Source organism: Pithys albifrons, chromosome 2 (assembly GCF_047495875.1).
Source record: "Pithys albifrons albifrons isolate INPA30051 chromosome 2, PitAlb_v1, whole genome shotgun sequence".
In the NCBI taxonomy this organism is placed as follows: domain Eukaryota; kingdom Metazoa; phylum Chordata; class Aves; order Passeriformes; family Thamnophilidae; genus Pithys; species Pithys albifrons.
In genome coordinates, this window is record NC_092459.1 from 6852528 (window position 1) to 6924616 (window position 72089).

General features: G+C 37.3%; 1 protein-coding gene across 1 annotated transcript; it reads left to right on the forward strand.

Moving 5' to 3' along the window:
• Positions 1-14552: 14552 nt before the first annotated feature.
• Positions 14553-51733, forward strand: APOB (apolipoprotein B). The gene is given in 30 exon segments (XM_071548276.1): positions 14553-14678; positions 16257-16295; positions 18992-19107; positions 19934-20079; positions 21101-21254; positions 21439-21594; positions 22581-22705; positions 23477-23562; positions 24284-24503; positions 25503-25730; positions 25923-26040; positions 26164-26310; positions 27752-27963; positions 28289-28526; positions 29074-29250; positions 29515-29706; positions 30423-30590; positions 31770-31981; positions 32510-32692; positions 32913-33034; positions 33600-33810; positions 35068-35243; positions 35367-35554; positions 35807-35952; positions 37986-38362; positions 39242-46807; positions 47574-47688; positions 48485-48668; positions 49742-51351; positions 51353-51733. Coding segments are annotated over 30 exon segments (13875 nt in total). The 5' UTR covers positions 14553-14620; the 3' UTR covers positions 51558-51733.
• The last annotated feature ends 20356 nt before the right edge of the window (positions 51734-72089 follow it).

Here is a 72089-nt window from a genome sequence, read left to right on the forward strand (position 1 = left end):
GCAAAGTTCTGTAGCATTTCTGAAGCAAAAAACTGGAAGGGACTCAAAATCCTTAGGATCATAGTCCTGCCTATCACAAGCAACTGTGTTTCCTTATGCTGGTCATAAATGTATTAAACTAGGCTCTAAAAATATTTAGGTCTGGTTCCTTAAATACCACCATTCTTCTGCAAAGGCTCATAGACTGATCCATAATTTCCAGTCTTCAGCCTTGATACACCATTGAATGCTTTATTTTGGGCCTTTAACGATATCACCTCTAAGCTTATATGGCTCTTCTTTCTTCCTGTGGGTTTACAGGGATCAGTCATAACCCTCTCAGACTTTTCTATGGTAGAATTGTCAAGCTGCTTTGTCTCATCTTGAAAACAGATGTTTTGTTTCCATATTGATTCGGATAGTCCTTGCATTTGAATATAGTTTGAGTTCATTTTTGCTGAAGATTGGTATCAAGAAGTGCTTAGAATTTTCTTCATAAAATCCCAGCAGTACCAAGGAAAACAATCAGTAATTACTGTTATATTTTAATGAGTAATACATCCCTACCACTAGTACAATACTTCCAGTTTTTCCTATCTGTTCCTAAACAAATGACCTTTCCCTTTGCACTACAGAAATTGATGCTATTCCTAAAGTTCTAATTCTTAAGATTATTTAGTTCCTTCCCGAGGGACCTTCTGACCTCTTCTGTGTTGACTATAGCCTAAATTGACAGAATGATATGAAAGGTTTAGATTCACTGTGTGTGCTGAGTTGCTTCCCATTTCTCATGGCAGGATCATTGCAAAGTAGCTCTCTGTATCACTAGAAAGTGTCACAGCAATTCTGTTCCTGCATATGCCCCATGTTTTAATAGTGAGAATTGAGTTTAATGTCAATTCGATTTTCAGATCAAGCTTAACAGTATCTTTCTATCAACTCCTTTCTTCCTATCCTTGCTTTGATTTATGTTTTTTTCTTGCAGCATTTGTACATTCCCACTTGAGTTTTGCAGGCGTCTCTTAACCATTCCAAGTTCTACCCTTTTTGCTGATCTGCTCATTCTTTTCAGTCATCGTTAATGTTCTGTTTATTTTAGTAGTATTTTCTGACATACTGATTTATTCAGTTATGCTTGGAGTTCTCCATGTCAAGTTTTGTGCTCTTGTTTAATATGGAAATTCTGAAGTAGTGGTGTACTAAAGATGTTACGTTCTTCTTTCACATGCCTATGATCATGCTCGGAACTTGATTTTTTTCCCCTTGAGAAGAGTTCTCTTTTCATAAATACTAGTTTTTCACTGAACATTTCTCAGTTTCCTAGGAATAATAATCAGTAAACTACTTATTTTCTTTCCCCTGTCAAATCTTTATCCTCCTCCTTGGAAGTTAAAAATCTCTGGAATTCCACTAGAAGAATCACTGGAAGTACCACCACTTTCTTGACTGTTTTCCCTAAACATTTCCCTAATCTAGACCTGCTTCAGTATGAAACCAGCAGGATCATTGCTTGCCATATCTATACCTAAAAATGAAAAGAAAGTTTTTCAGGCTTCCTCAGATTCACATCTCATGTCCTTATTTATGGCTAGCATAGCATACTTTGTTTGATTGCATGTACTTTGATGACAAAATATAATACTTTAATGGCTTACTTAAATAATTCTTGGTAAGGTGCTTCACAGGTATTTAGATCTGATCTGTCCTGGAGCTGAGAGGAATCCCAGCATTTTTCCTTCGTGCTTTTCTTTGATCTTAGGTCATGGCATTCCATTGCAGTTCTTTGTATATTATCTTCATGTCTCCTTGGACTCTGCTCTCCCAGGCTACACCTACGCTAGCAAACTAAACAACCATGGCAAGTGGGCCTTACTTTTTCTTACAGCTAAATAGCAGAGTAAACAGCATGAATTTTAGGCCAACCTGACAAGCACTTTCCCAAATAATGCCCAGGCACCACTTCAGACTTCTCTCAAGTTAGGAACCATTCCCAGTACACATACTGTGTGAGCACCTTATTTGGTGACATGAGAGAATTTAACTTGATGGACACGGGCTGCGCTATGACCCTTGGAGTCTGACCCAGAAAATTATCCTTGGCCCATTTCATTTTTCAAGCACAAACAAAACTAATTGTGCTCATCACCCTTTTTCCCTGGAATCATTTTAATTTCTGTTCTTCCTTGCCAGAAACTTTCTGTTTGTGTCTTTTTTATTCTCCACTGCAGCATTTTTTTTTATCAAATAAGTCTTTGTATAATAAGAGGTATTCTGATTTCTTTTCATGAAAGTTACTGTCTGCATTTCTGGGCATTTTTAGGTGTGTGAATATTTGAGCAGCGCTTTCATTCTCCTAAATTCTCTGTTGCATCCCTATTTGAAAGCCATCTTTCCACTCCTAAGACATTTTCCCCCTTATATTCTACTTTTTAAAATACAGATCATCATCAAGGTCCTCGTAAAGAGGTCATAGACATTCTAGCTTTCTGGAGCTACTCTCTCCTAACCATCATCACCTTCTCTCTCTGGACCTTAACTTTAAAGAAACAGGGGGAAAATCCCATCCAAAGTAGCCTTTTGTGGTCTATTTGACAGCTGACCATTTGGTGTTTCAATCTAATCCTACTTCTGTGCTTTGGCTGAGTGATATCCATCAGCACTGGTTAAAGGTTCAAAGTTTCCAGCACCAACTCATCTAAGAGCTGGTAAATCCATGTGTAATTTCATTCCAGAATAATTTTTTACCAAAGTGTAAAGTCATGGGAAAATTTCAAACACTTTCCCAACATAAATCTCATATAACTGAAATTCAATGTTAGGCTTTATGTTAATCCCATGAAACTGAATAATAAAAATGCTAACCTCAATTTCTGAGTGCAACTGCCATTTCAAAGGCATGGAGTTTTACTTTCTCAGCTTTCTCAGCTTTACCTGTTCTAAACTTTACCATCCATCACCATGTTAACCTCATTCTACACTCCACGTTCTTCCTTAGTCTACATTCTATGCTCTTACTTGGGTGCATCAGTAATTATTTTACATAAGATACAGAAAAACAAATGTCTATCTATGTAAGCCTGTTGAGAGAAATAATTGAATCTTTGAAATTTGTTTCTTAGCCCCACAAAAATCATGACTCATGAATTAGTATTCAGAGTGAAAGATGTATTTTTATAAAATATAAAGTAAACTTACAGAAACAGGTACACTCTTTCCCCAGGATTGTCAGGTGATTCAGAGAGATATACTGGAAGCTCTAAGAAGAAGCTATGGAAGTACCTTGCTCTGAAGGAAAGATTTTAGCTCACATACTTAAGTATGAAAATTTGGATCATTTCAAAGCTCTGTTGTCTGTGATGTAGGTGACTGCAGGTAATCTAAGTGTCTAATTTTCCATTACAGTCTGTGGAGATCTAAATGTTCAGTCTGATGAGTGCCTGATGCTTTCTGAGTTTCCTGTTCCTGAAGTAATGGCAGTTATATAGATTATCAAAAAGTGGTTCTTAACCTTTTGATATGGCAGCTGGAAACCAGACAAGATGCTCTAGTATTAGAAATTACTTAAGATGTGCAAGTTTTGGCAAATACTTTCCTTTCTGTATTCTTGTATTGTTGTATCTGCCTGTTTCAGTGTCTTTTGGTTATATTCAGATCAACAGCTCAGTCAAGGAAAGAAGTCTTCTTTTTATATCTGAGGATGAAACCTGGGCTGTGGGCAGCTTGAGTTTTAACCTTGAGTGGATTTAATTATGGCATTTGAAACCAGAGAGGAGGAAGAACACCTGCAAAAAATAACAAAATGTGTTTTGAGAATTGCCAGGAAAACCTTGAGAACTGCCAGCACAGAGAGAGATATCAGCCACCTATCAGGACTCGACTAAAGGCATGTGAACAAAGACTTTTAGCCAATTAAAAGTGATATATGTGCATGTGGACAAAGACTATAAAGAGTTTAGCCTTCTGTTAAAGGGATGTTGCTCTTGCTGCCTGTTGAGGGCTGCTTGCTGCTTGTTGCTTGTGGTTTGGGGGCTTGGCCTGCCTGAGCCCCTAAGGCTTTAGGAAACTTTTAGGCCTCTGAGTTTGCTTGTAGTTTATTTAGTTGTAAATAAAATAGTATTTGATGGCAAGTGGATTAAGCCTCTATACAGACTGATACACATGTCTTTTAGAAAACACTGCTGTGATACTGTCACAGTCCAACCAGAATAAGACATCCAAGAGATAAGCAAAACCAGGGAGTACATAGATAAATAGACTGAAACCAGAGGTCTCCAAAGCTACCTGTGAATCCTGTTTATTCCTTGTTTTTATTTAGTTAGATGAGGTTTTACATTCAAAGATATTACCAACTTTCAAGTTCATTAAAGGAAGATTAAACGGACCTAGGCATGTGGTATAACTTTTTCCTTGGTGATTTATCTTCTTTGAGATTCAATTGCTAGCTGGGAAGGGTGCAAACATCCTGTAAGATCCATGCATTGTCTCCAGCCATCATGAGAATGTCCTTGACACGCAAGGAGTTGAAACTGGGTGGTACTGTGTCAGGAATGGATTTCACACACAGATGCCCTACAAATTTCTTCCAGTACTGCAAGAAAAGTAAACCCTCAGTGCTTTTTATATTTTTCCATATTTGTAATTGGTTTGTGTGACTTTGTCTTACCTCTTCTTATCTCCTCTTCAAAACACGCAATTGCAATCTTCAGTCCCTCTCAGACAAGACAAGAAAAAGCTCTGACATGCATTTCTCTGATCCTTTTTAGCTTTCTGTACCTGTCCTCTGAACTGGAACCACAGGAACTGAATAATTGCTCTGTTTCCTTCTATTATTGTTGTTGCTGTTGAGAACATACTGTTGTTTGCATTACTATAGTGCTGTTAGGGTATTTTGACCCTGTTCTCCATTCTTTTCCTTCATATTATTACTTTTTTTCTTTTTTGGCCACCTCTACATGTTTGACCACAATCCTGAATTTTTCACAACTACAAGCACCATTCCCAGCCCACCAAATTTTGACCATTACAGGAGAATGCATCTTATCTGAATTTAACCTCTGAACATTGTAGGCCTGAAGTCTACACTAGACTAAGAAATAAGGCACAAATGTTGCATCACAAGCTTAGGAAATGGGCAGAGGATTATTTCAGGAAGCTCCCTGTGTGAGTGGTGGATGGGTGATGTGCTAAATCAGAAAATAGGAAGTCACATGGAAAGAAAAAACACTAGAAAATAAAATTCTTTAAGTGCAATTGTAGCAATGAAAACTCAGAGATATTGGATACAAGGGGAAAGATGGTGAAAGGTCAAGGAATAGAAAGGCAGTATGTGGATCAGTCAGCCTTAGCTACTAAGAACATCAAATGGCAACAGAGGCAGCTTCAGAATTGAGCCAAATCCTGATACCAGAAAGATTAACATAACTCCATCATGGTCAACCAATTCATTCTTAGTGTTACATGTCTTTAGGAAACCCTTCCTTTTTCATTAAAATATGTTGTAATTGTCATGTTGATGTGTTGGGGGTTTATGCAAAAAAGTGTAATTCAGAAATCTTCATTCTTGCCAACAAAATAAATAGTTGCATGTTTTATTTACCTTGATTAAACATGTTTGCAAAGAACTTTGAAAAAATTAACTTCTGGAAGTTTTCTTTCTGTTACTAAATAACATCTGAACTTAGTATTATCTGAATAACAGGATGTTCCTTTTTTGTTTTTTTTCTGAGCCCCAGCCTCTGTTAAAAGGTTAACCTTCACCTATTTTCACAGTTTATATCTTATCTTAATGTTTAAATGGTTTGGTTTCATTCAAATTATTAGCATAATTAATTGTTACATTGTTGATAGCAGAGACAATTTGACAGCCATGTACAAGCATAAAACAAAATGCCCCATCTTACTGAACACTTTATGTAAAGGAGTTTTAGCTTAAGTTACAACTGTCTGCAACCCACTATTATCCAGAGGCACAAGTTCCATAGATGTCGTGGTCTGATTTTCAAACCCTCAGACCCCAGTACTGAAGCTCTATACAGAAGTAATTCAGTGCCCAATGTGAGACTATGATCACATGATTTGATACTTAAAACTGAAATCATGTTAGAATGTCAGTCTAGTCCCTGAGACATCATCAAATGTGTAGGCAGGGCCAATAAGGGGTAGCACTCTTGTGTCCAACACCAATCTTTCTGACTGTGTGGTGGAGTTAACAAAAATAACACAATTTCACACAGAAATATGTACTAATATTGGAAATAAGTTTTAACCAAAACTTTGATTTTGGCATAAATATGTATGAATCAATGCATGGAAGTGTGTATCTATAATCAAGTGAGGAAATAACCATTCCATATGAAACAATTTCATATTCCTTGATTTTGCTAGGAATCCATAATAATCAATGTATGGAAGTGTGTATCTATAATCAAGTGAGGAAATAACCCTTGCACATATAAGATATTCATAGTAGAACTGCTATTTTCTATATGAAATAATAGGGATAAGTTAGCATTCTGAATAAATACACTTCTCTCATGCTGATTTATGTTCCATTAAGGTCACATTTGCATTACAGTTGCAAACATGTAACTCTTACAAACATGGATTTTAGGAAACACATTTCCTTCCTCAGCAATACAATAACAACCAGAAAAGTCTCACCCTAGTTAGAAGACTAATATTTTTTCCTTTTTAATCCAAATTGATAATATCATAGAATCACAGAATCATAGACTCATTAAGGTTAGAAAAGATCTGCCAGATCATTATGTCCAACATATATGACTGAACACTACCATGTCCCTTTGAGGACTAGAGGAAATGGCCTTAGGCCGAGACAGGGGAGATTCAGCTTAGATATTAGAATTCTTCATTGTTAGGAATTTGAATAGGTTGCCTAGGGAGGCATCTTGATCTGGCACTGGATGTTAAGGTTTAATGGTTTAGGAGTTATAGTGGTAGTGCTAGGTTAAGTGTTGGACTTGGTGATTTTGCAGGTCTCTTCAATGGAATCATCTCTATTATTCTATGTCAACTAAACCATAGCACTAAGTGCCACTTCCAGTTGCTTCCTGAACACTTCCAGGAATGGTGACTCCACCACTTCCCTGGGTAGCCCATTCCAATGCTTAGCCACCCTTTCAGTGAAGAAATTCTTTCTGATGTACAACCTGAACCTCCCCTGGGGTAGCCTGAGGCCATTTCCTCTCATCTTGTCACTCAGTGCCTGGGAGGGGTATGGGCAAGTGCACAGTGTTGAACTCATTCTGCTGAGAACAATGAATTTATTTTTGATTATGGCCACATGCAGATGTGGATTTAGGCATACATCACTGACCCATCACAGAGAGTACAGGTGACAAAAATAGCCATCACCCCTTCTTCCCTTCCCCTTCCCCTTCCCCTTCCCCTTCCCCTTCCCCTTCCCCTTCCCCCTCCCCCTCCCCCTCCCCTTCCCCTTCCCCTTCCCCTTCCCCTTCCCCTTCCCCTTCTCCTTCTCCTTCTCCTTCTCCTTCTCCTTCTCCTTCTCCTTCTCCTTCTCCTTCTCCTTCTCCTTCTCCTTCTCCTTCTCCTTCTCCTTCTCCTTCTCCTTCTTCCCTTCCCTTCCCTTCCCTTCCCTTCCCTTCCCTTCCCTTCCCTTCCCTTCCCTTCCCTTCCCTTCCCTTCCCTTCCCTTCCCTTCCCTTCCCTTCCCTTCCCTTCCCTTCCCTTCCCTTCCCTTCCCTTCCCTTCCCTTCCCTTCCCTTCCCTTCCCTTCCCTTCCCTTCCCTTCCCTTCCCTTCCCTTCCCTTCCCTTCCCTTCCCTTCCCTTCCCTTCCCTTCCCTTCCCTTCCCCTTCCCCTTTCCCTTTCCCCTTCCCCTTCCCCTTCTTAATACTGTAGTTTTACCATTATCTATTAGTGGCTTGTCAAGTACAGAAGTATCTAGTATTAAAAAAAGCTGCATTCTTCAGTGAATGAAAGAAATGGAAAAGTACTCAGGAAAAACCTAAGAGTTCATATTTAAACTTGATTTATACTGTGGACATATAAAGTCCTTAAAAGGATAATACAGTAGAACAGACAATAAGGTGACTTGAAATCAAATTTTCTGGAATAAAAACAATACATGGAAAGGATAATACTTGTTACTGCCATTTTTTCTGGACAGTAATGGAGTAAAAAGAAATTAACAAAGAACAGGAAAGAAGACACCAGTAAAATTAAAAATTCATGAAGTACAGCAAATGTTTTATGTAAAAAAAGTACATTAAAAATACTTGAGAACTGCACACTTTACATGATTTGTACCGGTGAAGAGGAAGTATCTAGTGTTTTTATGCACCACAATATTGTACCATATAAGTAAAGATGAAAGTATTTCACATAATTATTAAAATATCTTATTAATAGGATATGTTAAAATATCTTTAAAATAAAAATTTCAGTCCTCTGAGGTGTATGGTAATCTAGGCTGGTATATTGAGTTTAGAAAGGACTTCAGAGAGGGTGAAAAGACTTTTCTCCTCAGATGCCTTCTAAAAATGAGGAATTTTGGATATCATCAGTAAAATCATGCTGTTCAATCATCAAAATACTCAGGTGTCTGGGTAAGCTGAAGATATTTCAGTGATACAATCCATCTTTAGGGATAAAAGTCAGGATTTTTTCTCAAATACCTGTGAGTCTTGGCCTGTCCTAGAATTTAAAATCACAACCACTACAATAATGTTTCTAATTTTGAAAGCATTTTTACTCAGGAAAAGAAAACTGAACCTACTGCTCATTAAGGCTATATTTAAAAAGGTGACCAGAAAGTGAAAAGCCTTTGATGTCAGTACCAATAAGGTGAAGGGCATGTCCCCTTTCTTTCTAACTTTTCAAAGCCTCAAGCCTAACAGGTGCAATTCATCATCCATTAATGAGATTTATAACCTGGTCAATATGTAGATTAAAGTTCAGTCCCCACCTGACAGCCATATCTTCTATCATTCCTGTGGCTTCATAAGTTTTGGTTTCGTTTCTGGTAACATCATTCAAAAGTATTGAGTCATTTTTCTTTCTTCATTATATGGCATCAGCACCGTAAAAGTAAAAAGGTATATATAGATATCTGTCCTCCTCAGATGAGACATTGCAAACCTGTTTTTCTAACTGTCATGTGTGAGCTTAGTCCACAGAGATTTCCTAGTGGCCTTCAAGCATCTGGTGTGTCACAGGGGGCACCTTCCACAGTACCTATTATCTAACATTAACAGAAAACTAGCAGTGAGGGTTTCCTATGCTCTGCAAGGCAAGTTAGTCTGTGGTTTTATTCCCTGTTGCTAAAATGAAGATGGATCTTTTCCCCCTCTCTAAGGAGAATAGTGCCTTAAAAAGACTCAGGAATGATCCAGTAAAATTCCATATAATTTGTGTATAAATTTGTGTTGCACAATATCACTTAAAACTGATGTATCAAATTGATGGATCAGCTCAGAGAGAGTGAAGGCGACGTGTCAGACTCTCTCACTTTGAGTGATTATTGAACAGCTCTCAAAAGCAGAAAGAAAAATGAACTGCTCAGAGTGGCGGAAAAAATGGGCTCCCCAAAAAAATTGAAAATATTTAAACATTATTCCTCAGTGTATTTCTGAGCAGCAGAAGCCAGCAAAAAGAGAAACAGCAAGCCAGTAGTTCTATAAATGATAATTCCTACATTCAAATCTTACATTTAATTTAAGGGCAGAAGACAAAGTATTTCATTGTAGTGTGCTTCTTTGAGGAACATGTTATTGTGTAGAAAATTAATATGTGACAGATAAAGATTTTAAAAGAAAAAGAGAGAGAAAGGAAAGAAAAGAGAGAAAGAAAGAGAGAAAGAAAGAAAGAAAGAAAGAAAGAAAGAAAGAAAGAAAGAAAGAAAGAAAGAAAGAAAGAAAGAAAGAAAGAAAGAAAGAAAGAAAGAAAGAAAGAAAGAAAGAAAGAAAGAAAGAAAGAAAGAAAGAAAGAAAGAAAGAAGAAAAGAAAGAAAAGAGTAGAGAAAAGAAAAGAAAAAGAAACTGTTTCTCTTTTGATGAATTCAACTTGTAAGTCTGGAAAACAAATTCAGTTTCTGAGAAGTAGCCAGATGCGGAGATGAGGAAAGCATCATAGAAAGCACAGTGGTGGTGCAAATTAATTTTGAGAAAGCAGTTGGAACTTTTCAGGCAGAGATGGCATCCTGTGTACATGAAAGCCTGTAGAGACAGCATGAGCTCTAGCAGTATGAAGATGATGAAGGGTTGTAACCATGGGAAAGATGAAGCAAAAAGGTGCACAGAGTTTCAAGCTGGAAGTCTCAAAAAACATGGTTCACTGAACTCCTCATGTCATGACTCTTGACTAGAATAAAATATTTTGGCAGGGCAGGCAATCCTGACAGATTACAACATGGACAGAAAGGATGACAAAATGCCACTGGTTCAGTGGAAGTTACTAGAACAGCAGCATGTAATTTTTCTACAAGAATCCCCAGATTGTCATTGTGAAAGTAAATGGGTTATATCTTAGCCTTATCTTTTTCACAGATGCACTCAACATCTGTAACAGAAACAGTTATTATAAATACAGCACAAGATGAGTCTTCCAGTGGTAAGCTTAAAAGCAAGCATTTGAATAGAAAGTGTAGACAAACAAGAAAGAAGAAAAGAAAAAATATTGGTTTAGAAATATCTCAAGCACTTTACCATGTCAGCTTGTTGATGAGGAAGAATAAAGTAGAGGTTTGCAATATCTTTGTAAGAATCTCACCACAAAATTCAAAACTTAATTTAGAGATCCAACCTACCACAGCTGAAAAATATATTTCTTTGCCTAAGGACAAGACAAAATGAGGGAACTGAGAAGGTTTCATACTTAGAAAGGAGAGTATGAATAAAAGGTTCAACAGAATCAGTACATTTTCTTGTTAGTGCTAAAAGAAGACAGACCCTTTGCCCAGGAATATACTCAAAAGAACTAAATAAATATGTAAAAAGGAAACATTTTCCACTACCTACAAGGAGAGAAATTCTGGAGGAGATGGTTTATACCAAATATTTTTCTACTGTTGATGCCTCAGCAGGCTTCTGGCAGTGGTTCTTAGACAAACAGAAGGTATGTTTATGCACCTCCAACACCTCCTTTGGGAGACAGTCTCCCCCGATGGCCATTGGGTTATACTTAGCACCATAGGTGTTTGACCAGAAAATACAACCATTTTTCTCTGATGAGGGACATTCTAAGACCTAAACAGATGACACTGATCTGGGAAACACAGCGGAAGACTAAGACCAATGTTTCCAAGGAACTCCCAGACAACCAGAAGTGCTGAGCCTCTTTCTGAATGAGTCATTAGAAAAATATGAATGTCAGATTGTGAGTTTATTTCTTAGAAATAAAGAAAATAAGAAAGAGGAAGAAAAAGAGAAGGGAAGGTGAAAGGAAGAAAGGAAGGAGGGAAGGAGAGAAGAAAGAAAAAGAGAAGGGAGAGGACAGAAAAAAAGACAAAAGGATTTTTTGGAATATAAGTAACTTAGTACCAACCAAAATGGCCTCCATGAACTGTCTCTTTTGTTGTCCTGCAAAAGTCATTGAATGAAAATCAGATGCAAAACTTAAAAAAGTATCTAAATGAGTTAGTTGAAGAAGATCTTATCATAAAACCATGCAACAACCTCTCTTAACAGTACTGACAAAACATCTTCCCAGTCTCCGGTGAAAGAAAAAGTAAATTCAGTATCATCAAGCAGACTAAAAGACAAAAGTAGTCCCTCTTTTAAAAGACAAGTGTAGCAAGGAATATGATCAGTTTCAGTCACAGGATTTGATGCAGATTTCTCTGTGCAGCTGTGGAAAAATGTGAAGTCTGCAGACAGAGTTTGATTAAAAAAATTGTTGTTTGTTCTACACTCCGAATTTGAGCAGAACTACAACTAAGACTTTTCAAACAATAAAGTGCTAATGAACAATATGGTTTAGAAACAAATTTTAAGCTCCTCCTCAATGTCAGAGCACAGGAAATTGAAAATCCTTGACTTATGGTAAACACTATTTAGAAAAACCAAAACTTCAATGTGTTGTCAACAGTATTCTCATACTAAATCCAAAACACAGCACTGTACCAGTCACTAAAAAGAAAATTAACTCTATCCCAGCCAACACCAGGACTCTGTGTAATACAGCAGTGTAAGCCTGTCACTGTAGATTGGTGCGCTCATGTTACCTGCGCACTTAGGAGCTGAGTCATAATTTTTCTAATCTTTTTATAGTCTCACAATGTGATATTAATATAGTCAGGTTCAACTTCAGCCCAAATAACCCCTTGAAGGAAGTGAAAAAACAGAGGCAAAACAGGGAAATAGCCACCTCTGAATGCTGGGCACTTGAGAGCTCTATTTATGTGCAGTGCACAAATAAATAGATTTTAAGAAATAGCTAAAACCTTTATGTTTGAATGCAGAAAATTATCAAATACTATTGGCAAAGTTATATCTCTACAGCCTCTTTATTAGACTCATACTACAAAGGAAAATTTTTGTTACTTATCACTGTGCATATTGAAGCTGCTGTGGACACAAAGGTAAACAAAAAACAATGTTGCTTTCTGGAAGTAAAAAATAATAATCTCTTATTGCTTTATTGTATCTGTGACTGGTATAAGGCAAGGACAGAAACTGAAATGATAAGTCAAAGAAATACTTTCTTCCTGGTGCCTCCAACACTGTTGAATTCACAAAAGAAAGTTTTGCAAGAAATCTCTCTGAAATTACATACTCCTGTTAATGTCATCAGAAAAGAGATCCTGATCACAAGGAAGATACCACCCTTATTGGAAAGTACATCCCACCATACATCAATGCTTATCATTTACTTAGCTGATGATCACACTGCATCCTGGAAAACATAAGCCAGCTATTAAGTCCAAGAGTATGAAGAAATATGAGACTTTAAAGAGAACCACCAATGATTATGGTAAAATGGTAACATTGCTAGGTTAAAGAAATTAATGCTTAGCTAAGCTAAAATTTGATTTTTGATTCCACAAGCTAAGTGAAAATATTTTAATTTGTGAATGTCAAAACATTTCTTTTTGATCAGATATATGGAAATCAAATTTACTGAACAAAATGTTCTTAGCTATTACCATAGTCTTTTTTTTATGCATTTAATTTTGATAGGTATGAATAGAGAAAGAATTCAAACTACTAGAATTTCTCATAACATAAACCCCGTCTTTTTAACAATATACATATCCATAAAAAAGATGTTTTTGTTTATGTTTTAATCAAGTTTATCTTTATAGGTTTATCTTCTTCAGATAAAATTTATTGTCTTTTTTCATATTTTTGCTAGTATTAGTAGCAAACAAAAGAAATGAATACAAAAATAAGGAAATAAAAGAACTATACAGAGCTTACTTTCAACATGGACATGACCTGATTTACCTGAATACTGGAAGTAAAAATATTTTTTTTAGGAAAAATATATCACAAATTTTGGCACAAAGGAAAAAAAAGCCCCTCATTCTCCTGACTGCAAGTGCAAAATACGGTCATTTTCTGAAGTACTCATACCCTTAAAAGTCTCAACATCTATATTAAAGCATGCTGAAGTGATAATTTCTTCCATCTCTAATTTATGCATTGTAATAATTCTTTTGTAGATGTGATAAATTTATTTGTACATTGTTAGAGTCTGTAGCTGAGGGATTTCTCTTTGAAAATGCTGTTAAAGAAAAAAAAAACCAGTGAACTGGAAGAGTGACATCTCCAGTACATGCTCAGTCTTCTGCCTCCAGATAAGCCTGGGGCCAGCATGCCAGATTTTGAGGGACAGTGTCCTACCAAGGTCCTTTGGTCTGCCATCTCAGTGGAGGTAGGGGATGGAGATCTGCTTTTGTGGCACCAAAGGCACAAGAGCTCTTGATGTGTTAGAAACAAACAATGCACCTGAGAATGGTCACGTAGGAATTAGAGTTTTCTCCTCAAAAGGTGGCAGGACCAGTAGCACAAGTAAAGTGCATCTACACCAGTGCACACGGCATGGACAACAGGAGCTGGAAGCCAATGGAAAGCAGGAAAACTATGGTATAACTGCCATAACAGGAACATGGTGGGATGACTTGAACACCTGGTGCATCATAGTGGGTGGCTGTAAACTCTTCAGAAGGGACAGGCAAGGAGAGAGAGGCAGTGGGACAGTCCTGTGTGTTAGGGGTGTTTTGAATCATCCCAAAATCATAGAGTTCATGAAATTATAGGGTTTTTGATTCTCAGAGGAGTAAGGATGGGGACCTAGCAGAAGTGCTCACTGGGACACTTTCAATCGTTTATGTGCAGCTTGGCTAACTGGAGAATTCCCAGTTTACTGGAGGTTAGCTGGATGATCTCAGAGGGTTTTTTTCCTACCTCAATGATTCAGTGACTCCCAGTAACCAAAGCAGAGCATTGTGTGGAGTGCAGTGAGGATCTGGGACTCTCACCTTTGGACCTTTGGCAATTTGCTCTGAGCTTTCTAAACTGTTTGACTCAGCTGCTTGCTACAGACTATATAAATGGAGGTCCAAGTCAAAAGGCTCATTCTCTCTCTGAGGCAGTTGGGAAGACTTGAAGAGGGAAGGACAAAGAGGAAAAGAAAGAGCAGCAAGAGGTTTCAGGGCTCACCATGGGCCCTGTGCAGCTCTTGCTGCTCTCCCTGCTGCTCAGCAGTGGTGTGCTCACACGTAAGTACACTGCCCTTTATGTTAGTGCTTTTCCCTGCTTTATTTATGAACCCATTTAAACAACAATATTGCAAAAAAATCAACAGGAGTTTGGGTTATAGAATTAGAAAAGTTCAGTGTGGCACAGATATCATCCCTTCACAGGAATGGATAATCATGATCCCCATGCAGAAAAAGTCACGAATGATGCCTGGTATCTTTGGAACAGATTTAACTTATTTTCCAACTTGTAAGGCATTTTTCTGTAAGGTTCTCCTTGGAGATACTGCAGCTTGGAGATACCATGCAAACTGAGCCCAGCTGTTGCTAACCTATTTTGTGACATATGTGAAGACAGCAGTAAAGCAGATTGTATTTGGCAGGCAATGCTGGTATTTAACATAGAGTTTTGTGTACTAAAAGTAGTAAAAGAAGTAGATTAGTAGAGGGTTTTTTTCCTAAGATGAGAAAAGATGGCTGAGATCAATATAGTACTATGGATTGTGAGCTATCCTTACTTTCCAAGAAATTACTTATTAGAATACAACACTGGAGTGTTACTTAAGGGTTCAGGGAGCTTAAGGAGAAAAGTGAGTCTGGGCAAATTATGCAGGTCTGGTTTAATATGCAGATCTAATTAATCATAAATACATCTTTGTTGAACTAATATTCTGTTGTTGACTGATGTTATGAAAATTTATTGTTATGCAATAAACCTTGGTTTTATAGATTATTAATAATGTTATTAATGCTATTTAAATAGTACTGGTAATATTTCTGTTGCTATTTGTACTACTGTGATTAATTTGACAGTCTGTTTCTATAGAGTGGTCTACCTTAGAATTCCCAGAATGAAAACCTGGAAAGTGCGTAGAGAAAAATGCTGGCTTTTATGTATGATATTCTAAAGAATTACATAGCACCTAATGAATGCAGCAAATTTGCAAGGTTTAAATAAATTCTATTTTGGTTTAAATAGGGTCATATGGAAAACACCTCAAAGTTATTGGAACAAACAATTCTTATTAACTTGAATAAATTTTTCCTCCAAAGAATTAACTCTCAGTATTCAGAAAAGATTTAATATCAGAGAATTAAATTTCAAAGTTATCCTTTTTGAAATGTACAAAAACCAAAGTATAGCCATTATCTATGTAGATGCCATTTTTTTGTGCTCAAGGAGACTAAAATTTAAAAGTAAGCTGTGATATATAGTATATTTAATCTATCTACCTCTACATTTTGTTCCCATCCCTTATGAACTGTCTATTTTACATAATATAGGGCTTGTAAAAAATTTAAATCCTTCTCAGTTTAAATCCAAATAATTTGATTCAGTGATTAAAGATCCTGTTCTGGGGGTTTAGTTCACTATATCAAGGCAACTGCTTGTAACTCCCTTTAGATTTGACTGAGTACTGCCAATGTTAAGAGTAGCTTTATTATTTACATCAGTGTTTCAGACACCATCAGAAGTTGGTATGAATGAAAAAGCTTATAATGAAAATGTACTATTTACATTTATATATTCATAGCCCTGTTTTATACCTATAAACCCCTTTTCCAGCTTTTAATCATCTTCTTGGGGTTTTTTTACAGAAGAAGAAACACCTGAAAGCGGCAATCCAGGATGTTCAAGTAACTGATTTTTTTGCATTTTTTGCATTTGCTTTTATTATCTTATATCACTATTTTAAATGAATACATCTTTCAAAGCCTGACTCTTCCTCATCTCTTCTTCTGAAATAACTGAAATTAAAGCGATGGCAATACTCTGAAGTACTTATTGCCCTTTATTTTAAATATTCAATTATCCATTAGGATTGGTTCTAATAATTTTTAGTTCCCCAAGATCAGAGAAGATGAGAATGAGTTTCTGAACTTTCTATTTTTTTTTTCTTTTGGGGGGGGTGTGTGTTTATTTATTTATTTCTTGATTGTCAGGTGCAAATTCTTTAATCTAGAAGTATCTATTTAGCAAAAGTGAAGCTTTAACAATGTGGTTATGTACATTACACTTTACTGTGGACTGAATCTCACATTTTATTTACCCTTCACAGTGGCTGCTAAGCCCATAGAATTGCACTTGGGTATCTGACTAAATATCTGTAGAATAAATCATCAACTCTGTCAGCAAGGACAGCAATTTCTTTAAACAAGCCAAGACTCAGGAAATGCTGACTTTATGCCCTGTCTTTGTAATGAACTCTGACTGGCCCTGACTGCTTGGTTAGATACATAATGTTCGACCACAGGGTCAAAGTACTGAATGACTTGTTTTGTTCTTTGTCTTTGAGAGTTTTTTTTCCTTGTTGGGTGCTTTAGCACCATCTCCAGGCAATCGGGTTACTTCAGATGCCTGAACCAACTCAGACACTGCTGAGCTTCATTGCCAATTACTTGTCTATTTTTGATCCAATAAATTATTTAGTATTTTCATTTTTAATCTTATTATTTCCCTATTCATTTTTAATTATTTCTGTTTAAAAGCAGGGTACGAAGCAATAATTAGCCTTTTGCTTTAGCATGGTAGATACTGGTGTTGTAAAATTCTCTGGGAGTATACACTTATTTTCCAGAATAGTCAAAAGTGACAAGGATAGTATTAAATTTTTTAGCAGAAGTTAATTTTAGGGTTAAATACATAATTTATTTTCCAGAATAGTCAAAAGTGACAGGGATAGTATTAAATTTTTTAGCAGAAGTTAATTTTAGGGTTAAATACATAATTTATTTAAGTTTTCAGTTTTTTTAAGGTGTTGATTACTGTGTGATAGCTAGTATTAATTATAATAATTCTGTTTAGCAATCGTGTGAAAGTGATCTCAGCTAAAATACTTTTAAAGTATGTAGTGGTTATAACAGTGATAGTTCAATGAGGAAATAAAAGATTTATAGTATTGTTTTATTCTCTCCTTGAAGTATGAAAATCTGTGACATAAAGGGCAAGGTAACATTGCCATTGGCTTCTGACATGACAAATATTTTATAAGAGAAGAGGAGTAAGCTGCATTCATGCAGGTGTAGGCAGGCAAAATCAGTTGTAATGGTGGGCATTTGGGTTTACACTGGCATTACCTTTTTTTTTTCCTGTAAAATAGATCAGGACTCTAATAAGGTCAGACAGTCATAAATAACCACAGAGGAACAATTTAGGAAAATGGTTTTCACTCAGTATCACAACAGCCTCATAGAACCAGTGCGTTGCTCAGCCTAAACTGAGGGAACAGCAATTTTTATTTCAGAGTGACCTAAACTGTTCCAACACACACACTTAAAGTGCCTGATCATCATTTAGTTTAAAACAATGCCTGCATTTATAGTGGGAGTGGATTGTGACCAGACATTGTTTGGCCTCTGTTATGCATTCCAGATACCAAAATAATATCTTATATCCCTGTATTTGACAGAGAGATTATTTTTTTCTTTATGTCTCCATTACCATGTTCATTCCTGCTTGTAGAATTTAAAATTACAGATGAGTTGCCTCTCACAGCAACAGGGAGATATTAAACACAGGTGAAATTCATTCCTTTGAGGAATTAGGTTTTGGAGCTTTCTTTGCTAGAAATAGAAATACACTTCAAATATTCCCTCTTGCCTTATATAATTTAGTACTTTTCCCTTTTTCTAGATGATCTTCATATAGCTAAAGTTTACCTCCATGAAAAATTATCTACTCTAGTATTTTTTTTTCTAATCTAATAAGTGAATTAGAATAGATTATATTTCAGGAGAGTCTGGGGCAGAAAGATCCCCTGTAGATTCAAGTGAAATGGTATTGAGGAAGGCTAGTTCTGGTGTTCTGTCCCTTTCTGCGTTTCTTTGTTTTCAGTCTCAGTCATGTGATTGGTAAAGCAGGTCCTTGCATTTTCATTATGATGGAAAAATCTGAGCTGAAATAAATCATTTTATTACCAATTTGAAAACTACCATTTGATTGGCTTAATTTAGGAGCAATAGAGTAACTTTTAATAACAGTTGCAAACCTTAAGGTATCTCCTTTTTTTGTCATTTGCTTTAATGGGGCATGATTTGAAGGATAGATGGGGTTATATTGACAAATCCCATCAAAAAGAGCAGTGGACCCCAAAACTTATGCTACCCCCACAAGTTTTGTCTTATGCTTCAGAAATAATCCAGGTGATGTGAAGGCATCACTTCTCTGACTGAAAGATATTCTGTAAAGGAAATAGTGCAAGGGTGGGTCTTCATGTTTCCTTTGTCTGTGGCATTCATTTTATTTACACAACACTAAGCATGCATGTATTGTAAAGATTTCATATGCATATCCTACCCAAGTCATAAAATCACTCTTGTTTTCCCAATTGCAGAAGATGCAACCAGATTTAAACCCCTCAGAAAATATGTTTACTCATATGAAGCAGAAACGTCAAGTGGGATCACAGGAACAGCAGATTCCCGAAGTGGTTCAAAGATCACATGCAAGGTGGGCAAAGAGGAGTAAATACAACTGATGGGGTCTGTATACTGAACAACAAGGGAGCTGGCAGCTGGGGAGCATCCTCCAATGTTTTTCTAAACAAGGCCATTCTTTTGAAAGGCACATACTGAGAGTCATAAAGACTAAGCCCTCCCTATCCTAGACAGAAGGTACCGAGGATGATAGAAGCCCTTCATACCACTGTGCCAGTGCATTTCAACCCTGATCTGGCTGTACTTTTACAAGAGAGAGGATTAAGACCTGGCAATTTGGTTTTCCTTAACTCCCAGGCTGAATCTAGCAATGTCCAACAAACAATTCTAGAAGTTGAGTTACAGGAGCTCATTGATGCCATGAAGACCCCATGATAGCCTGTTGATGGTAATAGTCAAGGCAGTAAAAGGTCCCATAAGCCATTAAACTACTCAATGTCCCTTCATCTTGCCCAAAACTTTCTTCTCATGATAGTGTTTGGTTTTGGTTTTTTGTTTTTTTTTCCCCGAAATTGAGTAATTGGGAAAATATATTTTTTATTCAGCACACACTGTTCTAATAGAGTCTAAACATTGATAAGTGTTGCAATGGCTCAAGTTTTCATGCAGTTCTAATATTCTAAATTCTCAGAAGCTAAGTTGCTTGTTTACCAAGCAAATACCCACCCTCATGTCTTCTCTCTCAAGTTACCTTAAGCTGCTTAGAGCACTTTGGAACAGATGCTAGCAGAGGAATCCTGACACTTTACAAAACCCAAGGAATTTTCAAAGTGGTAACTGAATAAATGATCTTGGAAAACATGATAATGAAAAAAAGATAAACATATTTGTGTTTTCAGGTTGAACTGGAGGTACCACAGATCTGTCACTTCATCCTGAGGACAATGCATTGCTCCCTGAGGGAGACATTTGGTGTTGACTCTGAGGGAAGGGCTATTCTGAAAAAGTCCAAGAACTCTGAGGACTTTGCAAATGCCATGTCCAGGTAAGCAATATCCATTATCATCAATAGCTGTGACCATTAAATGGAACAGGCTGCAATGTTGCAGCCTGCCCAATGTATTTCTAGGCATAGATCATATTTCATAATAATATGGTATATTTATAAGCTGGTTCCACAGCAAAACTCTCCCTGATACAATTTGTAGTTAACATGCCACAGTTATCAATTGCTTGTAAGGAAGGTTTTTTTACATATAGAATTTTTACCTTTAACATTTTTTTTTCATTTCTGTCACCTACATTAGGAAACTGTTGTGCAGTGACCCAAAAGATTATTGCAAGTGTAATGTTCCTTCTTGTAAGCACATTCTCAAATGCAGCCAGTTTAAGATAATTTTCCTTTGCTGACATGGTGTAGACTGTGCAATAGAAAGGCATTTGAGACTGAAGTCCAGATTTCCAATCCCAGTCTTTAATGAGCTATGCAGCCTTATCTTGTCCCTGTTTATCTGCTTTCATAACTGATTGCTACTGTTCCCTCAACCCAACCAGTCTCTAGTGCTTGTCAGTGCATATTTTAGTCACGCACTTTCATTCTTGTTTCAGTGCCTCAGTAACATTTTGTTTCACAGGCCATAGATCTCAAACCAACCTGAAACAATGTTAAAATATGTTTTTCAGGAAACTATCGAGATTTTATTTAAAAACTGCGGCTAGTAGAGAATCTTCCCATCATTTTGTAGACTATTGCAGTAGTTAATAATTACCTCATTCTAGAAATTTACTTACCTCATCTCTGAATTTATGCAATTCTAACTTCCACCCATTGCTCTTGGTATTTGCTTGTCCTCAGCTGATGTAACCTGGTGATATCAGAATGTCCTTGGTTAGAATTTTGCTGCTTTAATAGTAATACTTCCAAATAGTGACAGCAGTGAATAGTAAATAATGATAGACCAAGGTCAACATGATGCTCTATCTGTAGTCCAGCAGTATATTCATACTGTATTCTTCACTCTGTGTCTTTAACATTTCATACTAATATTGGTTTTTTTGGGTGCCAGGCATGAGCTAAAATTCAGCATTCAGGATGGAACAAAGGTCAAGCTGTATTCTGAGAAGGATGAGCCTCTGAATGTACTGAATCTCAAGAGAGGGATCATCTCAGCTCTCCTTGTTCCCACAGAAACAGTAGAAAATGTAAAAACAATTTCAATGGTAGGTATTTGGAAAGCATTCACTTTATTTCCTTAACAAATGGAAGAAAGCTCACATAGTAGAGTTACTCCTGAATATCATTTTCTAAAGGCCTGTAAATTCAGATCAGAACAGGTGCCTTTTAACTAGATCAGAATATATTTGAAAGCATGAACAGAGATGCTGATTTCTTTCTTCTTTCCAGGACACTGTATATGGAAAGTGTGACAGTGAAGTTGAATTCAAGTCCAGAAAAGGAAATGTAGCAGAAGATATTTCAATTACCAGGTACCTGAAAGGCTGTGACAACTTCAGTCCCATCAGAGATCATGTCAGCCCTATTGCCATTGTAAAGGGACTAGTAAGTATACAATTTAAAAATTATATGATACTACAATGACTAAGTTTTATATTTATTTATATTTTCTAAAATCTTAAATAGCTTTTCTGCACCCTTCCATTAGATCAGACTGTGGTTTCATTGGCAGCCAATAGAGAAAAAAAAAAAAACATGCAGAGAGAGAGTATAATTACCCTCTTTCCTGTTCTCTTTGTGTTTTGTTGTTTGGTTTTTTCTTTTTTAAATGAGAGCTTTTCATAGGTGGAATTAGTACTACTGATTACACAATAACCTATCAGGTCATAGCCAAATTTTTAGTTTTGTGAGTCAGAATGTTCAAAATTCTAATTTTAAGTAAAACATATAGTCTACCAAAACCCTAAATTGTGTGTGATGTGCAAGGGAAGAGGCCTTTAAATGTCCTGAAGTAAGTGGTTAGACATACTGTTTTATCTACCTTTTAAAAAACCAATAATCAAATTCAATTGCTTGCATGGATATTGGCACGTTTCTGTGTGTTATAATGTCATCTGTGCTGTAGAGTATCTTAACTTTAAAAAAATAGCATTTCATATAACACTGAAAACACATTTTATAATTTCTGACACTTCTACAGCTTGTTGTAGAAGTCTTTAAAATTTATATGAGTGAAATTATAAAGAGCATCAGTTGTGACAAGGGGAATGAACTACTCCAAAAACTACAAATCCGTTTTATGAAGGAGTCCTTTGTTGTAGGCAACAGAGGATCAAACATGAAGTAACTACTAACCCAAACACCCCAACAAGGCCCTGAGGAAAAATTTTGGTGGGATTTTTGCCTGTGAAGAGACTTAAGACTAAAGATTGTTACTGGTGCATTTCTGTCGTTGTGTGGGAATGACTCTACTTATGCACCTTTGTTTCCAATATGCTGTAACTGTTAATATTCCAGTAAAACTGTGTCAACCTTTATGATAGTTTCCTATTCTACTCAGTAAAATAACTGCCACAATATTTATTTTACAGAACACCCCACTATCTACCCTTCTAAAGAGCACTCAGTTCTGTCATTACAACATTGATGCAAAGAAAAGGCATATAAGAGATGCTGTCTGCAGTGAAAAACACCTGTTTCTGCCTTCCTCATACAAGTAGGTTGCTCACTATTTATCATTATCCTTTGTTGTTGATGCCAAAGGAGTTTTTGTTCTGATTTTCACATTTTGTAGATTTTAGGAACACAGTAGTTGTAGATTTTTAGAGGGTTAATATTTCTAACAGTTTAAGTTTAATGCCTTTCTATCACTACCCCTGTCCCAGAACAGGGAGCTCAAATTCCTTTAGTTAATTAATCTTCTTTAGACTCCTTTCCAAGGTAAAGAGCTGAAGGACATCAGAAGGCCTACAGACTGAAACATAAACACGGGTCAGAGTGACCCAAAAGCCAGAATTGGATGAGCTCCAAGAGACCTTTGTGTGTCCAAGGAAGAAGAGTTGATGAAGACAGAGGGTCTTGACGACCCCAGGCCCAATTCCAGGGGTTGGACCAGGGGTGGGACTGGGGCTGAACTGAGAAATGTGTAAAGCAATGATTGGAGGGATCTTATGATAAAAGCCATGGAAACAAGAACTGGGACACATGCATGTCATCCTGTATTCCTGTGGGCTGTAGGCCCTGTGATATTAAAGGACCTTTACTTTTTATCTTACCCTACACTAACATGGCTCGGAGTCCTGTTTTTGGGGGGAAGGGTCATTCACGGCATCATTATAAATATTCCTTTTGAATGGTGATGTAGCACATTCTGCCCTGACTTCATCCTCAAATATACATTTTGTTTTTAAGAAGGCAGGAGACATGTCAATACTTCTCAAGGGTAGTTAGTCTCAACTAAAGCAGTGAATTTTCCTTTGTTTCCTAGAAATCGCTATGGTGTGATGACAGAGGTCAACCAGACCCTGAGGCTTGAAGATACCCCGAAGATCAATAACAAAAATTTTGATGGAGGTAGAGCTGCAGTTCACTATTATACAATTGCAGGAACAAAATATAAATACAGAGACAATTTTTTAAGCGGTGAATTAATTAAAGATGCCCTTGAGGGACCCAAATCCATCCATAATTTTTAATGAAATTGGATCGATTTAGTAAGGAAAAAGGCTGAGTAAAAAATGGAAAAACCGGAGCCTTTTAAAAACTATGCTAATTTGAAATATTCTTGTGTTTTAATTTTAGTTTTTCAATTATTCTTAATAATTAAAAAGTGTAATTTCCTTGAAAAGTAATTTTAATCTCTTATTGGAAATAAGTGCAATGAACCCATTTTAGCCACTCATAATTTTTTTTGCAAATTTTAGCTTCAGCTGCCAAATATAAGCAATGCATTATTACCATAGATTTTGTTCTGAAATATACTTTTGGTCTTCCAAGTCATAACATATTTCTCCTAATAAATAGTCATTAAAAGCTGAAAAAGCTAACTATGCTAATAAAAAAGGTGTTAAGGAATCATCTTCATGAAAATGGAAAACAATTTATGCAAATATCCAACTTTGGGGTATTGTATTTAAATTCCACTCTATTATTTTTGTAAATGTTCAGCTGTTCAATAGTTATCATATAGAATAATCATCAGACTTTGTATTTATACCAAATGTAAGAAGAAGATAAAAATTGGCATAGCTTCCTGATAAAGACATAAAGGATGCAATTTTTTTTTAATTGATAGGTGAGCTGGAAGAGAAGGGACTTGCACTGGAAAGTACAGATGCCAAATTCCCCAGGCAGGGCGATGCTGTGCTGAAAACCCTTCAGGAACTGCAGAAACTTACAGCCTCCCAGCAGAACCAGCTGAGAGCAAGACTCTTTTACAAATTTGTTTCTGGGCTTAGAAGTTTACATAACAGCACTCTTGGCTCTCTTGTACCAAAGATGATGGAAACCTCAAGGTATGTTAGAGCTGTGCATTGTGCAAGTACACCAAGTGACAACGCCATGGCAAAACTATTCTATAGTGGATTTGCTGAAAGAAAAGATAGAAATAGATAAAAATATAATAGAAATAGATAGACAAATATCATCAGAATTATGCAGAGAAAGAAATAAAGAAGAGTAAATAAAACCTGTGGATTTTACATTTTTTCATCAGAAATGCTCAGCTGTTAATTGGAACTTGAACATTAAATATATGAGTAAGGATAAGCATTCAAATAGATCTGAAAGTTTTAGAATTCTATAAAGAACTAATATTGTTTATATCATTCCTCCATCAAATCTTCCAAACTTACTGGAGAAGCCAAACTGGGGTATAACACAGCCCCATAGAGGGTTTTTCTCCCCACCTCAAGTGTGTGTGTCAGGAGCAATCCTGTGGATAATTATTGTAGCCAAAGATCTTTCATGCAGTTTAGCTCAAGGACAGTGGCTGTACTTCCAAAATCCCAAATCTGACTTATAGCAAAGAACACAGTTCTGAATGTGAGACTTTGGGAGACATGGAAGACCGCTAGTCTTTGGTCTGACCCTGTCCTCCACTACCCACCCCTACCCTTCTGTCCAAGCTGGACTTGAGTCAGTTTATACAGACTTTAATTCCTCAGTCTGCAGAGGAACTAGAGCCTCAGTCTGGTTCAACATATTAGATTATAATATTTAAAGCTGTGGAAACATCTGTTGTGAAGAAGAAAAGAGATATATCTGTGTAATTATGATTTTGTTAATACTTTCTTGTTGTTCTTTTTTAATTGTGCTACTATTATAACTTGTAAAATTAAGAAGCTTCTTATTTATAAGCAATCACATGGTTTGCTTCCAGTCACACATAAGAATATGTCATTTATATTAGAAACCCTTAATAAACATGTCAAATGTCTGTTTCAAACAGTCAACTTTCAGCAATAACTACAAACAGGGAATTAATTAAGCAAAATCATCTCTGCTCCCTTCAGCTCCATCACCGTTCAGGCCCTGACCCAGTGTGGCACTCCAGAGTGCTACAGTGCAGTCCTTCAAATCCTGAGAACTGGAAATGTGAATCCTCTTGTGGCAGACCTGGTCACATATACCCTGGGACTATTGCCTTCTCCGACTCCGCAGAGAATACGGGAAATTCTTAACATGGCCCAGTATCAGCCAAGCAGAGCTTCTTTTTATGGCTTGAGTCACTCTGTTACTGAGTAAGTAATGGCAGCACACAATTATGGTATGAAATAACCTCAAGGTTACAATGCTTAGAGTAAGCCCTAAGAGTGCTCATCTTTTGAGGATTTTTTTTTTTTGTTGTTCTCATGAATTTGCTCTTTAGGAATAAAAGACAGACATTTCCTACTTTTGCCTTTTGTTTCTGATGTGTTTTTATAAATCTTTAGGTTCTACAATGTGAAAAGGGTTGTGACAGAGGAAATTACAGATGTTGCAGAGTTTGTGACATCACTGCTTGGCACTGATTGTTCTGGGGAAGATGAACTCACATACCTCACACTTCGGGTATTTTATTTCCTTCTTTCCTTATATAGGCCATTACTTTAAATTGTTGTGCATATAATACTCTGCTTCTCTTGGTGGAGAAAAAAAATGTTTATCATCTTTCTGTGTTTTCATGACTGACAGGCTATTGGAAACATGGGTGCAGTAATGGAGAAAGCTAAACCCAGTGTGAAATCTGTCCTGAAGACATGTATCAGAAATGAAGCTGCATCACCTTCAGTTCAGAAAGCAGCCATCCAGGCTTTCAGGAAAATGACAATTACTGAAGAGGTAAATTGGGTCACAAGAACCAGCAAAAATTGTCCTCAGTTCACCTTGACTGTTCGCAGGAGTTACTGAATATGCAAAAACATTCCAATTATTTCTGCTAGCTCCCTTTTAGCTGCCTCCAGCTTTTTCAGAATGCCTTTAAGTAGTTTCCATACACATATAGATCTGAGAAGTTCTTCAGTCTTCTGACTTAGTAGGTGTTGCTCTTTTGAGATGCAGTTGCTTTGTATGGATAGTCTCAGTTTAAATAGGAAGTTTAGATCTGTTCCTGTTAGTGTCTTAAATGAAGATCTGCTTATTCAAATATGGTGTTAACTAATTAATTACTCCAGATTTAAATGTATTTAACTAGTTAAAAATTCAGGTCCCTATTTTATACTGGTATTTTAATGTCATTGTTGATAGAAGTGCTTAGATTTATGTTTGCATTATAGTGACACTACAGCATCCCCCAAAATGGGTGTCATTATACAGAGCACTTCAGCTCACTATAGTGAGACAGTTTCAACATCAACAAAATTTATTCTAAGAGACATACTCTTGTTGCTAGACAAGGCTTAAAAGTCTGGGAGCCTGGAAACAGCTGAAGTTTACATTCTCAGAATCAGCTTAAAGTATTTTTTTTCATTATTACTTATTTTTAAACTATGTTTTTAATTTTCCTGCAACAGAAGACTTTGATCACCTTCTTTTCCTAAACTGAGTGATCTTTTTTAGAAATTTTGACAATTTATTTGCAGACAACACTTCTGATTCCCAACAATAAAAACTTAGTATCCTAAAGAAAAAATTAACCTGCCATGTATAGGATAAGAAAATAAAGGATAAAAATAGAAAAAAAAAAAACCAAAATTATTGAAAAAGCCAAACCAACCAACCAACTCAAAAGATTTAAAAATATAAGAAAATAAAGGATAAGAGAGTCTATTTGCAAGAGTATTTAATGACAGAAAAAGGCCTAATGGCTTCAGACTGACAGAGGGTGGGTTTAGGTTGCATATTAAGAAGGATTACTATGAGAATGGCGAGGCTCTGAAACAAGTTTCCTAGAGAAGTTGTGAATGTCCAATCCCTGGAAGTGTTCAAGGCCAAGTTGGGTGGGGCTTTGAGCAGCCTGGTCTAGTGGAAGGTGTCCCTGCCCATGACAGGAGTGTAGGAAGTGGATGATCTTTAAGGTCCCTTCAGCCCAAACCATTCTATGATTCTCTGTTTCTATGAAAATCAGTTTTAATAAAGCCATAATTTCTATATTTTCTAGTTTTTCAAAATAGCTTCAACGAAACTATTTTGGATTTTTATACAAATAAGGTACAGAAATATGTATGTAGTCCTGAAAAAAATTGAATTCTGAAAATTATTTCAGCCTACATATTCCCCAATGGGTTTAGCAATGTCACCTATGAGCCAGTTCTTCATTGTAAACCTTTCTCTATTTATATAGGACCGTTCAGCACTTCTCAAAGTATTCCAAGAACCAGATACCCCTACAGACAAACGTCTAGCAGCCTATCTCGTAGTGATGAAAAATCCTTCCCCAAGTGATCTTGCAAAGATATTGAGAATCCTCACAAAGGAGAAAAATGAGCAAGTGAAAAGCTTTGTTGCCTCACACATTGCTAACATCCTAGACTCTGAAGAAATAGGCATTGAAGGGTAAGTAAAATTTAGTTGTATCTTGATCCCTTAGGAAAAATGAAGTTCTGACCATAACTGCAGTGGTTGCTATCTAGCCATGAAGTTTTTGCTGGGGTTGTTTTGCTTATTTGAACAAGCATGTCAGCTGAGTAAACGATAACTTTGTCAGAGCAGTGCCAGATGATAGTCTTTTCCTTAAGCTGTTTGTTGTTAATATGGAAAGAGCTAGCCTTTTGTCATCACCTCAGCTGTATGTATGTCTGCAAGTGACATAAAATACTAAGACTTAATGAGGGCTTGGAATATATACTAATCATATTTCAATTGCTATCTTTGTCCCTAGTCTAAAAAGCCAAGTTGAAGAAGCTCTGGAAGGAAATGAGGTTCCAACAGCCAAAGATTTCAGAAAATTCTCACAAAATTATCAAATTTCCAAGACAGTTTCTGTACCTGGAATTGACCCCATCTCTGCCAAAGTAGAAGCAAATGTGGTATTTGACCCAACCAGCTATGTTCCAAAAGAAACCATGCTGAAAACCACCTTGCAAGTGTATGGTTTTCACCCAAGCGATATTTTTGAGGTACTAAAATTATCAAAAACGTTTGATAGTATTCTGCTGTTTTCTTTGTCATTTCTGTTTCCTTATAAAAACCTTCTGTGAATAATGTATTGTTTTTACAAACTTTGGGAGAAATCTAAGGATCACTATGTTTACAAGGGGACTTTGATTTGATCTCAATGGGCTTTAGAGCAAGCCATCCGTTATGTGATGTCACTTGCCAGTGACTGGATGGACAACCCTGCTGAAGTTATTAAAGTACTCAACTAGGGTAAAATGAACCCATCTGTAACTAATTGACTTCATGCTAATGAATCATTACAGGCACACTGAAGTACTCACAGTAGATTGTGAGTGAGATACAGCCTGTATGTGGGTTTTCAGTTGAACGTCACCACAGAGATATAATGAATTATAAGACATAGTATTCAGTATCTTCCCTTAAACGTCATAGACTTGTAGGATACAACTAAAAGGCATTGTTTGTTTCCCAGAAATTCTGTTTGTTGGAAAGTTCCAAAGAAGTGGGGTGAACTCAGTTATGACTTGTCCTTCCTGTTCATTTTAGCTTGGCTTGGATGGAAAGGGATTTGAACCAACACTGGAAGCATTGTTTGGAGAGAAGGGATTTTTCCCAGACACTGCAACCAAGGCCTTGTACTGGGTTGAAGGCAAAGTACCAGAGCAGGTTTCCAAGGCCCTTTTTGACTATTTTGGTTACTCTCAGGATGGCAAGCAGGATCAGGTACAGCTTGAAAACATTTTCTGTGCAGCTCAGAATTCCTATTTACCTCTTTTTACCTCTAATTTACCTCTTTTTTTTCTATATTGGCCTCATTGCTATTTAACAATATGTTTTCTTAATGGTATTTGGGAGAGGTCTTTCCCTGGAGACAAATCTATAAAAGCATGTACAGATTACCTGACATTCACTAAGTAACTGTTCTAGATATATGATCTTATGGATTTGTTACAAATTTCTTTTGATGCTTTCTGACTGACTTTTCAGGATATCATGAAAGGTATAATACTTAACATTGAAAAACTGATAAAAGAATTGAGCAACAAAGAAGCTCCTGAAGGAAGAGCCTATCTGAGAATCCTGGGAGAAGAACTTGGCTACATGAAACTCAATGATTTCAAATTGCTGGGAAGCATGATTTTAAAGAGTGTAAAAACTCTTCAGACTGTTCCTGAAATGGTATGTTTCTGACGCACCAATGTGCATTATTGACTTTTTTCCTACCAGATTTTTTTAAGATTTAGATCATATTTAACTATTATGCAAATATTTTTCATGCCAGCATGAAAATAATATTATTTAAAATAAAATATCCACCTTTAGTCTCAATAGTCCTCAATAACAAACTGGTGAGAGGATGAAACAAGGGAAAGTTCAGATCTTATTTAATTACTAAAATATCTACTGGAACAAATCCCCAAAATCTTAGTACTGGCCATTAAGTTATACTAATAAATATTTAATTATGAAAATGTATGTTAATATTTAACAATTCATCTTTGTCATGTTAAAAAGAGAAGAGGTGTAGTACAGTTTAGGAATATTTGGTAAAACTCTTCTTTCATTGAAGTAAAAATATGCTTTGTCACTGACTTAGGGGAAACCAGAAAATTACATGGTATCTAAACCAATTCATCTTTATATATGTATATTAAGGTAGACAATCTGTGTGTATCAAGGCAGGTAAAAAAATCTGGTATTTGTTTATAGATTTTGCCAATGAGTCTTTAGTACATTTTTGAAGCAAGGAATCCGTAGAATTTAGATTCTCTACTCCATTTGAAATTAACTTCTTTTTTATTATAGAGTCGCAAGCATTCCATGATTAAAGTACAAAAATGTTCATATTCCAAAGTGTTTAGTCATTAGCGTTCCTTTCCTTGTTTGATTCACAGGTTGCACAAGCCATCTCCAAAGGTGTTGACAGGGATTTATTCGTCCACTACATATTCATGGACAATGAGTTTGAGCTTCCCACTGGAGCAGGTTTGCAACTGAAGTTTGCCTTGTCTGGAATAGCCACACCTGGGGCCAGAGTAGCTATGAAGCTTCATCAGAAAAGCGTAAGTCTCAAGAGCCGTCCGTATTTTTTCTGCTCCTAATTATCTACAATCTCATTTATGGGTAAAACTGTAACACCAGAAAAACTTTAAAGATTACAAAATGTTCCTGATATATAAAAAACCCCCCTCATTAGTGGTCTTTGGTTAATTTGTGGATGACATTTAGATTAAAATAAGAAGTAATGGGTATAAATTAAGTATGATACATAATAAAATTTATTAATTCAAAGTATTTCAATCCCTCTTTCAAAAATAATCCTTTTAATTTGTTTATTTATCTCTCCTTGCACTCAAATGACAATTGTAGAAAACTACACTTTGTGAATTTGCTGTTCAAGCCAAAAAGTTAACAAAACCTATTTTTGTGGCAAATTCAAAAGGGAAAATGTGATTATCAGTTAAAAGAAATGTTGAAAATTGAGTCAAGGGAAACATTTTTTACCTGAAAGTAAAATTGTAACAATGAAAGAGCATAAGGCACAAAATTAATTATCTGATTAAAATTTTTAAAAATTAAGTATTTCCTTTCTTTTTTACAGTTCTAATAATTATTTTTCTCTAATTTAGTCAATATTTCATAAAATATTCCATAGTAATTTCAGTTCATCTAAACTTTCAGTTTTCCACCATGTCTAAGATTTAAATAATGTTAAAAAAAAGTCCTGAGAATTAGTAGTGGTTGCCCTTTAAATATCTTTGGAATTTTTTCCACAATTTTGCATGCTGTTCCTTCTTAATATAACCAAAGCAAAAGCTTGAAAATAAGCTGGTTTGTGTTTACAGAAATTCAAATCTTGAATCCATTTCTTTTTTGTCAAATAGTTTGCTCATTGTTTTTGAAAATTGCTATTTTTTTTCCCCAATGGAAAACTCTCATGTCTTCAGATTTAAAATTTCATGCAAGTAGCTCCAAGTACAAAATCTTTCTGAAGTATGAGTATTTTTACATTGAAGTAGGTAAGGTTACTTGGCATTGCCATCTTCCTGTATTCATTACATTGCAGTTACCACTTATGTGGTCACTCTGATTATGTGGTTTGGGAATCAGATTTTTTGAATAACAAAATCAATTATAGACAATTTACCTCTAGATTATCAAGTGTATTTTGGGGGTTTTTGTATAACCAGCAAGAACTGTATTGGACAATTAAATACCCCTTTTTTTTTTTTATTAAATAGATGCAAGCAGATCTCATTGCTAAACCTTCAGCAGCAGTTGAGTTTGTAACACACCTGGGAATAAACATGCCTGAATTTGCCAGAAGTGGTGTGGAGATGAATTCTAATATATTTCATGAATCTGGAATTGAAGCACATGTTAGTGTAAAAGCTGGACAACTGAAATTCAGCATTCCTTCTCCAAAGACACCAGTAAAGCTCCTCAGTATCAGGTAATGAGAATTGAATGAGAATGTTCAAGTCTATGCTTTTCCTTCTTGGCTTTTATTGGTGGAATATAAAGTCTAGGGTAACCATGGAGAAATTTTCAACTCAGAAAAATCCCAAATGTTGTAAAACTGGGATAACTTCTTTTATAAGATCAGCAAATAGCCCAGATAAACGATGACCTGGAGTCATGGCTTACAGATTATTTAATTTGTGATCATTTTTGAAATTCTATACAAGACCTATGATTTCTATAATTTTGGGAGGGGTTCACATAAAATTATTGTAATAACAATACTCATTTTAGGTTGAATTTAAATGGAATACTTACACTAATTTTAGAGAGGGCAAATGGCTCCATACACAGAATTATAATTATCAATAATACTTGATAAACCACGTGATCATTTAACCACCAAATGTTGTTTAATTCAGCCCCTACAGTAATAAGTGAGTTTTATTCAGAAATAAACTTAAGAGGAAAATGTTTGAGCACCTGCCCTGGGAATAAATGACTGACTTTTATGTTCCAGCAATACGCTGCATTTGGTGTCTTCAGCCAAAACTGAAGAGATTCCACCTCTGACTGAGAGCCAAGAATCCTTGACTTCTTGCAAGCCTTTCATTCCTGGTCTAAATTTCTGCACCAAATTACTGTACTCTAATGCCACTGCCACAGAGTCAGCTCCATATTTTCCCTTGACTGGAGAATCCAGGTAAGTCATATCAACTTGAACTATGTTTATTTTGTGCTAACTACTCTTCCTTTCTAGGGCTTATTGTCTATAGTACTCTCTCACATAAAGCTCACCTTTTGAAATCTTTGAAAACAAACTAGCAACAGCAGCTCAGAAAGCTGTTGAGAACTGTGTGATTTCTTCTGTTTGTGATCATGGACAAAGTAGTTATTCACAGGAAATGTCTTTTTTCCTTTAGATTTGAAGCTGAAATAGTGTCAACAGGGGAAGTCAAGGAATACTCTGCAAGTGCAAACTATGACCTGCAGAGAGAGGGAAATGACCTGATAGACACCTTAAAGTTTGCTGTCCAAGCAGAAGGTAAAAGTCTGGAAAAAACAATATGGTTAAGCTCAGTTTTGAACTGTGTCATTTAATAGGAAAGAGATTTTTATTAATAAATCATAATAGAATTTTTACAGTATAAAATGGAATACATTTTCACATCCGAACAGGCCAACACATTAACTCTATTTCCTTACATGTATGCAATCTCAGTGGCAGATTTTCCTGGTGAAGGGCTGATTTTGGGTTTTGCATAATTTAAATAGAAGTGTGAAGTTATTGAATGGAAGCAAGGAAGTGAAGATGCTAATGGTTCCATATAAGCAAGAGAAAAATGCTGTTTCTGATGAAATATGGAAGTAAAGCATACAAACCATCTGTAGGACCATTTAAATAATAGGATAAGTGATAGGGTTAGTAGATCATATGTTTAGAAGATGAGAGAAAAAATTTGAGCCAGTTTCTGATTCAGATGCATGAAATGTTGTTTTCGATCTTTAACACGTTATAATTTCAGGCTGGACCTTTTTTATTCTCCTTTTAAGAAAAGTCTAAACAGATTCCATAGTTGTGAATAACCAAAATACATTATATTTTCCAGGTGTAAATCAGCATGAGGCCACATTGACCTTCAGGTACAACAGAGAAAGAAAGGTTTTGACCAGTGATGTCCACATTCCCGATGTTGATGTTGACTTTGGTACAAACCTCAGAATTACTGATGAATCCATTCCTGGGAAGAAAGCATATGCCTTTGTCTTAGACTTTAACAACAAGAAGGTTTCTGAAGTTACTCTTACTGGCCAGATAAGGTAACTCAAGAAACCATTTAGAATTTTACAGCTACCTTTGAATAAGATAACTTAAGGTTTTATTGAATGTAGAAAATGTGGGGAAATTTTATCCCATTTTGAAGAAATTTCTCAAATAGAGAAACATATAAGCTTGTTATTAAATCACCTTTAAAAAACTTTGAAGTGTTTTATTTCTAATACGTCAAATACATACATATGATACATCAACTGATATTTCCTACTATATGTATATATACAACTTGTAATACAGGTTTCTTGAGCTAGTACTTCCATTTTTGCACACATGTGAGTACAAGAATGCATTGCACTGGTGTTATTGCAGGTGTTATATCCAAGCATATAAACAAGGCAAGATTTGTTTAGAGAGGTATTATCTTTTACTGGATGTGTTTGGCTCTAAAAAAAGTTATTACATCTCCCCATGAAGAAATCTAATGGCACTCAATAAGAAACAAAACCAAAAATAACTGAGAGCTTCCTTTAAAAATTCCCACGCTTCTCGATGAGAATATTTCCGGGAACATCTACAGGGGAGCTGACAAAAATGTTCAGCCTGCCAGGGTTTCTAAAATTGTCTGCCTCACAAGCCCATAGTGAAATGGGCTGATCACATTCTTTAATAAACCTCAATCTTCCATGGAATTCTGTGATCTTGATGGTGCCCCGGGGAGTCTTTGTCTTTGCTGTTCCTGCAGAATTGCCTCTGAAATCAGCGGGAGCATTGGACAGATGTCAGGGACCTCAATTCCCTTTCATTTGCACTAACATAATATTAGAAGTTTGCTCAAGTCAACAAAGTTACAAAGATATAAAATAAATATGAATAAAGGAAAATGAAGCCCAGTGGCATAATATATTTTGTTAAGTGTTTTGTTTTTGTGCAATTCTTGGCCATGATCTGTATCCTTAGTAGAGAATTCAGCTTGAGTAAGGAGTTCAGAATTTCATTCTGGTACAACATTACCAGGACAGGTACATATTTCCATCCTATTCGGCCTTATGAAATTAACTCAGAGTCGTTATTGTGTATCTGCACAGCAGCATTACAATAGTTTACCACAGGTTTTCCAAATTAACTAGCAGAAGCTGAAAACATCCATTGAACTGGAACAGTTTACAAGTGTGATTCAATCTAATTTGTTATAACACCTATTATGCCATTGCTATAGATTTAAGGACTGAAATTGCTCCTGAAACATAAGTTAAAAAGTACAGTGAAATATTTTTATTCACATTTACTTTTTTCTTTCACAGATATGCTGGAATGGAAGAGGCAACATTAAGAGGCACCATTTCTATTCCTCGCCTGCAAACTGAACTTAGAAGTGAAGCATTGGTTAATTATTCACCAAAAAAAGCATATCTTCAAATCAGCTCAGCTGCAACAATTCATGGAAACTCAATTTCAAAAAGAGTTCTTCTCAGATATGGTAGGGGCAAAAACATGATCCACATATACAACCTACAAATTTAAACATATTTTTGCATTAGTTTCTTGTAAATCTCTAAATAGCATACTGTTGATTTTATCCTTTTAAATTCATGATTTTCAGATTCTGAGAAAGTTGAGCTAGAGTGGAATTCAGATGCCTCTGCTGTTGTGGGAAAATTGTCGTCTGGCTTCCCAGTTGACTTTTCAGACTATCCCAAAACTTTCGAGAAGCACACCAATGCACTGCTGGATCGGAAAGTGGCTCATACAGATATGACACTGCGACATATCCTGTCACAGTTTCTTGTGGTATGGTTCAACCTACAGTAGATATTACAGCTCCATCACATAGCCCTGATGAATTCTTGCCTCCCCCATGGAAGCCTTGTAAAAGCACTCATCAGCCTGAATAAGCTGTACATTTCAAACTTAGATTGAACCAGTGACTTTATCAGATGCCTAAGGATCAGTATATGGATAGTTACAATGACTTCTGGATAGTTTTACTGGGGAGTCCTAAACTTTGTTATTTACTTCGAAAACCTTTTCTCCTCATTGCAGGCAAGCAACACCTGGCTGCAAAAGGCATCAAAAGATGTCCCCTATGCCCAGACTCTGCAAGACAAACTGAGTGGACTGCAGGAAATGAACATTCAAAAATTTAACCTTCCTGTTATCACCATTCCAGAAGAACTTTTCCTGAAAAGGTGGGGAGTGAGATTGAGATAGTGACACAGGAAACTGAAAATAGTTATTTGTTAATATTTTTGTGTTATTTTATTTGACTGTGTTTTTATAAGACAGCATGGGATTTCTGTAAATACTAGGATAAATCTGGAATCATAACAATTTTATGACCAGAGAAATGAAATTATGTGGAGGAATTGATGCATGTCTTTAGTGCAGATCTGTCTTTACAACAGTCACATGCAGTATGTGAATATATCCTGAAACCTTGTAGTATATTGTAAGGAGCACTGAATGAAAATGCAGCATTCAACAGACTTTACTGTAAGCCACGGAAATGCTGGAGCCATATTTCCCATAGATTTGTACTGTGCATCCCTGTAGACCCTTCATCTTTGGCTATAACCCTAGTAGCTCTACATTTTCCTGTGCAGTGCTATTGGACAGTTCTTCCCATTCCCCTACACACGTTGGTTAACCTCTACCAGTAGAGTCACCTGATCTCTTCCCACATCTGACTTGCTCAGAGGCAGCACATGCCATGGTGGTACACAAACGGACTGGATGCTTATACTAGTTTAGTCCCATCTGTTCTACCTAATAGTGAGTTTCACAGAATTTGCATGAGAGTCATTATCCTTCAGTCAAATTTCATAGAAATAGTCCAATATGTTAAATATTCAGAGAAGTAGAGTTTGACAAACCAAGAGACTGGAAGGTAGATAAATAGGACATTTCTGCTGTTTCTAGGAAATTAGACTCAGTCAGAGTCAGAGTGGACCTAAACTTTAAAGTGCTCATGAACCTGCCAGACTTGCTCTCAGTACAGTTTCCAGCACATACTGTTCTTGCCATTACAGTTCCTCTGTCATTGCTAATCTGCCTGTGCACAAGAATTCAAGGAGCACTGTTGCCTGGTAGTATCTTCAGAATTCACCCACAGCTGCCACTGTGATAAATAGAACTGTCTATGTAGTTTTCCCTTAAGCTAAGGAAATATTGGTGGCTGAAGTGTATGTAAAGAGCCACAGAGGCCAGTGTAAGATTGGATTCCGAAACCAGATGGGAAACAGCCTTGCATTTTATCTGTCCTAGGTCTGTTTTGCCATGTATTATATTTCACTGTGGTAATATGAAACTTTATATTAATACACACATTTGTATTGCTTCCTTTGTGTTCCTGATCTAAGTATAAGCAAGAAAGAAACTATTTTTTCTCCCATGTTCTTATCATTTGCGGTAATAATAATAATAGAACTTTTTACTGCTCTTTTATGTTGCTTTTTAAAATTTTTGATATAAAGGAACAAATTTCAAAAGTGTTTGCTTAATTTTCCATCCTAGGATGTAGCTCTAAGTGTAAAAAAGAAGATTTTGCAATATAAAAGACCAGTTAAGCAAACAAGAAAAATATCTTTGCCAGCCTATTGTTCATTCACAAATTAAGGTTGAGTTTCCTTCTGTTTTGCCTTTTCATAATTACACTTTTTACCCACAAGCTTTTGAGCTGACAATCCATTTTTTCCAGTCCTCACTCATAGTTAAGTGGTCAGATTTTTATTTCTTTTTATTTAGAATAAAATAAATGCTAAATATTCAGGTTAAACTTTTGAAACTCTTATAATCAGAAAGATATTTTCTTACCAATTTAGATCCTTACAACATCTAATGCTAATAAGACTTCATGCATTTCTATAAGATTTCATCATATAATGTATATATAATTGCATTTTCTGTACTCAGCATCCCACAAGTGTGGCAGTGTTCTTGGAGGACTTTTTTTGCTTGACTTATAGATCTCCCTGATTATGAAATGGGGGGAAAAAAATTGACAGAATTCACTGACAGCAAAAGTGTTTTCAGTGAATTCTGATGAATGAGTGCTTAAAAATGTTGATATTAATAGGTGGTCATTACATTTCTCTCTAATACTAAAGTCAGGGCATTGGTATAAGCATGGTAAGTAAGGTGAGTATCATTGGCAGAATAGGGAATCATGGAAATTTCTGTATATGTTTTATGAATTCCTAAGAGAGTTATCCTTATTTTCTAGTGAAGGCCGGATCAGACACTACTTCAATAAAAACAGTTTTGTAATTGATATCCCATTGCCATTTGGTGGACGATCATCCAATGAGATATGGATGCCACAGACTGTTAAAACACCTCAACTGGTAATGGAGTCAATGGGAATAAGTGTGTCATCTCAGGAATATAGAATCCCAACATTTAGTGTTCCAAGATCGTTTCCTTTCCGTGTGCCTTTACTGGGCAAGTTGGAGGTCTCTGCTACTGTGAACAGCAACTATTACAACTGGACAGCAGATTACACTTTGACCAACAGCACCACAGAGAGAGCATCTGGGGCAAAAACTACTTACAATATGAATGCTGACTCCATTTTTGAGCTACTTTCCTACAGTGTAAAAGGTAAGAATGTTTGCTAATATTGTAGTGTTGGTAAAGCTATTTTAATTACTTTGTTTTACCTGTGTCCAGTACCACACACTCATTTGCCTGCCCTTACTTAAAGGTGTTGCATAAACTCTAATCACTTTCTCTTTGTTTTTAAAAGTATTATGTGTGTCTGATTATTCAGGTACTCAAAGTAAAGTCAATTTAATTCAATGAAGTCTTTTAAGGTCCATGTTTTGCTGGATATTCCTTGCTGGAGAAAATGTCCTTCAAAACTGAAGGCATGATTCTACAAACACTTGTGTGGCTGACAAGTAAAGTGTTTTCAAAATTAGGTGGGCAGTTGCATGTGTAGGTATGCCCACAATTTACTGCTCAGTTCATTTATATGTATATATGTCTATATATATGTATATGTATATAAAATTGTCTTATAATTTATCTATGTCCATATACTGCAGTTTGAGTTTTCCAACTGCAAGAAGACAAACTGTCTTCAGGTTTATCCTAAACTCCCCACCATAAGTGAGGCATTATAAAGAAAACATTAAAACCCTGAGAATGTTAGATATGGGCTATTCTTGAGAGTCCATCCTCTTAGTTTAAGTTTAAATAATGACATAAGTTTGTGTAATTTCACAACATTATATTTAGTAGACTAGTGTAAGGACTTAATTTATTCATAGTTCAAAACTCTGACTTCAAATGTCAAAATAATAGCCATTTTTACAAATATTCAGGATTGACCATAACGCTTAGGCCTTTAAAACAAAATGGTGTGACAGTAGTTCCAATTCAAGTAGTAGCACAGACGTTCAGTGGCATCAGAAAAATTCATAAAGACAAAAAAGGAATAAATTACACTTACATTTTGTCTACTTTGTCCTATCTCAGGTTCTGGAGAAGCATCATATAATAGAAATGGATTCATCTGTGCATATGAAAATCACCTGAAACACACAGTCTTAACATCAGACTTTAAGTTGTCCAGCAGGAAGAGTTATGAACCTGATCCAGTTGCAAACTACACCTTATTACTTACAGCATCAAGTACTTTGGGCCCTCAGCTGTCATTTTCCAGTGATATTGTTTCTGAAAAGACAAATAACATGAATATCAATAACGTCAAAATGGAAGGGCAGTTGCAAGTGGCATCTGTCTTCGCAAGAAGCATTTACACTCTGTCAAGCACATACAATGAAAAGAGGCGGATTTTAGAAGGAAAATCAAATCTGAAGTTGGATTCTTCTTACCTTCAGGTTACCAATCAGATGTCTGGCAGATACAGTGATGGTTCATTTTCCATTACCTCAGTTTCTGATGTACAAAGCGGACTGTTAAAGAACACAGCTTCACTGAAGTGTGAAAACAGCCAGCTGAAAATTTCATCTGAAACCAGTGGGAGGTATCTACATATTGCAGGTGTCAATAAGCTTGAAATAATTTTGTCAAAGAAGATGGCAGGACTTCGATATGAGTCCCAAGCCAGTTACAAGCAAATCCAGTATTATGCCTTGTATGCGGGTTCTCTCAACTCCCAGGATCTTGTTTTCAACACTGATGTGTCCCTGACTGATCAAAGGAATAGAGCTGCACATAAGTCATCACTCAATGTCAATCGGTATGGTCTCGCCAGCAGCGCAACCACAAACGTGCAGTTTAGTCCACTGGCAATGCAGAGTGAAATGAATGCCAAGCTTGACACTGCTGGAGGCTCCATGTCACTGTCCTCTTCTGGGCGCTATGGTAAAAACAATGCAAAATTCAGTCTAGGTGGGAGAGTGAGCCTGACAGAAATAACGCTGGGAAGTGAATATCAGAGTACAGTTCTGGGTGTGGACAACAAACATGTTTTAAACTTCAGAGTTAATAAAGAAGGACTCAAGTTTTCCAATAATTTGCAAGGATCATTCAAAGAGATGAAGTTGGAGTACACAAATGACTTGAATATTCCTGGCTTATCCTTAACATTTTCTTCAAAGTTAGACAACAGCTTCAGCTTTGACAAGTTCCATAAGCATGTTTTTGACCTACAACTGCAGCCTAGCTCACTTACAGCTAAACTGACCAATAATCTTAAATACACTGCGACAGAAGTTTCCAACAAAGCAGAACTGCTTCTCGAGCCTCTGAAGATGAACTTGGGTGGCAATGTCAGAGGAGCCCACGGAGCAGATGAAATAAGGCACACTTACACCCTTACATGTGCTGGTCTAACTGCAGACTTGAAAACAGATACAGTGGCAAATGTTCAAGGTGCAGCAGTGAGTCACAGAGTTAATCTGGATGTGGCAGGACTTTCTTCCTCAGTTACTATGAACACAAACTGTGATTCCAAATCTCTCCGTTTTAGCAATGCTCTGCGTTCCACTATGGCCCCATTTGCTGTCACTGCTGACATGCACACCAATGCTAATGGAAAGCTGGTTGCTATGGGTGAGCACACAGGAGACCTGTACAGCAAATTCCTGTTTAAGGCAGAGCCTCTTGCTTTCACTTTCTCCCATGATTACAGAGGATCTACCAGCCATACCTTGATGACTAGAGGAAGATACACTACACTGCTTGACAACAAAGTTCATATGCTTTTTACTCCATCAGAACAGTCAAGTGCTTGGAAATTGAAAAGTCAGCTAAACAATAATGTATACACACAAGATCTCAGTGCTTACAATGACGCAGAAAAGATCGGTGTGGAACTTAGTGGAAGAGCTTTAGCAGATCTTTCTGTAATGGACACATCAGTCATACTACCATTAACATCTCAAGAAGTTAATGTAATTGATGTATTGGGCCTCAGGGGCAGCATATCAGAGCCTCAAGAATTCAGCATCTCTGGCTTTGTGAAGTATGACAAAAATAAAGATATGCATGTTATTAATCTACCATTCTTGGAAAATTTGCCAGTTTACTTTGAAAAACTCAGAGGCACCATGCTGTCCACACTGCAGGCCATACAAAGTTACCTGAAGAACATCAACGTAGAACAACATTTGAGAAAATACAAGGCAACTTTGGATAAACTCCCACAGGACATTAATGATTACATGGACAAATTGGATATGAAAGGCAGAGTTAGCAGAATGAAAAATAATTTGGTTGCTTTCACAAAGGACTACAGAATAACATCTGATGATATCCAAATCATGCTGGAAAAAGCTATGGAACACCTTCAAGAAATGCTGCAGGTCTATCTGATAGAAATTGAGCAATACTTGAAAGACGTTTATGAGCAGTATGACATTAAAACACTTATTGTACAGCTTCTTGATCAAATAGTTGAAAAAATGACAGCTCTAGATAACAAATATAAGGTAAGAGAAACTGTAATCAACATCATTGAAAAATTACGGGTTTTTTTCCGGCAATATGATCCTAACAAAATCGGAAGCAGCACTTTGGCTTGGATCAAAAATGTAGATGATCAGTACAGGATTACAGCTAGGATACAGGAAAACCTAGAACAACTCAAGATTAAGATTCAGAATATTGATGTCAGAAGCATTGCAGAAAATTTGAAACGGCAGATTAAAAGATTTGATACTAAAGAATTTTTAGAAAAATTTAAGCGTTCCTTGCCAATCGAAAAAATTAATGAAATTCTTGAACAAATCAAAGACTTTATTCTAAATTGGATAGAGGAATATGAAGTATCTGAGAAGATCAGTGCTTTCCGAGGTCATGTGCACAAACTGATTGTAAAATATGAAATTGATAAGCAGATATATTTTTTAATTGACAGAATGATAGAAGTGCTTAACAAGTACAGAATAAAAGAAACTGTTGAGAAACTGACCATCTACCTTCAAAATATTGATGTGAAGTCATGCTTTGATAAAGTTGTTGCTTTTGTTGATGATGCTGTCAAGAAAGTGCAAACCATTGATTATGAAAAGATGATAAAGGAAGTCAACAAGTTCCTTGACACAGTTATTAAACAGCTCCAGGCTTTCGACTATAACCAGTTTGTTGATGACATAAATAACAAAATCCGAGAAGTGACCCAGAAAATAAACGAGGATCTCAGAAATCTAGAACTTCCACAGAAAGCAGAAGCACTGAAACAGTATATAAGAGATTTTAGAGCTGTGATTTCAAAATACGTGGAACAACTAAGGGACACCAAGCTTGCTGCAATAATTAACTGGTTCAGGGACCTTATAAACTCAACAACGTTTGCTAATCTGAAAGCCAAGGTAAATGAACATCTGGAAGACCTGCGAGAGAGGATTTCTGAAATGGATATTTCCCAGGAATTGCAGTGGTGCCTTCAGAAGATAAGCCAGTTCTACAATTCTGTTGTCGTATACATATCTGACCAATGGAACATAGCTTTTAAAAAAATTGCTGCCTTGGCTGAAACGTATGATCTGAAAAATTGGGCTGAAAATTTAAACCACTTTGTTGAAACAGGATTTATAGTCCCTAAGATGACGACTGCTATATTCACTATACCTCCCTTTGAGGTTAGTCTCCGAAGTCTTCGGGAAGCAACATTTCGAACACCAGACTTCGTTGTTCCATTGACTGATCTGTATATCCCATCCTGTGAAATTAATATTAAGAAACTAATGGATATGAAAATCCCAATGAAATTTACTATCCCAGATTTTAAAATTCTAAATGCCTTTGAAGTTCCTTCCTTTACAATTGATTTGGTTGAGATTAAGCTTCTGATTGTGAGAACAATAGACAAACTAATGTCAGGTGAATTTCAGTTACCTGCTATTGATTTCTATTTCAAAGATCTGAAGATGAGTGATATGCCTTTTTCTGACATTTCTTTCCCAGAAATACAAATGCCGCAGTTTCAAATACCAGAATTGTTGATTCCTAAACTAAATCTAAACGAACTCCAGATTCCTAGCATGAAGATACCAGAGTTTCAGCTTCCACGTATCCCACATTCTGTGACTGTCCCTACATTTGGCAAATTGTCTGGAGCTTTCAGAGTCACCTCTCCATTCTTTACACTGTCCACACAAGCTGAGCTTCGTAATACTACAACATCAGCAAACAGTCCAGAATTTGTGACCTCCATTTCAGCTCAAACAACGTCCAAATTAGATTTCCTTGTTTTCAGTGTTATTGCAGATTCACATCTCTTAGCTCCTGACATGAAGCAACTGAACTTTAAAAATGCCATGAAAGTCAACCATAGGTTCCTTAAAGTTGATCATACAAATTCAGTGGTATTTTTAGGGACTTCAGTATTAGGTGAAGCTGAAACTAGAGCAAACTTACATGCCAAGAAAAATTCCATAGAACTCCAGAATAATTTAATGGTCAAGCTGCAAAGAAAAATTTGGATGCAGAGTGAAACGGCATATTCCCACAGACTGAATATTCCACAAGCTGATTTCTCCAGCCAGGCTGATCTGTTCAATAACATGACAACCGAGGTAGAAGCTGGACACATAACATTTACTTCTACTGGTAAAGGAAACTGGAAGTGGGTTTCACCTAATTTCTCCGATGAAGGCACTCATGATTCCCATGCTACTTTCAAGGTTGAGGGCCCCATTATTATATTTTCTGCCAACAACAGAATAAATGATAAGCACCTGAGAGTCAGCCAAGCTATGAGATATGAATGTGGTTTGCTAAATTATGCAACACTTCAGATTCAGTCTGAAATCGAGTCACTGCGTGTGGGACGTAGCATTCTGAATGTGAAAGGCACAGGACAGCTTGGAGGAATGAAAGTAGAATTAACAGGCTCTCACAGTGCTCGGCTCCATGGACGGATTACTGGAACTGTAAATAATGAGCTTTCCTTCTTGGCACACCCTTTTGAAATTCGCCTTTTAACAAACAATGATGGAAATGTGAAAATCAGCTTCCCAATGAAACTGACTGGCAAAATTGACTTCCTGAATAACTACATGTTGGCCCTCAGTTCCTCTGTTCAGCAGGTCAGCTGGCAAGCTACTGGCAGGTTCAATCAGTATAGATATTCCCATAACATGTCTGCTGGCAACAATGATGACAGAATTGAAGCTCATGTTGAAATGAATGGTGATGCCAACCTGGACTTCCTACATATTCCTCTAACCATTCCTCAAATTCAGATTCCCTACACTGGAATTAAAACTCCACAGTTAAAAGATTATTCATTGTGGGAAGATGTAGGCCTGAAGGAATTACTGAAGACAACAAGACAATCCTTTGATTTCAATTTGAATGCTCAGTATGAGAAAAACAAAGATATGCATGTAATCACACTTCCTTTAGCAACAGTGCATGAAGTACTTAATAAAAACATCATTTTGTTCAACAAGCATTTTGAGAAAGGAAGAAACGCTGCTTTAGATCTTCTCACAAAGTCATATAATGAAGCCAAAACAAAATTTGACAAATACAAAATAGAAATGTCACTGAACAAACTACCACAGACTTTCAGGATTCCAGGCTACACCATTCCAATTGTGAATATTGAAGTTTCTCCTTTCACTGCTGAGATGCCAGCCTTTGGTTACACACTTCCTAAAGAAATAAGCACAAGAGGATTCACAGTCCCATTTATTGGCTTTTCAGTTCCATCTTACACACTAGTCTTGCCTTCCCTGGAGCTTCCAGTCCTTCATGTCCCACAGGAACTACGCACTTTAAAGCTTCCGAGGTTCAGAATTAACAGCCCAGCAATCTCAGTTCCTGCCATGGGTAACATTACTTATGACTTTTCATTTAAATCCAGTGTGATCACTTTAACTGCAAATGCTGGGCTGTTTAATCAGTCAGATGTTGTTGGGCATCTCAGTGTCTCGTCCTCTTCTGTCATTGATGCACTGCAATTTAAGCTGGACGGTTCAACAAGTTTGACAAGAAAAAGAGGGTTGAAGCTGGCCACAGCATTGTCCCTGAGTAATAACAAATATCTAGGAGGAAATCATGACAGCACTATTAGTCTCTCAAAGAGGATCATGGAAGCTTCAGTGGCAACAAATATAGAAATGGATACACCAATTTTAAAAATTAATTTCAGCCAAGAACTTTCTGGAAATACAAAATCTAAACCCACTCTTTCCTCAGGAATAAAATTAATATATGATTTCAATGCTGCTAAATATGGCACCAGTGCTAAGGGAGAAATTGCTCACAAATTTGCTTTAGAGAGCCTTACATATTACATATCAGTAGAAACTTCTACAACTGGGGATATTGATGGAGTATCTTACACTGGAAATGCATTTTCTGGAAGCTTAGACCATGAGGCAAATGCCTATCTGAATGCTAATGGGGCTCGGTCATCTCTTAAGTTCAAAGCCCACTCTAAAGCAGATGGACTCTGGAACAATGAAATCAAAGAAATTCTTGCAGTTGAAGCATCTACCCGTCGTGTTTATGCAGTCTGGGAGCACAATGGGAAGAACTATGCACGGTATACACCTCTTTTCACAACAACTGGAGCTCAGAGATGCAAAGCAACCTTAGAGCTGGCTCCTTGGGAAGTATCAGCAGATCTTCAGATTCAAGCCACTCAGCCAAATTCTTTCCTGGACACAGCATCAGTTAATCAGGTTGTTGTAGTGAAAATCAGTCCTGCAAACCAGAAAGTTGGCTGGAGGGGTGATGGCCAAATTCAGTCATTATCTCTCAGTCATGATATGCACATATCAAATGAAAAATCAAAGGCAAAATTTGATATTTCTGGATCTTTGGAAGCATACATGGACTTTCTCAGAAACATAAAGTGTCCAGTTTCTGAGAAGAGCTTATGGGATATCTTGAAGTTGGATGTCACTACCAGAGCTGACAGGAAACAGTACTTGAATGGCTCGGTATCCCTCGTGTACACAAAGAGTGAGGATGGGTACTTTTTCCCCATACCTGTGGATAAGCTGACCGATGGCTTCACTGTCACTATTCCTGAGTTACACATAAAGGCTCCAAGCCCTGTTCTCAACACTCCAGAGTTCAGCCTTCCATTCACCACTCTCCAGGTCCCAGCATACACCATTGACTTGCGCAACATAAAAATTCCACAGACTCTAAGCACAATGCCATTTGACGTCCAGTTACCCACACTGCCAAGACTAAGATTCCCCAAAGTAGATGTAGGAGCCAATTATATTACATTAGAAGAATACAAAATGCCATTTTTTGAGGTAACAATACCTGAATACCAAATAACTGTGTCTCAATTCACTCTTCCAAAGAGTATTTCACTGGGCAGTTTCCACGTAGATCTGGATGAAGTAGCTAATAAGATTGCAGATTTTGAACTGCCTACAATTACAATTCCTGAACAGAAAATTGAGATTCCCCCTCTCAAAATATCCTTGCCTGCTGGAATTTACATCCCATCATTTGGTGCCTTGACTGGATCTTTCAAAGTTGCTTCCCCTTTGTACAATGTCACCTGGAAAGCAGACTTGACAAACAAGAAGGACTCTTTTGAACATTCCATTGACTCTACCTGCAGCTCAACGTTGCAATTCCTGGAATATGACCTGAATGGTAAGACATTAAAATTCTATATGCCATTATTTGTGGGAGAAAACTGAATACTGGGCTTTTTGAGATTTATATTATTCTTCCCAGGACTTTGCATATGCAGGTGTTGCCATCTACTCAGTGTTGGCTTTAGGTGATACTTCTTTTAGCAGCAGCATTTTTTTATAAATTATTATCAGAGTCTCAGTCTAATGAATATATATATATATATAATGACATACTGTGAAAAAATGGGAAATATCTCTTTGTGTAGCAGTTTCTTACTTTGAATTGTGAACAACATAACATTCCCCCAGTACTTATATGTAAGGGAGAGAAGGCAGGCTGGCTTTTTAACTGTTTTGGTTGAAATAAGGAAATACCTATCTTTTTCCTTGGGGAGTAAACAGATTTGATTTCAGGTTTTTTTTGCAAACCAGAAAACTGGAGTCCCATATAACACTGAGTTCTAGACACTTTAATTATACTAAAAATATAGATCAGAATAAAATTCTAAACTCAAGAAATCGCGATCCCCACTTATGATCTGCATTAATGCAAAATGTTGTATCCACGTTGAGACAAAATGTGAATTTTTAAATACCCCAGCTGAATAAATATTTTCAAGTATTTTTATTTAGAACATTATGGGCATTCAGTTTCTTGAGGCATAATTTTACATACCAGTGAAACATCCCACAAATGGCTATCTAACATACAACTGGATATGTGTTTTGTACTGTTTGCTAGTAAGTTCTGGTAATACACACATCTGAAATTTTTTTCACAGTTGTTTCAAACTACAAATATGAAGAAGGTGTCTTTGTTATGAAGACCACTGGCAGCTTTTCACATCGTGACATGAGTGCGAACTACCAGGAAGATTTTGTTTTTTCAGGAATTGGGTAAAGATTTGCTCTAACAATATAATTTATAATAGACATAATTGCCAATGATATGTTGTTGCTTTGAACTCTAATGCCCCAGAGGGCTTTGCTGTAATTAATAAGAATCTGTGTAGTTACTGCTGTGTCTTTTTGCCTCTCAGGACAACTTGAAAGTTGTTCCCTAGCAGTGTTTCTAGAACAGCTCTTCTCAGCAGCCCCATTTCAGAACACTGCTGAGATACATACACAGTATTTTATATTCAGAGCAGTTCTAGATCTAACCATCAGTATAGTTGTTTTTCTTTCATTGGATCCCTCTGTCACCACAAGCCATTACAGAGCAATTTTTATTCACATGTGCTAGCACCAGGGATTACAGAGTTGGCCTCCTCACTGCCTGTTTTGATCTGCAAGTATATTGTTGATACATCGATAAGGCAGAATCTGTGAAGTCAAGTACAAATGCAGATAAACTAGTGTCTGTGTTGGTGGGAAAAATTTCAGTCAGCTTGTAGAAAGCTGATAGTGGTACAGCTACAGGGTTTGTTTTGCTGCTCTAATTTAATCAAAATTCTCAACAAAGCTCAATATACTTTTATCTAAACCAGGAAAACTGGAGTGACACGAAGTTTTGAATATATGTCAGGCTGCATTCTGAGAAATGTGGATAGCAAAATCCTGCATTTTCTTTTCATGATACACTCATTGTTTGCATACACATATATAAAATAATAGGTGGTATTGTATTCAGACATGCTGCTTTGGGCTTGTGCATTGTGCATTCCTCATAGCTGTGTACCTCTTGTTGCTGTAGAGCTGCAGAAGACACTGCATCCCTAGATATCATCAGTCCAGCTTTCACAGATGTTCATGTGCGTTACCACGAGAATGAAAATAGGTCATCCTGCTCAATATCCTCACCCTCAGCTGGGACCCTGGGTTATGTCATGGAATGGGAGGATGAAATTCTCACAACTAAAGTTTACTACCAAACTCAGGTAAGCTTGATGTGAACAGTGAAAACCAAAAAGGTTTGGTGTGGTCAGAGGAAAACTTTCCCTTTAAATTTTGTGTTTATGTTGAGATAAAAATTAACCACTAAATAAAAACTATATTATCAGTAATTAAGGTTTATATTTCCTAAATTGGCCTTTCTAGTACTAAAAGTAACACCCATGTTTCAGGCCCTCCACAGTTATGTTTTCCCTCTCCTATGGTCAGGAAGACACATCCACTGAAAGTGAAGTACAAAGTCAGATTTAGATAAACAGCCATCAGGTTTAATATGTAGCCATCAGGCTACTTAGAATTACTACATAAGTGGCCATTATAGTAATCACTGGCAGAGGTCAGACCATCTTGAAGTGCCTTTTTTAATCCATAACTATATTGCCATACATTATGAGAATTAGGAACCTTACTAGATTTGCTAGCAAAAAATGTTCTTATTATTGGCATACCACAAGAATTTCAGAATTAAAATCTTAAATTCCAAAATTATATACTAATTTAGGGATCACAAGCAAGTCATAATTCACTATTTACTACTAAAAAAATGGGGTAATTGTACATGTAAATAGAGTCTCATTTGAGGATTTATTAATTACTCTGAGTAATTCTCCAAATTGTCTTATTAATATCAATTTTTACAAGATGAAATCTTCTAATATTTCCATGTGAAAAAATTGCTTTTTTGCACTTTATTTCAGGAATGAGTAGAAGGCTTATTGTCCCAAGTAACTCAACTGCCTTATGAGACATGATGGTTATTTAATACAAAGAAAATAAAAATTTTATTTGCAGTCAAATTTTTTAAAAGACCAAACTAAGTTATGTTCTGGTCCTGCTGTTGGAGGAAGCTCAAAGTAGTGTGGTACAAGGTCATATATTCCAAAATACCTTTCAAGATGACAGAAAACAGACAGTAAGCAAAAAAACATGAAGAGTGCTTGTCTTAATAGATGATAAAATTAAAGATGCAACAATGAGAATGTTGAAATATGCTCATGGATAATATTGGATTTGTTGTATATACAAGCTACCTTTTTCTTATCCTGTTTTGTACTTTCAGGCTGCTCCTCAGAAGGATGTCGACATATTAGAAAGTGAGATATCCTTGAAGGAACCTAACTGGATTCACATGCAGTTCAACTGGAATGAGGATGCTGCCAAAGACTTGCTGTTGGGTCTGAAAGAAAAAGTGCCTAAAATGACAAATGCCATCTATAGGTATGTTAATCGGTATCATAAGGAGCATATGGGAATGGAAATCAGTGCTGCCACCCTGAAGATGAAGAACATGATGCAGAATAATGCTGATAAAGCATACACATTTGCTGTAAAACAAATAGATGAAATAGATGCTCAGCTTCGCACAGCTGCCAATGAGGCCTCTGGCAAATATCAGGAGTTGAAGTTCAAAGCTAAACGGCTGTATCGAAGAGCAGCAGATCAAGCTGAACTGTTTGACTATCAAAGTATAAAAGCAAAACTTCTGGATGTTACAATTGACATCATAGAAGATTATCATCAGAAAATAAAGCACCTAATTGACTCAGTCATTGAATTCCTGAAAACCACCAAATTCCAGGTCCCTGGGCTGTCTGAAAAGTACAGTGGTGAAGAAATATACATTATGACTACAGAGAGGGTAGCAAAAAATGCTGATTTATGCCTTTCAAAACTTCAGGAGTACTTTGATGCCTTGATTGCAGCTATCAATGAGCTGGAAGTCAGAATTCCTGCTTCTGAAACAATTCTTAGAGGCCGCAATGTACTTGATCAAATTAAAGAAATGCTGAAAGATTTGCAGGACAAAATCAGGCAAACATTTGCTACTCTTCAGGAAGCTGACTTTGCAGGAAGGCTTAAGCAACTGAAACAAGTAGTGCAACAAGTTTTTCAGAAGGTAGAGGAAATGGTTAGAAGCTTGCAATCCAAAAATTTTGAAGACATCAAAGTCCAAACGCTGCAGCTGTACAAAGATGCAATAACTTCAGACTATGCACAGAAACTGAGATCCTTGACAGAAGATGTTAAAAAATACATTTCTCAGTTCAAAGATTTTAGCAAGAAGACATTCCAGGACCTTTCAGAAAAGCTGCACCAGCTGCTGCTCTATGTAAAGTCACTGCGAGAAGAATATTTTGACCCAACTACACTTGGACAGTCAGTGAAATACTATGAGGTGGAAGACAAGGTACTAGGATGGCTGAAGAATGTAATAGATATTCTTGTGGATTGGCACAAAAAGAATGTTGGAGGTCTTGTTGACTTCATTACACGCCTGACAGACCAAGTAAGAGAACTGGTGGAAAACTACAGCCAGGAATATTATGACCTTTTAACTGATGTTGAAGGAAAAGGAAAACAGAAGGTCATGGAACTCTCATCTGCTATTCAAGAAAAAATCCGATATTGGTCTGCAGCTGCTAAGAGGAAAATCGATGAACATAACAAGCAACTCAAAGAAAAACTCCGGGAGATCTATGGGCAGCTTAGTCACTCCCAAGAAAAGCTAATCAGCAAGGCCAAAAGGTTAATAGATCTAACTATAGAAAATTACTCTGCATTCCTGCAATATATCTCAGAGCTTCTTCGATGGTTTGAGCAAAGAACAGCCGAGAGCATAAAGCCATACATAGCTGTTCGTCAAGGAGAGCTTAAAATAAATGTGCCCATGTGACTGGCTGTCCGTTTACCAAATGCCCCAAAACAGTAGAGAGGCACTCAGAAATAAAGTGGAAATCACATGCATACTGATTCAGCAAGGCATTGAGAAAGGCTCCAGGGAAGAAATGCAACAATTCACTGAGGAAGAACTCGTCAGTGAGCAACTGAGTCTTCAGCAGGTTATGGAAAATATACAGCAGCCCATGAAGAACTGAATGTACACACAGAAAAGTAACAAGTTTGTACCACAATGTATTTAAAAAACAGCAATCCGTACACTGAGGCTTCTGGTAGATACTGTTTGAATCTGAATTTGTAAATGAAAATTTAGTAATCTACACTAGGTTATTTTAATAAGCTTAATAAGCCAATAAATGAGTTCTTTATTACATTTTTGTGTCATTTATTACAGCTTCTTTTACTTGGACCACAGTGCTTAATCCAACAGTTTTCAAGGTCAATGGGAAGTCTTTTCTTTTTTATTTCACTATATGTTGGATCAAGACAATAATGTGCAATACATATTGTAAATAGTCACTAAAGCTATGGAATTCATGCAATAAACAGGTTTTAAGATAAAGGTCACATTCATAAGCCAGCTGAAGAAAGACTTGGAAACACATCTAATTCCCAGCATAGAAACACCTTCAGAGATAAGTCTGGGAGAAAAAGAAGAGGAAAAAAACATGAACAATAACATGACTTTTAAAAATGATAAATTCTGGAAATAATGTCAAAAATTGAAAAAGAACATAGAAATTTAACCATATGTAGAAATCCAACCCCTGCAAAACTGCAGATAATAATACCAATGCTCTGTTAAGAAGAATTAATTTATGCCTGTGTCAGTTTCCAGGAAATTATGCCAAGAATTTTAGATGGGTTTCGTTTCAACTGGCTAATTTATGTTTCAGAAGTACAGGGTTTTCTCACCTGTCTCCCCATGATATTTCTTTTTTCACATCAAATTGTCTATCTCACTTATTGTGAGTTAGTTAACTGTGAAAGTTTCACTGGCATAATTGTGTATGATGGGAGTCAATAAGTTTTCCCCTCCTAGGCTGAAGCCTACACCTCATTTAAATGAATTCTCAGTTTAAAGATAAATGTAAAGAATGTTGAAGAAGTCATTCACACAATAGGACTGGTTTTGAGTGGGAAATATATTGACCTACTGTGGTGTATTTTCAACTCTTGGAATACTATATAGATAGTCCTAGAGAAAGGCATGCTTAGGCTGAAATAACATTACCTCTTTGAGAATAAACTGTGACAAACACTGGAAATTTTGTGTACATGTCTGTGTTGATTCAATCAGGTCACTTCTATAATGTGGTTGTTACTTGTTCATTAATGGGAAAACAAAGAGTGTGTTTTCATCCCATGGTATTATGAAGTACATACATCAAACGATGGAGCACCAGGACTTTGACATCCCTATTGATAGACAATCATAGAATCATAGAATCGATTGGGTTGGAAAAGACCTCCAAGATCATCGAGTCCAACCCTTGGTCCAACTCTAGTCCATTTACTAGATCATGTTATTACCTGAGTAACTCTGCCAGTAATGATTCTCACCAGATTAGATACATTAACCCTGAAATCAGAATTTGACAAGTATGGTGGCATACACACCCCTATCTGCCTGTCAGCAGAGTGGTATCTCTTAGAAAGTAGGGTAAATCCATTTTGTCTTCAGCAGTAATTCTCAGAATAAGAAATGGAATAGCCTCCATGAATTGTAAAATAAGGAGTTTTGATTCTGAATAGAACTAATCTACATATGTCACCCTGCTCAGGGGAACTAATGGTATAAAAATCCCTATTTATATGTTATATTAAGTATCCCAGTAAATGGAGATGTTGCCTGCAGGGCCCTTTCACCTTCATTCACAAGGAAACTGAAGCCTATGGTTCATCTGATCTTTATTTGATGTCAGATTGCACAACTCGTTTCCCTGAATTTCACAAATGTTTAAGCACAACCAGATTTCTCAGACACTGTCTGATTCTTGCTTCCCTTTGTCATGACAAACAGCTCTGTAAAACAAAGGAAAATAGAATAAATTTAACAGTTCTGGGAGAAGAGAGATCTAAAGTTTTGTTTTCTGTTGTTTTCCCCCTCATGGCTATTTATTTCTGTCCATCATCCATAGTTCTTGGAAGGATTATAAATTCTAAAAAAAGGATTTACTTATAAGGAATGGGTTAACTGAATAATAATTATGCCAAATAGTATAAATAATGGCTCTTTTTGGCAAGAGTGAAGCTTCCCAAGAGCAAACACAATAGTTTGTACACTAAACTGTGGTTAGGGGTTAGAGGAGATTTCCAAGTCTCATAGCAGCATTGCAGCCAATTGGATTAGAGCTCTCAGTCCTGTAATTGATGTGACAGCCATCCTGCAGTCATCCTTCTGTTGGTTTGGGGAGGACCTGGAAGCAGAATGTTCCTCTCAAAAATGAGATCTTACTGGAACTTAGCTGTCTTGTAAATCCCCACACTAGAGAGGTTGTCTCAAGCACCTCTTTGAAACTCAGGCAATATTTTGACCCAGGAAGGGGTTTTTTATGTTTGCATGTGCACATCCCACAAGCACACACAACCAGGTGTAACTTTAATTTCCATTACCTTTCTTGTTGTTTGGTTGTTGTTTTCTTTCAGGATCTAGCAAATTTTAGCTTTATTTTCCATGTAATACACTACAGAAAAGTAAACAAACCCACAATTACTCAAATTCTGTTCCAATTCATTCCACTTATGAAATGTTTGCAATATAATAATTTGAAATATCATTAATTCTATTTTGGCCTTTTTTCAGTCTCATTTATATAATAGGAAATATTATATTTCATTAAATTGAATTGTGTGTGAGATAACAGGGAATTAGCAACTATCTGGGGCTCAGTGACACTGCTTCTTTTATTAGGTTTTCCTATAGTCTTCATCATCTGAATTCTCATAAATGCCAGAGGGTCTTTTCTTTATAATTTGCAGCAAGTATCAGACATAGAGCAGAACTGGTTGTAAAAGTTTAATTAAGTGAAACATTTTAACAAGAAATTGAGAGAACAATATGCCCTGCTCTAACTAAGTGATTGTAGAAATAACATTGACAAGAAACGTGTGTGTTCCTAAATGGAAAACTTTTGCAGACGTAGGACAGCAAAAATGTTCCCAAATTTTAGATTATGCAACCAGCTAGACTTGATCTTTTATTAAGTGATTTAAAAATACATGTATAATTTGCTGCATATACAGAGATTCTACCCAGGTTTCCACATACACACACACACCCCATTGTCAACCTCTGTCTCTAAATTATGCTATTGATACTTTTAGAGCAACTGCCATTATGGTCTACTGGTACCTTTAAAAATTAATATTAAAATATTTAGCTGTTCAGTAAGTGACATCAAATTCTGTACTACTCTTCTGCTGGCAGATTTGTTGCTCAAGTGGGAAACCAGAATTTATTAAAGGCCATAAGGACATACAGAATTGCTTGTATTTCATTTCTACACAGCCAAATTCTGGCCCGGATGAAATCGATAGCAAAATGTCTGTTTGGCCTCGGCAGGAGTAGGCTTTGGCCAGTTAGGTGTATAACTTGAGAAGCACTCTGGGATCCTGTAGGACAAAACTATATTATTATCAATAAAAGTCTACACAAAAGTATCATAGAAAAAACATGCAGACAAGAAAATTAATCACTAATAAATTCAAGACAGATTAGAATGATGTTTGCCTGTGCAACACTAACCAGAGCCCCTTGTATGTGATTTTACCCAGTATCACAGGCAACAGGTGCCAGGGCCAAGAGTTCTGGGTTCTGGTCCCAGGCCTTAGACATGCAAATATACATGTACCTCTCATCACCCTTTCCCTCATTTCATTATCCATCCAAGGCATTAATGGAAACTTGGACTTTGTAGAATAAAAGCCTATGTTGGAAGTTTGCAAGACTCAACTGGGCAGTCTTGAGCAACGCTGTTGGAGTTAAAGCTTGCCTCTACTTGGAGCAGTAGGTTGTACTAGAGACCCTCCCAAACCCCCAGCAACCTGAGTTACCCTTTTGTGATTAAACTGATAGGTCTTTAGGTTGCCACTCCTAACACTGTAGCTACCCTTTGGTAAATTGGCCTCATCATCCTTCTAACATATCATTATACAGAGATGTTTTATGCTATCCCTGCATGTGAACACATGCTCATTCTGATTGCAACCATGAGACAATCCCCAGTGTCAAACTCAGGTGCAAACAACCATCTGAATTTCTGTCACTAGCTTACCTTTGTTCTGGCACCACACACCAGAGTATTTCTGCTAAAATCTTTATATCCATCATTCAACAGACCAGTTAGAGGATGTTATGGGTTTAGCCAGGTGGGCCTAAACTTAGGTTTTAAAGTTCAGCTAGGCCTAGGATTGTCAGCTGATTTAAACTGGGCTGAGCTAGCTAACAGCTGACTTCTTCCAGCCAATAATATTGTATTCCATACCATACTATATCATCTCAAAGGGTGTAAAATCCAGTGTGTGGGAGTGGCTTGGTTAGTTCCATCATGGCTGCACTAAGAGGAAGACATCTGGCAGTTCCTCTACTATGCTAGGCCCTGCTTCTGTTGCCTCTGCTTGCATTTTGTTTGCATTCAGGGAAGTAGAAATATTTTTGTTGTTATACTTTCTCTTTCTTGCTGAGTGTCTTTTGGAGTGCTTATGAATTTGGAGTAATGGGCTTTGTAATAATTGGGGAGTGGGAAGTTATTCCTTGTTATATATGCATAACTTGTGTAAGTGTGTGTTATATTGTAGTTTCCTCTTAATATTCTCCGTTCTGTATAAATACATGTAGTTAGTTTCAGCATAAACCTGTTTTAGGAGGTTTTTTTTCTCTCTCTCCCTCTTCTTTTTCCCTTGGCTGGTTGGGGGAGGTGGAACACTTTTTCTCTGTCCTGGACAGTTGGCATTCTGCCAGCTCAACCTAAGACAGATAAATATGGTGACCCCGACCTTTGCCAAAAGTTTAGAATGCAATTGAACTGTCATGAAGAAGGCACATTTCAAAAGTAAAATTGAAATAGTATGGTCAAGGCAAACTAGCTCACATTTGTCAAGCAACCTGGTATCCAGTCAGAGCCAATTAAGGAGAAGTAGGTGTCCGTCTTTAGATTGGCAGTATGATACTACAAGAGCTCCTCTATCATATTTCTGTTCCAGCTGTCTTCTCTCCTAGAAATAATTTCATCTTTAACCATATATAAAACGCAAAAAAAACCCAGTAAAGTGCACAGTTCCAAGGGTATTACCAGCTATCTGATATCTTTTGTATAATAAATAATTTCCTTTGAACTTCAATGCATGTAATATTCAATTTTAACAACCTGTACCATTTTCTAGAGAAACCTTCCCTAATTTTTCTTTAATGTTTCTGGGTTCTGGGCCCATCAGAATTTGAGTCCAGGGGATTTCAAACTTGCTTTGACATGTAGTATTGGAAATCTTTTCCTTCACTTACTCTTGCACAAGAAGCAACACCTCACTGTTTGTCTTACTGATAAGAATGTCTCTGCAGGGAGGATAGGCCAAGGCCTGCCCTTGCCCTGCCCTTGCTTAAAGTAGTTTTTCTCTCTTATCCGGCTCTGCATTTGGATACATAATTGTGTCCACAGCCAGCCAGTTATTCCTATAATACTGGGTATGTACCCACATGAGTATAAGTTTGCCCAGTTAAGTGGTAGGACAAATTCTTCATGGCTAATGTGATCATTCCCCACAATCGTATCTCATACTCTTCATGTGGTCCATACTCACATCCTGAAACACCCTGAGGCATTTCAGAAATTGAAATCTTCTCGGTTGGTTCTGCGTTTTTCCTTCCATGATTTTCATGTCAATTTAGACAAAGTACCCCTCTGCCTTACCAAACCATGGACACTTTCCCAAAATGAAGGAACTGAACACAAACCCCTGTTATGATTATTACCATACATGTTCTGACAGAGTGATTTTGGGAGCTGTTAGAAGAATAAACAGCAGCATTAATTCTTTGCAGAATGGTTGGAGAGGGGTCCTCAGCTAGTCTGGGCATTGGCATAATGAGAAGATGAAGCACAGTGAGCATCAATGTCACCACCAACTTGGGAAAGTAAGAGAGGTAAAGCAAAATACTTACACCATGCTTCTGTTGTGAAGAATTTGCCAGATGTTTGCTATAAGCAGAGATCTACCACAAGTTATAACCTCATAATGATTTCCCAGCAAGTGAATTCAAGGGGACATGCTAGAAACAATCTTGCATTTATGGATAAATCTATTAATCTATACTGCCTTTGAGACTCAAGGTGCAAGTTCTGATCTCTGAACAAGTGATGTGAACTAGCTCAAATGTTATGTTATAGGAAGTCAGACTTGGAACAGCTCTCTGTTCAGTGTCCAGGTTTCCTTAAAGAGGGAGCCAAAAGCCATATGCAGCATAGACGCCTGGGGGACCTGAGACTTGGTCTGAACCAAGGGGTGAACAAAATGGGCAGCAGAGAGAACACAAAGAATGAAAATGTTAACTGCGTCCACGCTACCAATGGCATGGTTAGATATTAGAGGAGGCCACTGAAGTGAGTAAAGGTGGTCTTAATCAAGGCAATGCACAGGGAAAATTATCAGACTTTGAGTTCAGCCAGCCACTTTTCTAATTATGCTACTGAAAGAGGCTGGGCACTCCTGGTTTTTTGGGCAGGCTGGTTATTCTGACAGAGGTAATGTTCTTCTCCTCTTTGTGTACAACTTTGACTAAGGATGGAACGCAAATGCTTAGCCTCCATAACATATTTTTCTTTCCCTACACATTTTCCCTGTTAGCACTACCACTGTCACAGTTAAGATGTATTCCAAGGTTGTTGCCAAGTAGAGGAAAAACGTTAACATACACCTACCTGCTATTTTGCTGTTGCATATTTTCGGATGGTTGCTATTATTACAGGACTTTATTTCTAAAAAGCTTGAAAATAGTTTTATCCAGGATTGTTTTCTATAGGTGATGTTTTTATTCAACTCTATCATTTCTGCAAAAGCACTAGTAATTGTAGATCTATAAGTACATTTCATATATGGAAGGTTTTTGTTCTGGAAGCCCCAGAAGTCATTTCATCTACTAATATATTTTATTGTAACCAGTCTCATAAACAGCCCCACAGAGCACCCATCAGTGACTCTGAAAGGCCATTTGTTCCTTTCCTTCTAATACTAGCTATGTTTTTAAGTTTTAAATCAGAGGCTAGCCTGAGTGGAAGAGAAGATCCAAACAAGTTACAAGATGCTATTAGACCCCTATGCTAAGGGCATCACATAAAACTTCTTCAGTTAGCCAGAAACTCCCTTTTCCGGGTATATGCTCACTCCCTCACACTTCACATTCCCATTGAGAATGCATCACATTATTCTGCAGAAAAAAAAACAAATTAAAATGGAGAGGTGGTATCACTGTCTCTGGAGTTCAGCTTAGGTGTTAATTTAATTTATTTCAAGATTACTGTCTTTGAATGTTCTCAAAGAGATTTTGCGTAAAAAAGGGTCTCTCAAGCACTTACTGCCTTTGTGTTGCATGACACTTTGGACAGACATTTCCCACTGTTACCAGGCTGTCTTTCCATAATGCTCTTTCTCTATTGATACTATATTTGTTTCTTTAATTGATACTATATTTATTTCTTTAATAACCCTTTGTTTTTTCTCTATGGTAATGACTGGCTTATAACTATTTATGAACAATATGGACAGTATGGAAAAGCATTTCTTTTTAAAGCTGCAGAACAGAAAACCAGCCAAATCTGAAAGAACACACATCCCTCACACATATACCATGGCAGTTAAAGGCCCACCTCATCTCTCTCTCAGACTCATCTGTCTATATGTGCACACATCCATGCAAACACATGCACACGTACTACGTACATCACTGTCAAGTTAAAAGCACAAAGTTAATCTTAATCCTTAGGTCACTCCCTTAATTTCAGCACATTGAGCCAGCCGAGCCTTCCCAAAATGCCTGTCAGCAGTTAGCTGATGTAACTCTTCCCATGCAGGTCCCATTAACTGAGCAGCTTCACCAATGGTGTTCCACCAGGTTCATCATCCAAAGCTTCAACACTTTTTTAAATACAAAACCAGAAAGTTATATTTCTTAGATGTTGCAGTGAGGCACTTTGCCTTTTCTCTTCACTCTCCATTTCAGCTGTAACGTGCTGTTGAATTTGATGTACAATTCTGTGAAGTGATACAGTTGATCTTATTCAACATTGGCCAGTTTCTCCTCCAAGAGGTTTGAGTTGAAATTTTCCAGTCTGTTTAAAAACACACATTTAATTAAAAAAAAAAGTTTCTTACTATTTTGCGAGTCCAGTAATGACCTGGTGACTTCTTTGTGCCCATATGTGTGTTGTGTGTGTGTGTGTATGTGTATGTGTCATCTGGACTCTGCCTTCCCTGTAAGGTTTCCACTGAACATCACTACCTCTTCAATTTTTATAAATTTCCTTAATATACACCCTATATCTAACTTCCTTTAAAACCTGTTGTCCAGTAGAGAGACAGGGTCAAGTTTGAATACTTTATGTTCTGGACTGAGGTTCAGTTCCTAGGCCAGTTTTGGATCCACTGCATCATTTGTTCACCTCATTTTCTCATATATTAGTTTCCCAGCAGAAAAATGGGAATTATATTTCTCTGCTTTTCAGTGGAGTTGTCAAAATAAAACTAACTCAATCCCTGGAGATAATCTAATAAGTCTCACAGTGGTGAAGACCATGAAGTAGATAGACACACGGTAATGGCAACAAGAAATCAAGATACATGTATTGACTTCACTCTCCCATTATCATGTTTATTGTTTTAGAAACTTGGAGTTGATTTCATGTGCTAAATCACTCAGAAACACTCTAGTACACCCCAAAATCATCATACATACCAGGCATCAAACATATAACACTCTCACACAGATAAATGATCCGAGGAATGGATTCAACGGCTGCTAGCAGTTAATTTATATTGTGGTTTCGCCATAAACTTTTAACTTTGGAAATAATCTGCCACCCGTTTCAATTTCTGGCTGCCACATAATGCACCTTTGTGAAGTCACTTTTCTGTCTAATAGAGATGTTTCTTTTTATGGGTGAACATTTGTTTAAAAATAACAAATAGTTATCTCATTTACCATTCACAAAGAGCATGCCACTTAACCGTATGTAACCAAGTCCCATTTCATCTGGTTTAATGTTTAGCAAGGCATGCAAACTAGTCAATATTACAGGGAGAATATGATTTATTTAATAAAATTACATTACTTTTTTCCATTAAAAAACCAAATAATTGCAACAAAAAAATAATGTTTAAAGTTGAAAAGCATAGCCTGCAAAGATTGATATAGACAAGTCAGCACATATTGGAAAGTCTGATGCTAAGCTCAGCTGCTTCTTCACCCTGTCTCCACTTCTGTTCTGGATCTGGTGAGTAGCCAGTCTCTGTTTCTGAAGTTGAGTACTCCCATAGTGATTACTGATATCCACCATAATGTAGTTAGCAGATAGCCAGTTTGTTCTGCTGTGGATAACGTTATAACAGAACTTTTTAAGCACACTTTGTTCCCCTGGGAAGGATAAAATTTAGGATATATATAGATATAATATGTAATGTGTTAGGTCTAATACATACATTTACATGTTATATCTACCTATCTCTTCTCTCCGTGACAAAAGTTGAACAGGAGTCAGCAGTATGGTCTTTTGCACAAGAAGACCAGCAACATACTGTGGAGTTGTAGCAAGGGGGTCTGTGAAGAGACCCTTTCCCTCTGTTTGGAATTTGTGAGACCACATCTGGATTACTGTGTCTGGTTTGGGGATCCCCAGTGAAAGAGAGCCATGGACATACCAGAGTACAGCAGTGGCCAGCAACCCAGTCAGGGGACTGGAGATCACAGCATGCAAACAAGAGGTAGATGGCAGCTTTGGTGAGTCTTAAGAGGAATAGGCTAAGGAGAGACATTATTTCTATCTTTTATGACTTCTTGCATAATTATAGAGAAGAGAGTCAGGCTCTTCTCAGAGCAAAACAACCCACAAAGCAACAAATAAAAGCTATATGAAGGATAAAAAAAAATACCCTGTGAATAATCAAACAGCAGCACAGATCCAGGAGGGGTTGTGAAATGTTCTTCTTTGGGGGTGTTCAGAACTCAGATAGGCAAAGTCAAAAGAAAGGTCCTCCAACTTCAAAGTTCAACATACCTTCCAAGTTAGTCCTGCTTTGTGTAGGATCAGATGATTGCTAGGGATACACTACATTGAACTATTCTATTTCATGATAAGACCTAAACCCTCTAAGCACCCCAAAAAAGTGAAAGGCTGTGAGCTCACACCTACTTAGTGGCTGAGATTTCTCAAAGGAGAGCTTAGTTATGAATGTCCCAAACACTGGAAAATCTTCCAGCAAAACTCACAATCAAGCATGCAACACAAATACATATTAAATCTGGCATCAGCCCTTCTTGTGCTCCCAAAACTATTCAGTGTAACATAAGTGAAAGAAGTTCATGTTTCCCATTCCCATTGGAAGTCACAGAAAATTGCCCTAGATGATATTTTGTAGTCATAGACTCACTGCTTTGCTGCTGTTGTTTATCTTCAACACATGTAGAAACTGTTTTGGGGGAAAGATGGGCCAAAAAATGAGATCTCTCGTTTTAATGTAATGCATTCCTTTTACTCATTAGATGTCTTTTTGAGATTAATTGAAGAATGTTGCTCTTGCAGTCAACCAGATAAGGCTTCTTTTTTCTTTTGGGGAAGGGAGAGGTTGGATGTCTACAATTTTTTGGCTAGAGCAACATTGATACTTTATGCAATTGAGCCTTTGTTCTTAAAATAAACACATAAACTTGGCTTAAATTAAGACATAGTAGAATTTGTTTGTTTTTAGAATGCACTTTTGTTTAGCAGAACCATTAACCAGCAGCTGTCCTTATGCACTGTGTGAGATGACCACACTTTCCCCACATATTTTGCAGGACAAGAATGGCATGTGCTATGATGCTGAGGATCTCACAAATGTTGAGGATGCCTTTTAAATTACATTTAGTGCTCTGTGTTTTTCCAGCCAAAGAGTCACTGTAAGAAAGCAAGGAGACTCTGAGCAAGACAAAAAGCCTGTGTCCAACTATTTTTACCTCTGAGTTTGTGTTCTGCTATCAGGTTGTGAAGTACAATTTGCTTGGGATGACGCCCTCTCAGAAAAAAAAAAAAAGACACAAAAAAGACCTTTCATTCAGACATGCACTTTTTTCTAAGAGTGTCTGTAGCATTGCAGTGTGTACACTGGTGGTTGTGAGCCTCTTCAGAGTGCTGTAGTTGCTTCAATTTCTTTTCTTTAAAGTTGTTTATGCTCTTTTTATCTTCCTTCAGATACTGCCCTAGAAATGACTGGTACAAAGCCATGGAGGATTTCTCTATATTCTACCCTTGGTTTAAGCCACTAGTCTGGCTGCCAAAAGGCCCAGTGAGTGACTGACCGATCATGGCCCTTTATGTTAAATATTTTTACAGAATCAGAATCATAGATTCGTTGATGTTGGAAGGGACTTCATGGGGTCATCATGTCCAACCTCTGCTCAACCAGGGCCACCAAGAAACAGCTGTCCAGCACCATGTCCAAATAGCTTTTGAGTATCTCTGAGAATGAAGGCTCCACAAGTTCCTTGGGCAACTTATGCCAGTGCTCAGTCACTCCCTACAATAAAAAAATTGTTTCCTGATGTTTAGAGGGAACCAGCTGTGTTTCAGTTGTGCCCACAGCCTCAGGTCCTGCAGGTTAAAGGGGTGCAACACTGCACTGAACTGAGATGGTGTAATCTAACATGTATTTTGTTCCAGTGCCCAACACATGTGCAAAACACAAGGCAGTCCCTGGCAAATCTCTGGTTCTTATCATGGAGACAAATATGTATTTTAGGGTTCACACTGAAACAACCTTAGTGCCAACAGTAACTTGTGGATGCAGGATTTGAAAGTCAATGTGTCTTTGATTCCAAAGGTGTGAAACACTACCTTCACTCAATTTGTCAAACATTTTTCTTCCACAATTTAACATTCAAACCCACAAACCAAAACAGCAAACAGAAGCCCAAGTCATTAAAATTGGGCAGTGGATAGGACCTGCTGCTTTTAATTCTCTTTTAACCTGTACTGACCTACTGTTATTTAATTTGCTGCTACAGCTCCTTAATTTCCCTCCATGGTATTATCAGGGTTTTTTTATTATTTGATTTTTTTCTTCTCACTTTAGTGGTAGGAAATAATGTCCATGTCACAATGATGTACCAGCCCTGGCAGTGTCATGGCCATGTCACAGTGGGCAGAACACAGGGTGGGCCATGTCACACTGGGGTAAGTGGCATGCATGCCTGGGAGGAGTGTCTCCTGGCTATCAGGGAGACTTGGGATGGACAGCCTTATCATGGGGCTGGGAGACCACCAGGCAAGGAAGCAAGTGCTCTCCATGGAGTTGAAGGGTGGCTGCTGATTCTCCTGTCTTTGACAGGCACAGTCCTGGAGATGGAAATGAGGAGACCACAGTTAGAGAGTGTTCCAACTTTCTAAAAGCAAAATAGCCTTGAGTATAAGGAAATGTAGTCCCAGCCAGTACCACACTGATGTCCTGCTGGCAGCTGGTGGTTCTTCAGAGTCACTGACAAAGGAGCACCCAACACCTACCATCTCTGTAGCCCACCATAGTCCTCCTGACATCTAGAAGTTCTATTCACAGTAAACCTGCCTGGCACAACTGAACAGACATTTAACTGTATAAAGCTAATTTGTCTCTAAAAATAGGTGTGACAGCAATTGGGGAAAATATCACTGGTATAGAGTTTTTAGGGTGCAAAACTCTTGTGTAACACCAGTTAGAAAAGCACAGATTCAGGAAAACCAGTGCAGCTCATGGAACCCAAAGAGTAGGGTTACGAGAAGGTCATTACTCAAAAAATCACTCATGATTAAGGGCATGCTGCGCTGAAGAGTGAGACAGCAGCAGTGAGAGCTCTGGCCTTAGCTTAGGCTTTATAAATAAATGGATACAAGGAGGAAGAATCTTCTTAAACCAGTCTTTTCCCCTTATTCAGTACATGTACAGACCTCACATTGTGGCTTGACCTTCACTGGTCCTAAAACACTTGAAGTACATTACTTTTGGCAGCTCTACAGTGGGGTCAGCAACCTCCAGCAAGAGGCAGTAAGAAAGACCTCAGGTGCAATAACATCTTAAATCACCACAGCTGTTTGTTTGGTGTGTGTGAGTCACAGGTCCAAGTGGATGAGTATAAAAACTTAAAGGTTAAATCTATATTAGTAAACTAAATAGTGTCAAGGCCATCAAGCCATCTGGAACAATCTGATCACATCCATAATATTAAACTCTCTTAACCTCTAACACAGGACAGCTGCCTGCATGTTGCCTACTGGCTATGGTCCCTGGCCTGAACTAACTCACAAGCCATACCTAGTAATTGTTTGGGAGGTTGTTAGTTGATCTAGACCAAAACCATACCAAGGACTATTCTAACAACTGAATAATGTGGATGAGTAAGTTCCAGTGCCTGTTGCCCATGCCTTGACATTGTTTAATTTACCAGAGTACATGTACCCATAGTTTTCTCAATTTGTCACCAGTCCATTTGCTGTCCCTAAGTGTTTTGGTCTCTGAATTTATACATATAAAATATATACAGTCTGACAGTACCTCTTTACTCTACACACTCATAATTGGTGTGTTGGCATGCTGCACCCAAACTTTCCTCCATAAATATACATTTTTTGATGACTGCAAATGAATACATCTCTACTTGGAATAAAACCCTCCATGTTTGGTCTAGCCAAACATACATTCAGAACTGGAGCAGTCTGGAATGCACATCTGGAATGTGTGACAGTGTTAAGAGATCCTGAATACCAGAAGAGAAACAATTTGGGCTACTAAAGCACAGCACTTATGTTTACTGCACAGGCTTTGATATTTTCTGGTTGTCAAACCTCTGTAGACACTGTTGTGTGAAGAGTATTTGGTGCTTTATAACCCATCAAATTTTGGTAAAATTCAGCAAAGTCTCTAGTATTGGTCCCACAAACATGTGCCAAAGGTAGATTTCTGTTACATCACCTCTCCTGGAATTGCCTAGAGACTTCTGCATTTAATACCAAAGGCACCATTGCCTTTTTTACCCCTCACTACTTCTACATGGAAAAGAGCATGGGGAATTATAACTTAGGGACAGTAAGTACAGAAGCCTAAAATCTGCAAGGCAAGTCCAAAACATAACTTTCCCCCTTTAAATTGTTGGGTTCTTCTTTGCTCTAACCTGCTTTCCTTCCAAAAAAACAGGATTGTTCCCAACATCTCTGAAAAAAAGATTCAGGAGCAGGAAATTTCTACATTTTAAATTTTTTCCCCTAGTTGTTTTGACAATGATTACTTTTAATGTGGTATCAATAAATCCATTGAAATCTGGAGCAATGTTGCCTTGAATAAACAAGAAAAAATTTCAAAAATAACCTTTCTCCTGTATATGTTCCAATAAACAGAGTCATTTTATGCTCAATAGTAATTATGAGGCAACCCTATAAATTATTGTACAGTGATTCATGTTATTCTATAGACTTTAGGTCATACACTTCATTTCAAGCTGAAAGTGCTGCAAAGGATATATTATGCTCTGGAGGAAACAGGGAAAGAATATAGTGTACACTTCATATTGGTATCATGGGAGAACTGGCTGTGAGAAAGCACTTTGCAGCAAAATATACTGAAATTACTGCAATGAACCTGAGCTGAAGAAGCAACTGAGTGCATGTTCCCCTACTGACTTGTGAGAGGGAGGACCTCAGCCTGTCAGCAGAAGCAGTGGCTACAAATAAATCTCCGTAAGTTCTTTGTCTGTTCGGTGCTAGACCAAAAATCAAGCATAATAACACTAGTATGAGTTTGCTTTAGAACATGATTTATGATGATGTGACACTGTATAATAAGAACATACTTCATTCTCTCATAAAATTTTCTACCTGAAAACACTTTCTGTAGGAGACAAATAAACCTAAATTTCAAAGGTGGGAAACAAGCATGAGCAACTAAAATGAACTAAGTGTCCCACAATCAGACAAAATCTGACAAATCAAGTGGGAGTGTGTTGGCCAAGGCATATATTGCATCCTTCTCATTTTCTGAGCCATTTTTTCTGTACCTAACCTGTATCACCTAGGGAAATAAGTGCATACCTGTCAAGTCCTGAAGCAGGTAGACAATCTCTCTCCATACAGCTGACTGAAAAAACATAAACTTTGAAAATCAATCAAAGCTGGCAGAAGGAGAAAGGAACCCACTACTAAACTTGGAAAACTTGTTTGCCTATCTCAATTTCTTCAGGAGTGGAGTTTACTGATTCTATGTTTTGCCTTTGATTTCGGTTAACAGCAGAGGGAAGTGTCTTGTTCCAGGAGAACACACCTGTATTACTGAGGAATAACAGGGGTCTCCATGACTGATTCTCTCTCTTCAAACTCTGAGCACAACCAACCTCCCCTTTGCTTGCTGAATTCACAATATTGAAAACAAGACTGTTTTCTGTGTCAATTCTGTCTGGCCAGTCCCATCTGTTGACTGCCCAGACATTGCGGAGAGGAATTGGCTGTAAATCACATCAGTGACTCCAACAGGGTCAGTTCACTCCAGCTGGTATCTTCCTGGTTTTCTCACACCTCTAATCACATCACCAGCGTTCTAGTGTAGAATATATGGCAGGGAAAGAGCTGCTCTGAAGATGGCAGCTGAAGTGGGCTGCCCCAGACAAGGCAGCTCATTCAGCCTAATTTTTGCTTCCCACTCCACAGCATGCAGAGCTCAGGATAAGTGAGCTGCATGATTTTTCCTGCAACAACAGGCAATCCTGAAGGGCAAAGGAGTGAAGGAAGATATTGTGAAACGAATTCCTAAAGATGCAGAAGCTGGTGAAGGGTCTGGAGCCCAAGTCCTAAGGTGAGCTGCTGAGGGAAATGGGGTTATTTAGCCCAGACAAAAGGAGGCTCAGAGAGGACCTTATAGCTTTCTACAGCTACATGAAAGGAGCTTGTGCCAGATGGAGGTCAGTCTCTTCTGCCAGGTAACAAGTGATAGGACAATAGGAAATTACCTCAAGAATCACCAGGGGAGGTTTAGATTGGATATTAGGAAAAAATTTCTTCACAGAACGGGTTGTCAAGCACTGGAACAGGCTGCCCAGAGAAGTGATTGAGTCACCATCCCTGGAGATATTTTAAAGACTTTTAGATGTGCCACTTAGGAACATGGCTTAGTGGTGGACTTGGCAGTGTTAGGTTGATGGTTGGACTCCATGGTCTTAAAGGTCTTTTCCAACTTCAATGATTCTATGATTTATCACTTCCAGACAGATTTACTTTTCCCTCTTTAGAAAGTCAGTGACTTTAGGGCAGGTGTGAGAGCTGCTGCAAAAAAGCAGCCAAAGGGTTATATAGTGCATCTTTCAGTGTGTGGTCCTGCCAAATGTTTTTGTGTGGACTTTCAAATTGGCCCTAAAACAGTTTCCAAAACAAGGTCAAGTGAATGCATTGGAAACTACTGTTGCCATCATTCAAAGAGCACACAGCATCAAAACATTAAAACTGTGAAATAAAACATACCATATGTTCCTGCTGCAACCACATCCAGCCTTACCTCTGTGGCTTTATTAGCCCAAAAGATCCAGGCAACACACAAAATGCCTTGGTCGAAATGCGCTGGTCAGTCAGACGATGGCACTACAGATCCAAGTCCACTGGCTGCCTCCTGCACTCATTAAAACTTCTGCTTGGCCATTCATTATCCTGGTTTCATTCTCCATCCCAGTTTTCCCCTGGTTACCTGGTTGGAAACTGTACCCCCTGATAATTCATACGCTCACGCAGACAGCCCATGGCAAACGTTGCTAAGAGAGGGACTGCCACGTGTTAAGAATCCATGGTTTGGGGATTCAGTGAAGTGTGCTCCTTTCCCACACTAGTATTTTAAAAGGTTATAGATCATGTGTGCATAATAGGCAGAACATTAGGTCACTTGTCTCACTTACAACAATAATCCGTTTTGATATGGGTCAGGTTGACACAAAGGGTCCACCCATACCAGATCTATTGATGAAACTGATCCCTTTCCCCCAAACTAATGAAATTTTCAACTAATGGGTACTTAAGTTAATAAAGTGTGCCACACATCTGCTAGAAGCCATTTGTAAAATAAAGCACTGGAGTTCAATTTTGAGATCATTGACATAATGTTTGAGTGGCATCCCACAGGGACCCAGCATGGCACCAAATTAAGGAGAGCAACACAATAAACGTGTGAGAAATAACGTTAGTATATAAACAGTAAGTAGGAGCTTCTTTTTCTTTAAAGGAAGCATAATACTACTTGGAGTTCATACCATCACTAATGAATCGAACAGGACAAATCCTGATCTCCCCTCGCAGCCAATGAGCATTTGGACAACGACTTCAATAGGACCAGGATTTAACCTGGGGAATTATTTTAACGGAAATTGGCAACAAGCTGGTTCTTATAGCTAAAAAGTATCTTTTCACTGAACTTGTGCATGAGTCAAATTCTCCACTCCACTCTATTTTGTCCTTTCTTTTGAGGAGGAAATTGGAGGGAAAAAATGTTTCAGCAGAGTCCAGGAGATTTATTTTTTAAGTCCTGAAGTTACCTAGTTTTATACAATTCAACCTAAATGTCTCTTAGCAGCAGCAAAGCTCTCCTTTTCTGAAGCCCTGGGGATAAGACACAAGAGTCATTCTAGAATATTATATTAGCTGAATTTTAATAGTCCTCTTTCCTATGGAACTCACTGCAAACCAAGGAGTAACATGGAATATCAGGGACTGTTTGATCATCTCCAGTGGCATTGCTCTTTTTGAAAAAGGTACTTTTCAAACATTGCATCGTTTTATTTGTCCCAAACTTTTTGCATGAAACACATTTTTCATTTTAAAATTACATTGGAAAAGGAAAAACAAGCAAGTTTTGACAGTATCGCTCATATCAATTTTCTTTTGAAAAAGGTAAAGCAAACATCTGAAAGAACTCAAGATTTTTTTCTAAACAAAGAAAAATCACTTTAGTTTTTTGTAGTACTTCTGTCATATTTTGCAGAGGAAAACTAGAAAACTTGCTACAATAGTAAAGCTAAAATTTGAATTCAAAAACAGTGAGAAGGATTTACAGCTCTATTTACTATATACTATTTACTCTTTTTCTCCGAGTGTATATAGAGATGTGCTGATCCTATAAAATGCATCTTTGAATCTCCTTATTATCATATTCCTAAAGGAGTTTTTCAGTGAAATGAGCAGTTGCCAAGTGACATGAAAATGTTATACTGAAGAATTAGCAGAGTTTATGCCTTGAATTTGCCACAAATGAATATTGACTGTCCCATTGCAGGCAGGACAAAACCTGGCCATAGACAAGAGCTCCACGCCTGCCTTTGTTTTGCAGATTCTGCAGTTAAAAAAATGCTGTTAAACTGTGATTGCATTTACAACAAACATTGGAAATCATTCAGTGTATGTTCTTTACTTATAAAGTCCCATCATTTTTAACCTGTTTCATTCATACCTCACATATATTAATATTGTAAACGTGCTGCTTTCCCTCTTTTCCATCAATTGTTCTCCATTTCAACTTTTAGCTTTGGAAAACAGGAAACAAATACCCATCCAAGTTTATGGGCTGAGCCTAAATCTGGCCTTCATCTAAATGTGGTTGGAGCCCACTTAACCACCCCACAATGGAACACATTCACTCTCATCCCTCAATGCATACATATGCTGTTCCAAGAATAATGTTTCTCACAATATTCCCAAGCTTTCAACACTGAGTTCAATTGTCTTTTAGAGTACATATACAGCAGGGCAGGGAGAGAGTAGATGGGGATGTCCAGTGGAAGATCCCACCTGAACATCACTGCTATGAGACTGTTTTTTCCGAGTTGATTCACTCCAGGATACGTTTATGCATTAAATACCATTTCCCAAAGCAAGCCATTTCTGTATTCCTCATCTTATAGCATGAAAATACATGGAAGCCTTCTCAGTACTTGCAGAGGGGTTGGAACCACATCCTGCTTTTCTCAATAAAAATAACTCAAGTGGACTGAGGTGTCTGTTGTGTCCGTGTGGCAGCTCAAGCTGAATTGGGCAGATGGACACAGAGAGAAGTTTAACCTCAGTCAGGGCCACATCCACACTCACTTGGGTCACTCAGCTGCCAATCTTACCTACTTTGCCCTTCTCTCAAATATCACTCTCTGGCTTCATCTCCTCAGGCATGAGTACTTGTCAGGGCAAAGTGCTGGATATTTGTCTTACTGAAGCCCTCAGTATCTGAATTTAGCAATTTTGAGTCATGTGTCTCTGTAGTCATGAATATTATGGGCTGTTGGGGAAGAATTAATCTGGAATCCCAACTCCACTTGCTACTATTTCTCAATCAGAACTCCACTGACTTTAGCTGATTTATACCACTACAAGTGAGAGAAGCTACCCTACAGGTTACAGTTCTGCACTCTACCGTGATGTGACTTTAGCTGGTGTCTTTGGGGGGAAAACTGCTGCAACTAAAGACATGGTGAGACTGTTCTTTGCCTGTTTGGGCTGATCCTGACACCTGAGGCAATGGAAAATAATCTTTCCTCCCAGGCTACAGAGTCAGCAGGTTAAGTTTTAGCAAAGTTTTCTTGAAATTGCCAAGTAGAACTTATTAAAAATAATGAAACCTTCTCTATTTCAAATGTTTTCATTTTGAAGTATTTCTCTTTTCCATTTTCTTGATTCTTCCCCACGTTTCTAATTTAAAAAGCATTATGGGAACAGCCACCAACAGTTTTATTTATCAAATACAGGGATTTTGACACATGATATATTTTAACATAAATTTCCTTATGCTTTCTATAAAAATGTATTTAAGTACTATTGGGGAGATCACAATTCTTTCCTGGTCAAAACTCATTCCAAAAATTCTACTTGCCCATGCTATTATTTAGAGGGAAGAAATTGCCATTGTATCTATTATCAGCTTTTCCTTTTAAGGGAAACACCTGCATAATCTGCGCAGGGAAATCTGGCAGAACTTCACTTCAACCTCCTTGTGTCTCAGTGTTACTATTACAGCCTGAGGTTAAATTCTGCTGGCAACACACATTTATGTTCTGGAAGCAATTTTTTGTTAACACCTATGGTAGCTCTTAGGATCAAGTTACTCAACATGACAATTAGTAGAAATCACAGCAATGGTGCTTTCTTTTATGTCAAATTCCTACCACAAAACCAAAAAGGGAATTAGCTACATCAAATGAAGAGAAGAAATGCCATCTAAGTACTGTTTGGAATGAGGGAAAAAAGTGTCAGACTCCATGAGTCCTGTTATAAATTTATTTGTGCTGTTGGGTTTGTATGAGTAATGGTTAGATATTCCATATGGTCCATATATGTCAGTGCATGTCTTAAAACAGAACTGAAATTTCTCTTTACTCTTCCTTTCTCCAAGATTAGTAAGTCTTTGTGCATCTGCAACTTTGACTTTGTCTCTAGACCCTCACACAATTTTATTTTTGAAAGGACACATTTTTCTAGTCAAAATATATTTGCTATGAGCTTAGC